We start from the raw sequence: 72,089 nt of genomic DNA on the forward strand, positions 1-72,089 counted from the left end.
ATCACTTTAAACTTTATTAACATTTCTTTTTTTTTTAGATTTTTTAATAATATCCGAATACATATCTTTCGTTTCTATCGGTTTTTTTTAAATGTTCCCATTGTAGACCAATCCACTTTAAGTACTTGTATATGCTTGTTACTATAAGCAAGTTTTGGATTATATCTTTAATGTTGTTGTGTAGCATTCTTTGAAACTAAGCCCTAGATTCGAAGGTTTTCAGGGGAAATCAGTTTTGATTTTTCACCGAATGAATAGAAAGACAGGATAAAGCACTCAAAAAGAGAGGAGGGAGATTAACAGGAATTTAACAATCTGATTGATCCCGAGGGTGGGAATGTTACCAGGGACTTCGCTATTAACTGTGGGTAGCTGCAGTTTCCTAGGCAAAGCATATATCAAATGCACGTTATTTCAATCACAAATGCGTTTGAAACGGACATATTTTTGTTTTAGTTTTCGATATGAATGTTTGGTACAATTTGTATATACTATGAATTTTCTCGAACTTTTAAGATGTTATGAATTAGGTGATTTAAATGCTTAATAAGTATGCTGTGATAACTGTTATAGTTTCATAGAAAGTTATTGTTGTTATATTCTGAACTTAATGACAGAAGAACCGCTTAGATTACTATTACTTTGAAAAAAATGACGCGTTTAATAAATGTGAAATTTTGAAATGCTATCAATTTATGTTATTCTTAGATTTAATAAAGGAATGTTGGAATAATTGCTAAGTACATTCAATAAACATTATCTTGTTTAAAAAATGTATCCAGATTTTGTAAGATAGACAATCAAATACATTTTATTTTCATTTTTCAATTAGTTGATTGTATTTCATGTTTTCTTTGTCTGCGCATAGGCAGGTCTTTTTTTTCACGTGTTTTTCATGACTGTGTCTGCCTGACTAGAACAGACCTGTGCACGTGCAAAAGATAGACCTCCTAACGGACTTTCTTTTGTTTAAACAGGTCTATCCGAAAAATATAGACCTGTCACAAACAATAGAGGAGGTGTGTAATTATGCATATCCTTAAATAATGAATAGGCTAAACGAATTTGTATAAAAATATCTATCTATAAATTGTTGCGCTTTATACAGTTCCGATATGTCATTTAATTCATATGTAAAAATTAAAGCTTTCCATTTTCACAATTTCTGCTCATTGCTTATGCTTCTTTTTATTATTTTCACATTGAAATTTCTAGAGTCGAACTCTCAATGAAAGGAAAGTTTTGAGTCGCAGTAGGTGTGATAAGATTGTATATTTTTATTAAACATTACCGTTTCATTTAGCCAGACAAAGTACAACAAAGCAAGCATTATGGATGAAATATTTTCTTTGAAGAAATGCTATATAATCTATTTGAATTACAACAAATCATAGAAAGAAATCTCTATCAAAATTTATTGTAACACAAACTTACCTTACCTTTCGTTTTAAATAACTTCTTTTGTTATGTGCACACATATATATGTCATAATTATCTTTCCACGTACGTTTAATATTTCTAAAATGTCACTTTATTGATAAAAATTTAATATGGCCTCTATTCCTTCCTCCACGACTATCTAGCAAACAGTACGAATGACGTAATGATCAGTAACGAAACTTAATACGGATATGCTTGTTTAATATGATATGGTTATTGATCTCTACTCAAGATAGAATGTTATCATATTCATTAAATTTCCTAAATTTCAGTTCAAAAGTTATTTACGTAATTATCTTAAAAATATAAAGTGCTGTAATTGTCGTACACTTTTGAATATTGATTTCTTTTTTTTTCTTTTTACAACATCAACTTTACAACATCAACTTGTGATATGTAAAATTGGGAGTATATGACTATATGCTTATACATGTATATTGACCTATCTTTATACCGGTTGAATGTTTGGAAGAGGAACGTAAGTTCAATTCCTTATTGTTGAATACTGTTCTGTTCTGATATAATTTTATAGACTTAACACTAAGTATTAATGTATCTACCGAATGTGTTAAAACATACGCTCCTCTTGTTAATGTTTGTAACTAGAAACTAGAACAGGCAAACGAGCAAGTAACCAACAGTAATAATCAAAGCGCTCAAAGCACTGGGGTTATCTATGTGTTTGTAGATATTTTTTTTTTTAATTTTCGGGAAACTTTAATTCCAATACCTCTTTACACACATATGCAAAATGGCACTGCCAAATATATGGTTGAGAATAAAAAGGAACTGTAACTGTAAGTCTTCCGGGGACAACTATACTTGCTGCATGTTGCCTTTGTTGGGACAGCTAGTCTTTTAACTCCACAAATCCTTAATACCTTCGAAATAGATTATGAAAGTTTGTGTCACTTAAACATTATGTACGAAAAAAAAAAAAAAAAAAAAAACCTTAAATTTCGTCCAAGGCATTTAAAAATAATTCATGTGATTGAAACCATAATTAAAATTACGAAAAATTCAAATTTCTGAAATTTTTCAACTCTGATTTTCATATCGATTTCTGTTAGAAAAACAAAATATCCATATATGTCTAACGAGGACTATAAAACAAATCACATTTTTATGCATTTTTGCTAAATCTCAAATAAATAAATTCATTTCTCTACTGACACTGTAGGATGACGATATTTTTAGCTTTTACTAAAAACCATTTTATGTTATTTATGCTTCACTCTGCCACTTCTTGTGCTTTTCATTCTATCATCATTATCGAGAGATTTGAAAGTTTTTGCTCCACTCCACAGTATATTTTGTCGCTGTGCACAATATCTATTAAGTCAATTCATTAAGTAAAACTATTAAGTAGTAAATATGGTAGTTTTAAAGTATGGAGAATTAAGCTCCGCCTACTGCAATGATCATATGGTAAAAAAAAATAGAACACCATAAATATTGCGCAATTTCTTGATAAAAACAAGCAAATTCGGAGAAAATAATGAATGGCTCTTTTTAACACAGTGTGGCTCGTTTTCTGTTCTTTTTATTTTGTTTCGAAAAAAGAGATAAATGTATATGTTGCGTTGCTACTTAGCTCATTCTGGCTTGCTATTTATCGGATAGCATGTCTTTGTAAGGAACATAAGGTTCAGAATTAGTATTATTATTTTGCAATATTCACTTCACCAGTTCTCACGATGACTGTATATTATTTATGTATTTGCCTCATGTTTATATTTTATGTATTTATCTAGCGTTTTTGTACTTTGAATAGAAACTGGAAGGATAAAAACTTTGCATGTTTAATTAGAGATATCAAAAATTGGTTTATCAATCTATTTACAAATTAATTCATAATTATCATATCATAATTATGTACATACTTTCCTCAGTATTTGTTTATTGAACCGTTGAACGATGGACATTAAAAAATGTTTTTGCCAATAAAAAATTGAATCTTGGTAATTCCTCTCTTTTATTTTGAACATCAAGTGCCTAATTATCTTAAAAATATCGATTGAACATTTTTACAGTTTTGGACATTCGGTGATTTTCAAAGGAACATCTTTGTTGTGTATGACACTTGTACCGTCTTTGTACAACTTATAATATATTCGCCATTACGTACATGTATAATATATACAGCACTACATACAATATATATGTATTGACATCGTCTTAATGTGCTGATATACTTGCTTAATATCTGTGTATGTAGATCACCATTCTACAAGAAAATATTTCAGCAAGTAATAAACGAGAATTACCAAAACATGTATATTAAGAAAAGACAAAAGCATGTTAGCCAGTGACAATCAAGTATAAATAGATTACATCATATCAAAGTGAACCATACGGATTTTGATGTATTGTACAACTGTATATGAATAACTTAAAATTAAGTAATAGAAAGAGTATCGAAACAAGAGGCTATCTGATTGGGCACATCAGGGGGCATATTCCTGAAGTATAAATCTGATCGCCGAGTGTTTTGATGTTCTTTCACTTTTGTATCATAGTCAAACATAAAAACACGTTCCCTGATGTCACAATATGAAACCCCAGAAAAAAGTAACCAATGAATGAGCATCTGAATATGATATTTCTATCGCTATCCTTTTCTCTGTCGTCACAATATGTAAATCCCAGACAAAATGAACCAATCAATGGGCATGCTCTGGGGTGCGGGTAACTAAAACCAGCACTCCAGTTAACGCACTGTGCATTGTAACACAGTACGTATATGGACGTTTTGCGGCGCATATCGTCTACATTTTTCTGACGTACATTTTGCGGCAAAAAGGCATGGTCCTGCCGCATAACGTCCATATTTTAAAGTTTATATAATTTTCGTTAATTTTGACCTGTATTTATCAAGTGTTCCAAATTTAGCTTGTTACCACTCTAGCATCCACATACCCTAAGCAATATGTCAAGAGTTATCTGTCCTTGAATTACAATATCTGTTATATTTCGCATTGTTACCACTCCAACGCTTTCATTTCTTCTTTAATCTTGACAATTTTCATTAGAATATCTATGACCATAAAATCTCAACAAAGTTAGAATATAGTCTAGATCTAACAAAAAACAACAACAAAAAAAACGCACTATATATCACCAAGTTAGTGTTTTCGTTTCTTCTCCATTCTTAAAGTATTTTATACAGAATATGTATAACAATAAGGTCTCGATCAAGTTCATTTATGAGCTAAAACGACTGAATATGTCAAGAGTAATTTGCCTTTGAATAATAAAAATAAAGACATATTTTAAAGTCAAACTATTGAATTGTGATAAAACTGCCATTTCTTTCTTATCAATGATCAGATGTCATTCATACATTTATGACAGGACGGACATCTTGAATAGTTCAACTATAATATTGACCTTGAAATGATCTTGACCTCAAGGTCACTTTTGAATTTTGCTTACATTACCATATCTTTGTCATTTACAGATATTTGGATATTGATGACCATTTCATACGTAGAATTGAGTACTGAAATCAGTTACCCAGATTCTGACCAAGTACATGAAATGAACTTGCGTTTTATTTGTAATATTCAATGCTATCTACTCTTGTCACGTGGAGCATTTATAGGCAGGTGGGCGATATAAGGCTACCATGACCTTTTTGCTTTGTTCAATTATAAAATTATATTGTTCAATTATAAAATTACATTATGGCATTCAAACAAAACGCTTACATTACGATATTTTAAAATATGCTTTATTTTTTATCAATAGAACACATTGAACTTCTTTTTCATCATTTCCTATGCGGAAGAATGTTTGTTATAATATACTCTATTACATATTATCTATGTAACTTATAGGCGAAATGTTTTGTTCTTTAGGCGATAAAATAATACGGTTTTAGTAAAGGGACGGACTTTCCGACTAACCTATAGATTAAATCATTTTTCAAAGTTATATTTTATGACAATTTCAAACTTGCATTTACTAGATTTGTAGTTCAAAATATTTGAGCTGCGTCAAGCAGAAATAAGCACTATCGTCATTTTTTCCACATATTGATGATGTTCAAAAATTACAATCTCATCTTTGAGAAAATATTTTAAAAGTTACAGGGTTAGTTACTGACCCGATACGGGGATACACGGTTCTGTAGGAAACCATAACGGGACTCAACCCACAGAACCGTATATAACGGTATCTAACCCTTTAACGATTCTATCACGCCGAAAACCTTCCTCATCGTAATTTAGCATAACCAGGGAGACCATACCACGTGACAATATGTTAATACATCAAGTTACAAGAAAAATCTTTAAAAAAGATAAACGGCGTTGATGGAAAAGATTTTCATGTATAAGAAAGAAAAAAAATATAGAGCGGCAAAACGGACGCAATTTAGTAATTATATTTTACTTGTTATATCTGTTGCCAAGCCATCACTGCCTTCTTAGCATGGCCTTAGGATTAAGCAACCGAGTCATGGAAACCCCATAACTTCATTCAAATGTCTGTCAAAAATGTTGAAGCTGTTGCAACAATTTCGTCTGGTGATAATACGTCGATCAAAGAAGCACTGTCTTACATTAAGTCGTAATCTACGTTCATTCAATTTCAATGCAATACCTCTAGTAGAATTATAATTCAAGATGAATAAATGTCCTTGAAGTATTCGTGAATATATTTTACTACAGAAATTGTGCGGCGCCAATACACACTCTCGCCGCAAAACGTACCAAGTACGATATGCACCGCAAAACGTCAACATGTGTACGATATGCGACGCAAAACGTCCACACGCGAACGTTTTGCGGTACGGACGTTTTGCGGTATTACAGTGCATGTATATGTATACGATTTAACTTTAACACATTTTCAACAGAAAGGTCCCCGAACCATGATACAACAATATAAGACTTGCATTTTACAAGGTTCTATGTCAACGTCATAGCATTTTACTTCAAATTAAATGTGATATATTTGTTCGCATTATAATTAAAAAAATATTTTTATATTTTCTTTAATAATTTTTATCAAATTTTGCAAAACTTGACCACTATGTTTTTATGCATGCGAATCACTCAAAGTACATGCACGACTTTTCATATTTAGATAAAAGAAATGAAAAATTATGTAGGCTATGAAATTTAAAACGAATGAAACAACAACAAAAAATACAAGACGAATCGGACTTGCAACTTTGCGATTACCATTAGGTTGTACTAAGCCATCGAGCCGTTTTTTCCGAGAACTATATTTCTATAATAAAAGAAAACGTTGCGTAAATCCTAATAAATTACAGGTACTAATGAAACTCCACCCGAAAATTAATCAGTCTCAAGTCAATATTGCAACAATATATCAAGGGAAAGAACCATTATTTTGCTATGAAATGTACAATTGCACTTGTCTCCTTTTATGTAGTACAGTCAATTATTATGGTATTTTATTAAAGTGCTTCCTTTACAGCGAAAACAAATTCATAGATAAGTAGAACAATTTACAAATCGATGAATACTTGATGTTCAATAAAATAAGAAACACTAGTGAGTGAGTGAGTGAGTGAGTGAGTGAGTGAGTATATAAAAAGATGTGGTACAGAAAACAAAATGCTGTAATGTCATGACATGTTATATTCTAAGCAAGATATTGTTCATTAAGTGATTCAATGCAGATTTGGCAGTTCATATTGGGCGAAGTGTATATTTTATGTAATAAAAATGCTTAAGTTTTATTATTATTATTATTATTATCATTATTATTATTATTTATTATTATTATTATTATTATTATTTTTATTATTAATATTATTATAACGTAAAAACATGTAAATTTATCGGTTTTATATATATATATAAGTATAATATATAATATTCTACCAAATGAAGAACATTGTTTTTGTACTTTACAATGACATCAATTACCGACAGCTTCTAAAAGCCTCGTTATCTCATTGGTGTCATTTATCTTCTCTATAACATTGTCTAAATGTTACATTCGCTAGGACAAAAGAGACAACCATTTCCGCAAGATATGATAAAGAATATTACCGCCGCATTTACACTGGTATAACATTCACATTATTTTGTCTATTAATGTCATATTGCGGCGACAGTTTAGATGTTACGTATAAATTTAAAAGCCTTGAAAAGACATTATCAATACCTGTTATATGAGGAAAACAAAGATACTTTTAAGACTTATGACATATAGCTAATAAAATTTAAATATTTTATTTATTTTTTGTTATTTACGGATTGTAAAAGCTTTTGCTATTTAAGATAGCAGGGGTATTAATCTTAATAATGTGGCAATAAAATACTTACAATTAATAGCCTCATTTTCTTCAAAACACATTGAAATATATTCCATTAATCAGTTTCATTTAGATAAATAAAGATTGTTTCCCTAAATATGATAATATAATTTTGAAAATGAGATATTTGCATCTCATAGAGGTTATTTCTCATAAAAATCAAAGTAAAAAATTGCACAAAATTCACTTTTCGTTACTTTACTAATGGTTCCAATCAAACGAATTATATCTAAATGTCTTTGACGAATATGGTGTTTTTGTTATTATTTATTTTATTTATCGTACATTAATTACATGACACTTTGAAGTATAAAACTGTTCAATAAGTGCAATAAAAATAGAAAACGTTGATTCCTTAATCGTTTATTTTCTCTGGTTTACCAAAGAGCATTGTGCCAATGGTTCTAGCTACCACTTGTTTTGTTACCAGTAACAAATAATATTATGTAAGATATAATAGAATGTATGTGATTATTAATATAAAACATATCTGTTTACTTTTGCATTAAATTAAGATTTCATTTTGATTCTCCCATGATTTATGTGTAAGCTTGTCTATTATAAGTGTTTTGACTGAACATTTTTCAAAGAATCAATCTTTAAGCGTTTTTGCTGCACTTCGGATACTGGGAACGAATGTTTGCATCTGTCATTGCTACGTATAGTTACGAACGAGGTGAAGGAGAAGTTCTGGCAAATGTATATCACTCACATTTTTTGTGTCATTCTATGGGTGATATGAGTGATATGGATTCTTTTTTCTTAAAAAAAACCAGAGCATAAAAGAAAACATATCTGTTAAAAACATATATATATAGTATACTGAACCAAATACCTAAAACCTAATACATCCATCTGTTAATTAGATTTAGTTATACGTTCATAATCTTTGTTTGCCACATTTGTCAATTGTCTTTTCTTATTAATTATCGTATCATATGCAAAACACATTTTTAGCTGTAATATTCTGTCACAGTTAAAAGGAATTTTTCAGGAGCGGCATAAAAAACTGCAAAAGCCTCAACATACGGATAGAAATGGTTATCAAGTACAAACGTCAAGTATTCTGGACAAATTAGCTTCCAATTAGGAAAACTAGACACATTTCAATGATTGACTCAAATGATTGCTACAGCCGGAAAATACATTACTTGATGTATACAGAGCAGAAACAGCAACTGTGTAAATATTTCAAATCTATCCCCCTTCTGAATGTTATTATTTTGAGGCTATACTATTGAAAGGACATTAGAGAACTTTTATAATCATTTTCGGATTACTTTTTTATCAATGAAGGTAAAGCATTTTATATTCATTTCATATCTCAGATATCTCTGTATTTATATCACGGTACCTTACCCTAAAATATGTAAAATGTCTTTGAGCATGAAGCTATCTAGCTATTTCTTGGTGCTCAGTTAGTTGATATGATATATTTTCCTTGTTGAATTTCTTTCAATAGGGTCTCCATTCCATTCTTTATATGTAGATATGTATCTTGCTTCATCGTGTGAAGATACTCCGTACGTTTAGTAAAACATAGCATTCAAGCTTTGCATATTTCCTTTGCTTTAGATGAGAAAATTGTTATTTGTTTTTTCTTAGACATAGATGTCAAAAAGTGTGTTATTTTTATAAAAAAAATTTGTCCCATCACCTGACATAGATCGTATCGTATTACAATCTACCTCATAGGCAGCCACGTCTCTCTATATCCGGTCATGAATACTAGATAGATATATTATTATATATATTTTGTAGCAATTGTAGAAATAATTCAAAAACGTGTTATTAATGGAATATTGGTATTGAAAAAAAAGAGACGTTTTAAATAGTTTTGATGTCTTTTTATGCACAATTTATCCGCGATTGTACTGGAAAGATATAAAATGCCTGTCTTCCCCAAATTTTTTCTGATATCAAACGCGGAAAATATAACTACACAGTAAATTTAATTCAGCTTTTATCTACCCATAGAATATATTAATTTGTTATACAGCTACTTTAATTTCATCCAAGTGGACATTTGGTTGTAAAATGTCGAACAGCAGACTGCGCGGATGCGCAGGCTGGTCTGGATCCATGCTGGTCGCAAACCCACTATGTTGGTTTTGTCGTTTTGTCATGTTTTTGTATTGAATCGTCGTGTCAAGAGCACTTGACTATGTTGTGAATTGTATCTCAAAGCAAAGTGAAACAAATTGTTTATTTTGTTTAAACAGATCGTGATAAAATTAATGAATCATACAGCAAGCATACATGTATATTTTGTCTTTCATTAGCGTTGCACTGAAGTTCATTGAAAATTAAATAAGATTACATTTATTTGGAGACAAAAAAACAGACTCGGTAGTTCAATGATATGACATATATAGTTAGTATCTTAAGTATAAACATATATTTTGTTTGCATATCTTGATTTTGTTTTATGATTTAGCCGAAAATGTAGACTTTCTTTGAACAGTGTGAACTGTTTCGTCCCTTACAATATTGATAATTGTTAACTCGTTATCCAGTTCATTATCGTGAAGTGGTTGTCTGTTCTGAAATACAAAGTTCAGTGAACCCTCTGTCTTATTTATCAGTTATATCTATCACTATTTTTGGCAGACTGACTATAATTACAAAACCGGCACAATATTTGCTATTTGATTACTGCATTAGAGATTTAATAGGAAACAAACATGAAACTCACCATAAATGTTTAAACATAACTTTTTTCATGTTCATTACTATTATTGATACATTCTACGTTCATGTCAATGTAGTAATTTAGATCCTGAATAAAGATCCGTATTTCATAGACCTGTTTAGCATACAATTTGTTTTCATTTAAAGTTTAATAGGTTGGTAAGTTGACAACGAGCTAGCAGCAATACTAAGTGCCAAAAAGACAAACACAATAACAATAGGTCATATAATAGATTGATGTGATCGAAAATTATCGTTGAATAGACTTTATAATAATTAATGTCATTGGAACTGAGTCAAAATGAATTTCATGTAGAATTATTTTGGTACTACTTGAACGTTAAGATAAAATCAGTTTTTGTTACAATATCAACGTTCACGAATGTGTGAATTGTCCCCGTATTGACAATTTCAAAATGAAAATATATAGAGGATATTTGTTTGTTTGCATGTAAGATTGAAATATAATTTCACTGAGTGAACACCAGATGCAATATTTTCACGAGTGGCGTAGCCACGAGTGAAAATATAATAGCTGGTGTTCACGAATGAAATATATTTCAATCTTATATGTAAAACAAATAAATTTTCTTTTTATTTCATGCATTTTAAGTGATTTTAAGTATTTTCTACTGATTTTGCCGCGTAACGTCGCGCATTCTCCTTTGTGACGTTATCACATCATGGCGTCACATCATCAATTTTGAAATATAGTTCTGTTAAATTTCTCTAATTTTGTTACATTTTTAACATGATGTATGGTGACATCGACTTTCTTTTCCTAAAGAAGCAAAATTTACGAATGACAGCATTTATCTCTGCTTGTAATACCATTTAGTTATGATTCTCTTTTCATCCGCATTCAGATATAGTCCGGCTACAGTAAAAATTATATTTTATAAATTTCACTAGTGGTTTATCAGAATATAATCATCTGATATATTAGAATAAAACACTGGAAAGCATGAAATAAATAACCTAAGTCATTCTATTTATTAAAAATATGAAATAACTAGTAAACTGAACAAAACCTTTTTGCCTACATGTAACACAAAAACCAACTATATGGTGTAATTGAATATTTTTTTCCACAAAAATAAATCTTTAGCAATTCTAAATATGTCCATAACCACACTGCATATTCGTATTGACGTGGTTCTTGAAGATAAGCATCTAGTAGTTTCTTATGATATTTGCACTGGTTTAAATTATAAATTATAATAAATGTAAAGATACCCACTACAGAATGTCAATGCTATATAGCGACTTTTCTGGCCCCGAAGATTTCCTAGCGTATAAAATTGTGTCACTTTGCTCTCTAAATTCAAAAGTAGAAATCGTGTATAACTATATTTATCATGTTATTACGGCTATGGAAGTGCTTAATCAGTTTCATGATCTTCGAACACAATTATCATTCTAATACAATATTTGAAAGCAATTGTCAGCTATCGGTGTTTCTTTTGTAATATGTCTGATTTCAAAAGAAGAGTATTGTTACAAATTACTAGTATTTGAAACTGACAAGATATAGAACATTTCGTTACATTCTGTTTGTGTAAGGGATATGTATAACGTTCAAAACAGCGTCTGTAATTTACATTTGAGGATTGATTTATACAGAACTGGTGCTAAAATTATTTGACGATGTTTCATTTTAGGTACACTGTGTACACTGTTACATGTGTTAATATAAGACTAGAAGTATTAACAGAAAAGTACAAGAGAAAGAAGCACATCGACCTATCAGTCTAACATTAATTCAAATACTTTAAGTTTTGAAGATAGAATATCAAATAAGCCGGTGCTAGCGGGCGTAAAAAGATTTTGCACTTTACACTATTTTTCACGAACAGCAAAACATAAACGAATCTGCAAATTTAGATTTTTCCTACCTATCTGCGCTCTCCCTTTTCAAGAACACGTGAACATGATACGAAAGTAAGAATAAAAGTACTGTGATGCAAACAGTATTGTATACTCTAACGAAATAAGTCGATAAAAATGAGGCAAGTGAAAACAAAGCTTTAATATTATTGCATTTAATTGTGTGAGTCCTTTGCTAGTATCTTTGAGGATACTGTTTATGTTTATATAACTCTTTTTTATGTTTTCACTGACATGTGCTTTAACAGTTGTATTGGGTATGAACTAGGAGATATGTAAAATAAGTATGTGTAAATGATAATTTTAATTAAATATGAATGCAACTTGAAATATTAAACTCCTTTAAAAAAGTAGAAGATAACAATTGAAGTTGAATTTCGTTTGATTATTCTGACGATTTGAAAGATTGACTAGTCATTATCAAGTAACATAGGTTACTTATCTTTAATATCATTGATCGAAACATGTGTTGTGTTAGTCATATTGACAAGTTAGATAGAGCATGTATTTGATTAATTTGTAAACAATAATTACGTTAATTTAGTGTTGAAACTAATGATTTTCTTAGATATAAGTAGCTTTCAATGTGTGATAAACATCAAACGATCAAGAGGACATTGCTACTCACTGCCCTTACAGTTTACATGTGTTTTAAGTAGGCCTCCTTATAGAACGAATGAATACAAGTTTGCCAGTACATCTTCCTACAATAGTAAACAATTATAACCTTTCCACTTTCCTCGTGGGTTTTTGTTTTTGTTTTTTTTGTTTGTTTTTTTTGTTTTTTTTTGTTGTTGTTTTTTTTAACTTTGAAAAATTTTGAGTTGAAAGTTATCAAGCATTTCCCATACATATCTATTGTATGTACGTATTTTATGAATATTACTTATTACAATATTAGACTAGTGCTAAGCATTAACAATGTATTTTCTATTGTATTTGAAAATGTGTTAAACTCATTGTATACGGATAGTTATAAATGTTCTGTTCTACTCTATTCTATTCTAAAAATATAAGATGTCCTCTCCTGTACTTTATCCAGAAAAAAACCTTCGTTCAGTTTCAACGTGGAATGTTCATAATTGTAATTCTAGTTTTGTAAATATAGTAAGAGTACAGACAACATAACTTTACCGATACTGACTGCCAGTGTTTTTTACAAATTAAATTCCAATTAGGAGTGCTAGGTACATGCCAATGATTGACTCAAATAATTGCTAGAGCCGGAAAATACATTATATGATATATCGGAAAATAGAGGAAACAACTGTTCCAATTTCAAACATTCTAGCTTTGCCCGCTTTTATATACGGATATCATGAATTACAAGAGGAATCGCATGAAATTTGCGTTTGTTCATGGAGTTGCTTTCTTAATAAACAGGTATTAAATATTTGTTTATTAATTGTATCTTGTTGTATTTTGCATGTACTTTTCTTATATAATAATAAGAGATAATAATTGTTCACTAATACTCATTGTATATTTTGACTTCCAATACTATATTTCTTAATGATTAAACATTTTGAGCTTTCAAGACATTAAAACTTTGAAATATAGGTTAAAATGACACATGACACAATCACAAACAAATCGTGTCGTCTTATAGGAGGGAAGCTAATAATTTCTAGGTTTCTTAGTCTAGTGATTCTGGTGTCTGCCTCTCAAGAAGGATTGTAGGTTCGAACCCTAATTGTTTCTGGACAATTTATCTTTATATGACAACAGTACTAGTTAGTTCGAAAAGCGGACTCGGAACTGATTTAAAGTTGTTTTTTATTCTAACTTAAATGTGTTCAACCTACAATTTCAGTTATTTTATCTAACGTGTTTTTTATTATATATTATTGACGTCAGTCGATAACAATTACGTAGCAATGTCAAATGGCTACATCACGTTTCGGTCAGCTGACATCGGTCCTCGTGCGTTTATAGGGTTACAGATTCTATAGAACAAAATGTTTACGCTCCGAGGACACTAGTTTCTTTTGTTTCGAAAGAACGTTTTGTTCTATCACCCACATTTAGTTGAAAATTTCCTTTTACAACCACATAAAAACCGTAGCAATTTTGATTAGACATAATTTGCACATTTTCCTAGAAAAATACGCTAGTTACGGAAATATTTATTAACTACTTATAATTGACTTTTTATACGTTTTATAATATGGACATAATTATGCAATTATTAGAGTAGTCGCTGACATTATTACAGCAACTCGTTGCAAAAAAAGTCCATCGACTTAATATCTATTTAAAGACTTGTCAGATGAAGTAATGTGCACGAATGACACCAAATTATCATGCTCATTTAGTTAATGAAAATGATTTTGAAAGTTTATGTCGTTGTTTATTCGTATACATTAGCTTGATTTCAAAATGATATTGAAACTTATACGTTTTTAACATTATATACAATGAACTCAAATAAAGAAGCAACACCTAAAGGACGCAAAGCCACTACTAAATGGCAAATTATGTAACATGCTGCACAGACAATGTGGAGCTCAAAAGCCTTAAAAATCCAAATTATTTGTATATTTGTCAATCTCAGGTGTTAAACCTGAACAATACATGTGTTAGAGTCGAAGCGTTTTTTTTTCGGACATTTACAACATAAAAACAACAAACATTATAAATACCTTGTGTATCATTTAATCAAAACCCACAGTTTATTACAACAATAAATGCTGTGTTATCATGTGATGTTTTTGTTTACAAAGCACTCATTAATAAAGCTATTTTGCTCAGGAAAATCAATTTCTTTTCCGTAGGATTTTCATGAACTTGTTTGATATTATTTTTATTAACTTTTTCTAAAAAGTGTAAAGCGGGACTAATTCTTTAATACAAATATAATATTGTAGAAAAAATAACTCTTGTTGTAGATAAGCGTTTTTAGAATGCTTACATCGTCAAAAATATTGAGTTTAGTATCTATAACTCGCATTTATAGTAATATAATTGCAAATGGTATCCTATTAAGTTTTATGATTGTGTTATATAGCTTACCAAATTAACTTTATCTGTTATTGATTAGAGCAAACACAATGTATTGATCTTTTCTTTACCCATCATTATTTCAAGGTTTTACCTGTATATTATGTTTTGTTAAACGTTTTATAGCATAAAATATCATTAACATTATCGTTCTAAAGAAAGATTGCTATAAACACATAAGTATGGGTAAGAGTTCGTATTAAGACGACCGTAGGGAGTCTTATCGGACTCTTACCCATATAACTGCAAATTGGCTCTTACAACTCGATATCAGATAAAAATATAGAAAGTGTCACCTCTTTAATTAAGCATAACATTATTTTTTCCCAGCAGTCACGTACAAACAAGGATGGGGTCCAATTACTTAATCTGGCATGTAAAACAATGAGTTTTCAACAATACCTAGTATTTTTGATGCAATTCATTCCTGTCATATGAAACAAAATAATGTTTTGCTTACTTTTTCTAGAAAATATAAAACAGTCAGCAATTAATAATTGACATTTTTCATAGAGTTTAAAGGATATCAAAAAGTTACTGTGTTCACATTTGTCTCTGCGAGCTGAGCTCCACGTGCATTATCTATGTAATAAATTTGAATGTATCCTCACATTGCTACAGTGTTATCAGCCTTTTTAGAAACACCTGACCTGGCTAATTAGAATATGCCAATCACAATTTTCAATATCAGCACTGGTTTCTTCATGAAATAGCGGCTACACTAATTACTGCCGAGTAAGAGCCGATTTGCAGTTATGTCAGATTAATGCGTTAGCAAGATTATAAGAATGGAATTCGGAAATAAGAGCCAATTATAAAAGCTATCATATTGAGTGTAACAAAACTGTAAGGCGAGAGAATTTCCGACATGTGTCTCTTTTTGATATTACTGTATTGTTCTGAAGATGTGATTACTTAGAGCACATGTTTATGTTATTACTTTGACAGAGGAGATCCCTAAAAAATAAACCAAAGAGTTAATATTTCCAGCCAGGTGTTATCTGTTTACGAAATACATTAGAAAATGCAACATATCTGATGTCCCATAACACAGTCTTAGAAAGTAATTAATTTTCATTACAATAAAATATTGGAATCAATGATCTAGAAGCACCAGAAACATACATCAACACTGAGATGAAATACATGGTCACATATTAAAGCTGCCACATAGCAGACAACACTTGCTGTTGCTGAGTATCAAAACTACTATAACAGCTAGATCCATCGACCTCGAGCGCATAAAAACAAAAAGCAAATAGTGAAAATTCACAGACACAATTTTGTTATGTCTTTAATATCTTTTCATGACAGGGAATGAAAAATGCAACATCTCTTACGTCCTTAGTTTCAACAAAATCCAATCTTATAACATAAGAATTCCAAGAGACCAGAAAATGTAACACTATTGGTTACTGTTACACAGCACATTACACATGCTGAGTATGATTTCAAAACGTTTATGCTATATATAGCTCCCTCATAAGAGTCTATTTTTTTTATTTTACACTCATTTGTAGACCATTTTCTTTGAGCAATAACAAAATGATATGGACAACCGCTTGTATGTTTTTATAATGCGACACAGCATAGGGTAGAACAAATTTTGAATATTATACATGTATTTTGAACAATGTAATCAAAAAATATTTCTTGATTTTGTGAAATATGAAATTTCATGTTTGTGAACGTTGAAATATTCTGCATCTTGAACTATTTTGTCATATCAGTTTGAATATAGCCAAAATAAAATAATAATGAATTTGAAACTGAAGACTGGTTCATAACAGTAAGTGGGGATAAGCTACTTTTCAGTCTCTAAATCAAAGATTCCCAGCTTATTGTTTGCTTGTTTGAGACTTTTTGCAACTTGTTAAAAACGAATATATGTTAAAATAGATTTACCTGATACACTGTTATATATTTTAGTTTTTTCTTGTTAAAATTCAATCGTATAAGGTGTCTTAATTTAGATATTATTATCTAAACTTATAATTTACAAGATCCGATGGACGTATATTCCGATTTGAACAGCAAATACATGTCAGATAGTCTACTATATTTTAAATGGTCAACCTCAATAAAAAAAGATCACGGAAATTAACGTCTTTTTATCTGTAACTATCTTCTTAACATAGCGTATGAAGTTACAACTCCATTCATAAAGGCAAAACGACGTCATCCTCAACACAGTTTATTTATGACGTCATTTGTAAGCTGGCACCCCCATGGCACTTGGAATTTCCGCCATTTCTAAAACTTACGGAAATTTGTGAATATTAATTGTGTGATTTACCGGCTAATTATACTTTTTTATTGTTTGTGAAGATTTATCTGATTTAGTCGACACTATTACTGTAAACAATTTATTCCGGTTTTAACAAGTGAAATATCCCATTTTCAAGTAGCTCCACTTGTTGATAATAAAAGATATAATAAAAGGGACATTGACCTTTACTTTCTCTACATTTCATACTTAGTTAAGTAGTGTTGACACATTGTTATCAATGTACAGTTATAAAAAAAAACCTTCCATTAAGTATAGATCTACTTACACCTATTTAAACACATTCAGAAATAAAACTTTCTATATATTATATATTAAACTTAATGTTACATATCGTTGCAAAGTTGATAACTGTATAATTGGTTTTACAATAATTTCGTGTGAACATGAAATATTTTCTGCTGTTCACGTCAGTACAATCAGCTATGAAGATTTCTGACCAGTATTTCCAGCAACTTTATTAATAAGGTTCTGTTATAAAAACATGTACCATAAGGTATACAATTGATGTCTCTCATATAATGAAGGGGGTTAGGATTTGCAAACCAACTTTCGAATTTCGAACTGATTTAAAACATGCAATATTTGGTCATTTGCAACAATTAATGTCTCACATATTAGAAATTGCATGCCTACGAATTTTGAACTGATTAAGGACATGTCGTTTTGAAGCACTTGCATGAAAGACAAATACACATTAACCTTAAATCATATAGCAGGGTATTATGACAGGCAAACATAGAGCGGGTTATTTGGCTAAACAATTATGTGTTTCAAAACACGAATTCCTCGGAAATACTTCTAGAACATATACGGTCATTTCACACAATGATTTACAGATAATCGAAGTTATTGCTTTCACGACGTGCAGGAATTCACTGTGGGTGTCCCTGATCAAACTGTTTAAACCTCACAATTTTTGTTTTATAATGCTGAAATGCTGCTGATACTGATCGAATTGTTCATTACCTAATTGCAAAGAATAATAAAGTGACCTTTAGATAAAAGGTCATTGATCGACGAACCGTCATTTATTGAATAGCCTGATATTTTACTTCAATTTACAATCATTGAGCAATAACATTCACACGAATTCAATTTCGTAACTTCAATTTGTTCTTTGAAAATAGTATCTTGTATTTCAAAATGGAATTGATTGATATGATTACGCACAACAATGCATCATAATAACAAAAAAAGCTTTTGTTCAGCTTAATCTGTCTCTAATTGTAAACGTTACAAATGGTGAATGGAAGATCGAAAAATTCTTCGATACACTTTTTTCATCAGTAGCTTGCTGCATACCTCCAATGCTCTTGAAATTTTTAATAATAATAATAATTATAAAATAATAAAATAATTATAATATGAATAATAATAATAATTATTATTATTATTATTATATAATTGTAACGAAGTTGTAACGGGGGTATACCGGAATCAGCGTGTCCGTCCGGACGTCCGGCCATCTCCTCGTCCGGCAGTCCGGCCGTCCGTCGGTTTTTCCTAGTCCGCCCAATAACTTCAGATTCATTTGACCTACAGTCTTCATATTTGGTGGTTAGATTTGTCATGATTAGTAGATCATCCCTATTGATTTTGATTTCACTGGGTCAAAGGTCAAGTTCTCAGGGGCCTTGACTGAAAAAAGCTTGTCCACCCAATAACTTAAGATTCCGTTGACCCACAGTCTTCATATTTGACATAGATTAAGTCATGATGAGTAGATGACCCCTTTTGATTTTGAGATCACCGGATAAAAGGTCAAGGTCGCAGGGGCCTTGACTGAAAAAAAGCTTGTCCGCTCAATTGCTTAAGAATGCTTTGGTCAACAGACTTGGACATATTTGGTATTGAGGTTGTTTATGACTAGTAGATGACCCCTTTTGATTTTTAGGTGACTGTGTCAAAGGTCAAGGTCACAGGGATTTTACTATAATAAGCTTGTTTTTCTCAAATGCTTAAGAATGCCTGTCCGCAGTGTATTGATATTGACATTTTCACATTTGAAGCATGTAGAATACATAACTTAGCAATGCATCGGCTAAGTAACCTCAGATTTAGATTGAGCTCTAAATGGCCACTGTTAATTCTGTCAAAGTGGTATGCGGGGGTATTCACGCCATGACAGTGGCAGTTCTAGTTATTATTATTATTATTATTATTATTATTATTATTTATTTATTATTATTATTATTATTATTATTATAAAAATAGTATTTTCTCTATGCATCTTTGTTTTTATACAAAATGTTTTACAATATTTATTTTGCTTTTTTAAATTTTTATCCATTTTGCTTACGTGTACAACTGTGTTAAAGGTATAACCGTCCTAACAAGCACTATAATGAACTGAAAAATTGACATCATAGATCAGACATATTGCATAAAGTCTGTAAAATTCAAACAGAATTTACAGTACAGTTTACAAGTTATATACACTTTTTTAAATATTTACACAGGGTAAGAATGATTTGTCTGTAACAATATATAAAAAAGAGAAAAACAGAATCCCTAAAGAAAGCCCAACACGGCAATATTGAAAATGTTGCAGGCTCGGTTTGATTAAGCCTGTTCATGGATAGTACTGGAAAGTGCAAGTTATCGTCCACGCCCCCTAGCACCGGCTAAAGCAGAATTCAACATTTAAACACGAAAATGGTGAAATTTTGACTTTAGAAACTTCCGCAAATGTGTTCATACGTTATGCTGAAATCAGTACGGACATTTAGAACTATGTATTTATGAAGGACAAAATATTGTGTATGAATATTTTTATACCTAAACTCTTTAACTCTTTCATTGAAATCTAAATATATTCACAGCAGAGTAACTGTTATTTCAGATTAAATATCGGATATCAATTAACAAGATATAACACATTTTTATAAGAATTCAGGTGATACGGGCATTGGACCAGCTATCTAAATATAATAATAAATTAAATAAACGTGAAATTCTCTTAACATGACGAATTAAAAACAACACTATTGTATTGTATAGTTTACTAATATATGTAATCATTATATTTGGATATTTTAAACGAAGTAAGGACGATTGTTCTTGTAGAATCAATACTTATCATTGTTTAATCATGGTTAAATCAGCCAGCATAATTGCTTTGGCTGAGGCAATATTTGATGTTGTTAATAGAGCAATAAAATCACTTTGTGTAACATTGCTGAACATATTTTTGTAGAAAAGTTTTGTAACTGTGTTTTTTTTTTGTAAAATGTTATACGTTGACATTGCAGATTTTTTCATTGATTAACGTTCTATTGTTACTGTCTATGCTTTAATTTGCGGATATAGATTAATTTCTTTCGAACTTTACAAATAATCACATATGTTATATCATAAGCGAGTGAAATAAAAAGAATCCTGGTTTAACATGTGTAGTTAAAACCAATTACTGTTTAAAAAGATAATAAATGGCAGTCGCCTTTCCTCGAAAAATGGAAAACTTATCCTGACTAATTCAAAAGATAAGGTATAAAACGAAAAATATAAAACTTAAATTACTACTGAAAAAAGACGGCAAATGAGTATTTAACTTGTTTCTTCTGTTATAAAAATAGAGTAAAGATAACAGTTTATGAAAATGACATGTTATTGGAGTGTTAATGACAACTTTATCTGTCTTGACACATTCGAGCACATGCTTGATATAAAATAGGATTAAGTCGTAAAAAAACGTTGAATTGCCGCAATCAGATACAGATAATGTTATAAAGGTCAATGTCATACATGAAGGTTTCAGTTCTGCTATAAAGATGTAGGACTTTATTAACAAGAACTAATGTTGTTAGTCTGTAGCGCTAGGACAGCATTCAAGAGTATAAAAATCTTCAACATGAAATATACTTGTATTACAGATAATAATCCTAAAGGCGACAAAGGTATAACAACCCACCACTGATGAAGTGTTTTACACCTTCAACGCAATATGTAACACCTGCTTAACACATGCTGTTTTGAGCATAAACATTCTTGAAAAGTCTTACATACGTTTTTGATTTAACAATAAAATTGATTAAAGTGTTTTGAAATATTTTATTGCAAAGCAAGGCTGGGAATGGTGATCATTTTACAAATCAAACCATAAAAACATATACTCATTTAATTGTTATACAGATGGGATTCATTTTTTTCTTATTCTTTTTTTCTTAAATAATAACTTTTTACTGCATACTTTACAAAATTTATATGATTTTTAAAAATCTTACCACAAAATAAATTTTATTAAAACATAAAAATCGTAGCTAATTAGATTTTCTATTTCTCAGCTTATCACATGCAAAACATAACTAGATTTATTAAGTGTTACTGTAAATTATGTAATCTTTAGGAGTAATAAACTAATCGAAAATACTTTTATCTCAAAAGAAGTAAATCAAAATATGTTTAACCTTGTTTTCATATTAGTTTGCAACGTTCTTATTAGGTAAATCATTTCATATTTCTAACAAGGCACAAACTTCAATGAAAAGATAGGAAACGCTAAGATGCAACTTGAAGGATCTTGTCTTAACCTATGCCACCTGTAGATATTATCTTGTTAAAAGAACGAACTAGTATTTGGTAAATACATTAACATTACCACACTTGAGTCATTGAAGATGTTTCTATGTTGAATATATGTTGTGAATAGATTTTGTGAAAAAAATAATATCTGTACAATCAATCAATCTGAATAGAAAACAAAATAAACGAGAATTTCAGAAAAAGAAGAATATTTGTGTTCTAACTGTTACAATATAGAATAGATCATCAAATCTAAATTGAGCAAAGTAGAAGTTGGCATATTTGTTCAAATGTACATGTTAGTACTTTATCAGTTAACTTTCTAAATTCCGCTTCATGTAGATCATCAGCTGTTCCATCATTATACAGGTATACTGCTGAGATAAATTTCTTTTATATATTTACTGTTTCTGTCATCTATGTAAGCATGATATTCTTTGTAATGTTATATGCAACATTTTTAAAGTTACTAGTTAATACAAAAATGTCTATACATAGCAAGCCCGTTAAAGATATGGCCAGCATAATGAGCACTATTATGACCTGTAAATTGACAACATAGGCATGTAACTAGTATTTGTAATAAAGAACACCTGTACTGTACAAAATTCACTGTACTATTTATGACTTAAGGACTCTTTACTAAAATAAAGATTGGATATTGTAAAGGGGTATTTATCAGAAATAGAAAAAAACTCTAAATAATCTGTCATAATTTATTATCCTTATAAAACGTTTTTTTTATCAATTATTGTTAAGCTAACAAGTCACACAACCAAAATGATTGTTTACTGTCAAAATGTCTTAAAATCGTATACTGGAGTCCTGAAACCTTCTTTGTAAGAGAATCAAAACGTCTGTACAGTGTAATAAAATAAGAGTTGTCAATAACATAAAAACAGATTAAGAAATATTTAAATGTTTCATTTTTCAGTTTTTCATTCCTTTTTGTACCCAAAAGAGAATATTTTATGAAAAATGAGTAAAACTTTTGTATTAACGTCATTTGTACCAACAGTTTGATAAGTTGTTTTGAAAAACATCAAATTTTCAAAGTAGCCCCGGTTGTTGGCAATGAATTACCATGTCGATTCCCATGACTTTAAATGTGGACAGATGTGCTGATATCTTCATAATTATGAAATAATATAACGGATGGTGTCTGTCCAGACAAGCAGTGCGACGGACATATCAATAAAAGAGGGGGAAAACCTTAACCTTTCGATAGATTAATATTTCTCTATAGAAAACACAATTCTCCATAGAAAATACTTTAACTACCTATACTGATGTCTCCAGATATTACTTTCTATATTAAAAGTATGATCTTTCAGGACATTATGTCAGATGGAAATGATCTAGAGGATAACAGCATGGAGTGACGGATCCAACTGTTTGATCATATAAAAAGTTTTATTCACATTGCTTAAAGAATGCGACTGATAGAATATCAAATGATCTAATTGCAGAAAACAATGGAAAAACTTTATATCTAAAGGTCAATGAAGAAACGAATATAATCCAAATAAACCATCATTCTCTGTTCTGTTATTTATATTCAAGTAAAATAATTATTTAACATTTTTAGTTGGTAGGAATACTATACATAGACAAACAAAGTGTTTGTGCATTTAGCTATAACTTTCATACATATTGTTCATCAACAATATGAAATGCTTATGTAAACTATGCAAAATTGTTTTGAAAAAACAAAACAAAAACATTTGTCAACGCAAGACTTATCTTGTATCACTTTCACATGATTTAATTAGATATATGAATGCTTGAACCTGTGATATTAACACTCGGCTACAGATAGGAAAAGTCTGACCAATAATATTTAAACATAAAACAAATAGGTGTCATTCGTTTTTTTTTCTTCAAAATATATGTTATATATAAGTACGTATAATGTAATTCATATTATTGACAATATTTCATGCGATACTGTAAAATAGTTGAAAATAATTTATAGATAGTGAGTTATTCTTTTACTCTATGCTTACAAGTGTGTATCACAAAGAAAAAAACTACTCTCAGATTTCATAAACAGCTATAAACGGAATAAAAGCGAATTTTTATGTTTCAATACACTCAGATAAATCAAACATCATATCAATACATTGTAACATATTGTGCAAAATTGTATGGTTATAAATGTTCTTTTTCGAACAATATGATTATATAAATAGTTAATTTATATAGATATTTTCCAAAATAATTCAAAGCAAAGAAAGCACTTTTCATAAAAAGCACTTTATTTAAATATGGAACGTAAATTGGTTTATCTATCATAGAATGTTTAACAATTCACGAATTGTACTAAGTTTAAAAACATACATTTGTATATCTGTTAGACATGGTTGACTTGAACCACTTTAGAACTCGTTATATTCATCAATGACTTGTGTTAGTCATACATTTCGGTTCATAGCTATATTTCTTAGTTCATTGAAGAATTAGAAGAAACATTAATATTTTGGCAATGAATTGTACTAGTACATTAAACATTTCAAAATGGTTAAGGTATTAAAACATGTTTGAAAGATTTTTCTAGATAATAAAACGTGAGACTCTAAAAGTAATGTTAGAAAACGCTTTTCATTTTAACCTTATAACAGACTGTTAAATAATGTTTTATCCTTGTGATATTGTACAAATTCATTGTACCCTCTTACAAATTTAAAAGCAAATATGAATTTACAGTCTAAAAGAACGAGTTCTGTTTCTTTAGGGTTTAATTTCACATATCAAATATCTTACATTATGTAAAACAGTTTCTATTTTTATTTTTAACACATGTTGTTCTTAGTTTGTTATGACTAGTGGCTTCAATTGTATTTACATGTATTTCCGTTTGAAGTGCACAGGTGGATCTTTTTCAAATTTGATGTGTTTTTTTTTAGCTTTTTTGCCTCCTTTGACTTCTCAAGTATCAGGACATTCATTCAAAGAATGTTTACAAAAATAATTGACAATTAGTTTTAGCAAACCAGGTATATTTTCCTACTTTGCAAATTGCATCCACGACGTTTGAAATTGATGATTATTTACTTAACTTTTCATTAACTTATTGCAACTCCTCGAGAAATTGAATTTTGTTCACAAAAAAAAATTTCATTACATTACTACACATTTCAAAATGAATACAAATTTCATTTCCGTAGTTGATATGTTAAAATCTTATCTGATATATTCTCTGCCATGTTTCAACAAAAAGAATTAATTTTGAATGAAATAAACTCAGTTCATTTAGTGAATGAAAGTTATAGATTAATATTGCCTTCTTTTGACATCGCTTTAATATAAACCAAATAATGGCATTCTTACAAAATTTAGTTTATGTTAATATTACTGATATTTTCTTTAACAGCAAACGTTGCTATATAAATGTTCCGGATGTAAAATCATAAAAAAACAAGGACTTACTGAGGTGAATTTTTCATAAAAACAATAAGGAAGCAACTTCCTTTAAGGCAGACACTTTTCAAACTTTAAACAGGAATTACGTAATACAACACTTAATGTCCTTAAACGCTAAATGGTCCAATGAAGATCGCGTGATCAGATTTTGTTTCTTCCTGGTAGTCCGAATAGCGCAAAGTAAATATATTTTTAATATAATAAGTATAATAAGCGACACTTGTTTGTTTTTTTCGCAAAATATAATTTTGAATGTATAAACCGCATATATAGTACATCTATATTGTTTTGTCAGTTGCAAATAGTGTGTGCTATGCTGATTAGTCACATATATATACTTTTTAAGAAAACCAAATCAAATTTTTGTCCCTATTAAAGTTTTATTAATATGAGATGGATTTCATTGTTGATTGTCATTGCATTGTGTTCTTGCATATCTACTTAAAACGGGAGGGGCGGCGGGGTGGGTATTTAATCCGATTTACAAAAAAGTCGTAAACATATTAAAATCTTTAAATCCTCAATTGAAATATAAAGATATAACTTTATCCGAATTTCATATCTATTTTTTTTCTTTCTTACCAATCTGTTAAAAACTTGTAATATTCTAATAAAAATATGAATATAAACCTATATTTTTATTACCCTATATTAAATAATGTTGTTATGCTAATCCTATAACATTTTCAATTTTGCCAGGTTCGAAATCATTTTGACTTTTCTGAGCATTAAGATCAAATTTAAACTTTTTCTTATAAAATATACATAATCATCTTACAAGTTATGTCAAGTGAATAACATTCTAAAGTGCTATCGGATTATTCTATCCAATTCTTTAAATGGCTATATATGCATAAATAAGATGCATAATAAACGCATAAAACACAAAAATAAAGATTGATTTGATTTATTTTACCTGCGTTAAGGGTTTTGCAATTCCTTTTTGAGACCATTCTGTTGAAAATGTGTCAGAGTTAAATCGTATACATATACATGCCCAGTGCGTTAACTTGAGTACAGGTATTAGTTACCCGCACTCCAGAGCATGTCCATTGATTGGCTCATTTTTGGTGCGGTTTACTTATTGTGACGACACGGAAAGGGAAAGCTGCTCGTTCACTGGTTACTTTTTTCTGGAGTTTCATATTGTGACAACAGGGAACGTGTTTTTATGTTTGACTATGATACAAAAGAGAAAGAACATCAACACACTTGGGAATCTGATTAATACTCGGGGGCTATGCCCCCTCGTACAAATCAGATAGCCTCGTGTTTCGATGCTCTTTCTATAAATTATAATTATGATATCATAAAGTAAGGACTAATAAGATTGTTGTACTTGCACTTAGTAACCAGATTGACCTCTAGTGCACTAAACCTCCATTTCTCTCATTATGTATCAGTTCATTTAGTTTTTATTGAAATCACAAAATAAAATCAGTTATTAAGGTATTCAATAAACTGTGGACAATAGAAAATGTATTGGCATATGAAATCTTTCACAATCTATTCAATTCCATCATACAGGATGCTACATTAGAGAATTAAATTAGAAATTAAAATCCGAAAATGATTATCAGTGTGTTGATTATTGATTTGCATGTGGAATCGTGTGCATGTTTTGAACTAGCATAAAGGGAATTTTAATAGACTTATGTGTCTAGGGACGCTTTGACAAAATTTATATTGGATATGTTTTACTATGCTTAGTTTATATTGAATCATAAACATTTATACTGTGTTCCGTCTATTTTTTTCCGTCGACGTACTAGACAGTGATCTCGAAAATTACTTAAAGATCAAAACCCTTAAAGTGAGATTATGCCCATTCAAATGTAAATGGTCAGTGAACAGATAAAAAATAGCTTGACATTTGTGTCATACTTTGTATTTGAAATCAATTTTATATTCTACTATGGATGAATACTAAATAATCCATTTGACCAATTGAAATGTATATAAATATTTTTCAAAATGAACCAGTAACTCTCAAACCTTAAAAATAGTGGGGCAGTCATTTTATAATCTAACTTATTTTTCAAATGCACACAATGTAACCCCGAAGGGAGATATATGCCTGACTGATTAATTGTAAAGCATTTGAATGATAAACCGTGCATAATTATATCTTAATGCCAGAAAAAATATCTGTTTCCATTCTAACATAATAATAAAATATGTTGAACTACATTGAGCTAGACGTATTTTTCCTGACGTTATTTGGTTTTTTTTGACGTCATATCTGACGTCATACGTCATATCTGACGTCATAATTATGACGTGTAAGCATTCGTTTTTATGTTAAGCATAATTATATCGATTATTGTCTAATTATTCACTTGCATTTCCTATATGTTTGATAAGGGAATAATGTGAAGGGTGGTAGAATCATACTAAAACTACAACCATCTGAATATATTCCTTCAATTATTATTCCTAAAATTATTTACTGGTTGGGGACCACCAAAACCGGATGACCATCAAACCCGGACGGCCCCGATAATGCCTGATTTAATTGCGTTTTTTTTTTCTTTGTTTGTTGCTTGTCGATCAATCAGTCGCGCTTTTTTATCAAAAATAAAGGAATGTTTCTTCTATGATGAAGAAATTAAATTTGATGTCTACCTTCGTAAACGGTAATATCTAAATGTCTATTTCAAGAAAGTTAACGTTGAAAATTTTGACGTCAACAGTGAAATACCTAACCTCTTATACTAGCTATAGAGCAAATCATTTGTAATAACTTGAAGATCCAAAACTTTAGCGTTTTTGCTGCTGAAATTTGTTTATACATTTGTAATGTTTTAAAAAAAAGAATTAAAAACACAAAAGCTTTTATTTGGATTTCATCAACGTCATGTACCTATCTGTCCGGACACATGGTACAATAATGTGGACAATTTAGGTAATTTTGATACCCTCCTCTAGCTTTAAAATTTTGAAATCTGTATGGAAAGAAATGTTAAATTGTAAACAAACAAATATTTCTATTGTGGTGTATTACATGCCGGAACTTTACCTTTTTATTACATCTCTGTCATTTGATGTAAAACATGATACTGATTGAGATCAGAGTTAAATCATCAATTTTGCTGGTCTTGATTGATTGAACCACTTAAATTGCCTGAAACATTTCCTCACATAATGGATATATTTTTCAATGATCTGCCGTCGTCAATCATTCAAGCTCATAGCTGGACTTATCAGCTTATTGCAAAACAGGAGCAAAAATCAATGTTCCAGAACAAAAGTTATAAACCATATACCCAAGAGCATAAAAGTACTTGTGAACTGTAAAGTATGTTTCCCTTCCAATTAATTAAAAGTTAAATGTGTCATTAATTTATCAATATAGTATAATAATCACATTTAAAATTGATTAAATTTGATATTTGTATCATTACCTTGTTTAATAAATGTGAACTCAATTAAAACTGTTAATATACTATCAGTAAGGTTGTTTCAAATGAATAAGTTGTTTACATTACGTGTAACATTTTAATAAATGTCTTTAACAGACAACAACAACATCAACAACAACAACAACAACAACAAGTTTATAAGAATAACAGATTATTGTGTTTATGCGTTATACACGTAATACCAATACAGAAATGATTTAGATGATCATTACAAAGCACATGTATCGATATGGTAACATAGTATACATAATATTAAAACTTAAACTAAGTTTGTTTTCATTTCAGTTTTGTAGTATATTAACAGTTGAATAGTAGTATAATTACTTATTTGACCAAAAAAACTTCCTGTTAAATAGACAGTATACAGGATTTGCGTCGTTGGGAAATAACAAACACCACTTGAAATCATGAAAGGACGAACGGTTCAATGTTAATTTTCATCATGTTTTAAGTAATAAAACATGCACCAAAACAGGATGAATATATGATAGGACACTTTAAAACATGTAACAAATAGTCATACAATAACACTTAATACGTTGAGCTTAAACTAAACATCGTTGAAGTTTATTTATCATATATGTGAACATTAACAAGTAAACACCTTTGATATATTATTTGAATTGCATTTATGAAAAGGTTTGTTATTCACTTAAGATAAAGATTTACTATTTTAGTAAATATTATATACAATCAGTAAAGTTTTTTTTCGGACAATATTCTTTTTATTTAAATTTAGTATGGATTATTTCAGGACTTTTATATGCTCGAGAACAGACCAACAATGTAAAAAAAATATTTTCATTGATCGGACTTTTTTCTTTTTTGTAACTTAGTATCGCTTTTTCAAACTGTATGTTATTAATATTCATGATTATAATTATTAATTGTCATATTAATGTTCATGATAAATTAATGTATTATATACTATACCAATTAAACAGTTAATGTTTTAAATTTCTCAATGAGACAGCTATATTCACCAATAAGCTAATATTTTTTTAAAAATTAAGACAATCAGGAATTTTAAAAAAAATAAACAAAATGCAACAACACAATACTTGTTGCTATGTTTATTAAGAGTTAATCAAAAGAAGAAGACAATATACGTGATTAAATGGAACCCCGAGGTCAAACATGGTTGAAAATCAATTAATCACTGTATTCCTTGTTATATCTAGTACCCATGAAGTCATGGAACATGGTTCTTGAATTGTTGCAAATAGAGTTGCCCGATGTAATCAGAATTTCAATTTCTATTTCAGACATATCGATGATTAAAGCCGTGATGTGTTCCATAGATATCTGCTGATCATCACGTGACTGTCAATCACAATACGCCGGATATTGAAGTAGAATATTGCAGAAACTATTTATGATGGACTGTACAAGGATAATCTATATTTATGTTACTTTTAATCATACTTTTCTTTAAAAAAATAAAAATAGAATATTATATCCTTATTTGTGTTTCTGAAATTTGGAAAAAAGAAACTTAAACAAGATATCGTTAAGATAGAAAAGTGTTTTGTTTGTAAATCAAAGGATATTGTGTTGAATAACAGTAAAATCACTATAAGGATTTCATACATTTCCCTATTGTGACAGTTTATTGCTTCTTCCGCTGTTTTCAACGAAAGAACACTTAACAACAATAATAATACTAGAATAATTTTTGGGAAATAATATGATTCATTTAAATAGAAACTAAAGAATACGCCAATACGTAAAATCTTAAATCGCTTCATTTGAAAATATCATTGTATATTAAAAGGAAAATGGAAAGGCAATTAAATTTGGACGTTTACCTTGTCGGACAAGATAAGGCTCTTAAAAATGATACTTTTGTTGAGAATTCTTCAACGGATCATTTAAAAGAAATATTAAATGAAGTGTCAAATAATGAAATTCTAGTAATGCTAAATGAGAGATCAGCGTACAATTTGATTTCAATTTTTATAACTTGTGGAATACTTATGATAGTCGGATTTTTGGGAAACAGTCTTGTAGTCTGGATTTACTGGCGTAAAATGAAATCATCTGCCAAAAGAACATTTATTTTTGCGCTAGCTATATTAGATCTTATTGTTTGTGTTATTGTCATTCCGTTTGAAATGTATGATTTACGAAACCAAGTCATGTTTTATTATGACGGTTTGTGTAAAGCAATGAGATTCATTGAATATTCAACAATATTATCCGCGGGTTTTGTGCTAGTATCTATTTCATTTGAGAGATACTTTTTCTTGTGCAAAGCATTTCATGAATTTTCTTCAAAGAAGGCAAAGGTTATATGCACGGTGTGTGTCCTGATGGCAATACTTGTAGCAACGCCATCTGCATTCTTTGCAGGATCAAAAACGAGGCACGAAAAATACGAATATCGGAACATTACAGGTTGTGAATGTTCAATGAATTCAGAGAAAACTTTTAACAATGTGTTCAAAAGAATATACTATTATGGTTTAACAGCAATATTTTTCGGATGCTTTGTCGTGTTTATAGTTATCTATACAATCATCGGACGTCTTCTTTGGAAATTTCAAACTGGAAAATTGGTTCCTGACATGGGTAAGCTCTCTGCCAGATTGTCTTCACCGCCATCAACTTTAATGAACAAGAAATTGTCGGCCGATCACTCAAGTGGACAAAGTAATGCTTCTAACACTTCTGAAAAAGAAAGAAATCGACCAAACATTCATGGAAGACGCTGTATCAAATCAGCAGGGTCTATTATTGTTTTCTTCTCGGTCACTGTTGTGTTTGTGTTAAGTTTCCTACCTCATATTATAATAAGACTTCTACTCTTCTTCAACATGAAATTAGAAGAGGAATTCGACAAGGAAACAAGTGAACTTTTGTACAATTTTGTTGTTAGGTCATATTTGATTAGCAATGTTACCAATCCTTTTATTTATAGTATATTCAATAAGTCGTTTAGGAAAGAAGTCAAACGAACATTTAGTTACCTAAAAATATGCCGACCGAAAAGACAGAATAATTTGCTACCAACAAATTCGACAAATGTAAGAAAGCGATATATACTTTAGACTTTTTAAAAATAAATGTTTAACTATAAGTATGACATAGAATCTATCTTTATTTAAAGTGTTTTAATTTTTATATTCATTTTGAAATATTTGTTATTTTTAAGAGAGAGTGTTATTTATATTTGTTTTACATAGATCTATACAAATAATTAATAAAAGTGGTTTATTTCAACAATTTTTTATAAATGCATTCTTTTGTTTTTGTTTCTGGACTATTTCCATTTCATGTATAAATTAGTTGTGTAAAAAGCATGATAAAAAGCATACGCTGTCTCATCTTAAAAACAGACAATTTTGTAAATTAACGCCAATTACAAATCGATTTCAATCTCCCATGCATTGAACATTGTAGAACAAAGTATATTTCGCGTTCTGATGCGTAATTAGTATAATCGGAAATAACAAAGCTTTTTAACAATAAATAATGCATTAAATTGTAATGCGACGCAAGAAAACGTGATATATCTCAATTAGAACATGCATTTGGAAATTGAATAATTCTCGTCGTCAATTCCTGTAATAACTGAAATCACTTCTCATGTCGTTAATGGCATATTAAGATTCTTGTGCTTGTATATATCGTGTAATATTTCAAAGCATTGACTCGGTGTGAGTCTGTTTAAAATAAGGGAAGGATGTGCAGAGTTTAGAATAAATAATTATGACTATTATATTATCTATATAAACATTGACTGCTTAATACTTTCTTTCATAATCAAGAAAGCAGTTTCCTGAAAGTGCTGTATTATAAATTAGTTATTTATTTTAGGCTATGTTCTTGTTGGGTTGTTCCATTATTCCTTAGAAAATAATGTGTAATTCTTAGGATATGTTGCCCTTTTTATTTTTCTTATAACGTCTTTTTGTGATATGCAGGCTTCATAACCTCTGGTACCTTTCAGACTCTCATTCTGCGAGCTTTTCACAAACAAAGTAAATTGATAACCAATTATAAATCCAAATCTGAGAGACCCTCCCTTTTCTCCCAGTCCAGATCCGCGCATGTAATTAAGACGTCTACGGGTGTATTTCACCATTATCATGATGTTTAAATATTGAATTTAATTGTAGCCGGTGTTAGAGGGTGTGAATGGTAGCTTGCTCATGTCACTAGAACAAGCTCAACAATACGAGCCTAAACGGTTGTTTCTGATAAAATCATTGACATTGCACCATCAAACATGTAAAAATATGTATTGCTAATAATGAAAAATAATGTTGTTAACACGATTTAACAAATGCAGTAACCCTAATTATTTGCTTATTTTAACGTTCATCTATGTATATGAATATATCAAGATAATAAAATGCAGACTGTATATATACAGTTGTTGTTGAAATGTTAGATTATTTCTTTGAAAAATCGTCCATGCTTTAAACTTATAAATGTTTCGACATAATATAAAGGGCAATAACCTCAACATTATCTATTTCAACATGTCTTTGCAGATTTCCTCCCTTTGTGTATGCAACGTTCTGCCTAAAATCCATATTGGTTAGAAATGCTTCAATATTTAATAAAAGATAAAGATTTGATTAACATATGTGATAATTATGAAAAATAAATCTTCACGTATATTACATAAAAAGAAACTGATATATGTGTCGGATATTACCTAAATAAATGATGAATTCCATGTTTACTTATATTATAACCGTTTGATTCATACGTTAACTTTACAATACTCTTACGCAGAATACTATTAATGCATTGCTGGGTTAATAAAATAGCATTATAAGGATGTTTCTTAGGGATTGGTTTCGTGTGTGAATAGAAAAGCAGAAGCAATAATCTGCCAATATGATACGTTTCATATAATATAAGATGCGTGTATCATTCTTTTTACTGTGGTTGATTAAGATCCACATAAAAATTAACATTGATGTTGTGACTCTAAGTTTAAGTACCAAATGCAGCCACAAGAAAAAATACAGCATGATCAAGTATCAATCAAATAGTGAAAATGAATTCCCTAACGAACGCCCAAAACGGCAACAATGAAAATGTCGCACCCTAGCACCGTCTTAATTAATAGGAAAATGTTGATATTTTGTATTTGGAAACATTGGCAGATGTGTTCATACGGTTATCATGGAATCCTCAATGTCACACTTCCGTGCCATTCCATGAAAAATGATGTACGAGTATGGTCTTAAACTAAAGGAATAATGTGCCCAAAACAAGAAAACAATGGACGTTAACAAAATTAAATGGAATTTTGAAAGTTAGTTAGTACTTAAGCATAACAATGCTTTCCTAGTAGATGGTTTACCTTCTTTGACACATGTCGTATGTCGACTTATAAGACACAGTTTAGCGGTAAATTTTGCAATGCTATTATATAACCTTTGAAATCAACAGTATTTTACTTACCAAAGCTATACCATTAACTTTGTTTTTGTAATTTCAGCAAAAACAAGTTTTGCCCGTTTATTGACCCCCGTCAAATTTGGAGAGTAGGGTCGGAGAACCATCCCCACTGCCCCTTACAAAAACTCTTTGCATATAATTTTATATACTTTAACATGACTGGTATAGAAGTGTTATTTAGAATTTGTAGTACGTTTATGGGGTTTCTGTTTTTATAACATAGAAGAGAAATACAAACAAATTTATACAGAATAATCCTAAAGCAAACATTTTCCAAAGACTTTCTAAAACATAAAATAAAATAAAAGGATTTGTCTAAATTCTTCATTTTGAAAAAGATAACCAATTTTTTGTTTCAACTTATCCTCTTGAGAGTTGTTTCCCTTTGACCTTCTTCAGCAAAATTAAAGTAGTATTCTTTTTTATTCAATGTCACAAAAATGTTTGAAACATGATTGTGTTTTTGTAAAATCATGACAGTCACTTTTAACTTGAATGTCTCTTTAATTTACAAGGAGTAAAATCTACTCAAGACAACTTAAATATTTAATTGTAAAGATCAAAAATGTACTGTGTGATAGTCATTTAAACTAATCATTACTGTTTCTTAAACATAATACGCAAAACAGAGCCAATAATTTGCTAAAAACTATGATATTCTACTGAAAGGAGGAAGGATCAGTTTGAGAGAAGGGGAATTTAGCGGGGGAGGAAAGATTGGAAAAATAGGGAAAATATCAAATAAAAGGTTATTGGTGTAAACTACTATTATCTTGTTTTAAATGAAATAAAGGTAAGGAAATAATTATCAATTTTTATTCAAAAAAGAAAACCGTTGTGTTTATAAGTCCGCTTCGAGATATGGATAAAAAACGTAACATCCGGTAACATCCAAATTTGAATTTCCAGAAAAAAAAATGTGAAAAATTTGCTAAAGAAGGTTGAATCACACGACAAAAGCCTGCTAGAAATGTATTAATCGGGTTTGGTACAATTTGTGATTGGTAAAAAGCCGAAATTTATCCTTAGAAACTATCTGAGTCTGTTTTACACACATATTATAATTTATCCGAAATAAGATACATCTGAAATACGTGAACTTGTGTAAACAAACCATCTGAAACATTTGAATCTTAATATATACATATGAAGATTATAGCTTGAATTATATCAAAATATGTAATGGGTCCACGACCTAGACGTGCAACAGCAGCAGTAAGTTCTAAACCCGATCTGAAACAAATTAGAAGCAGATCATCCTCAACAAAAAGAAAGGTTTCCTCGCCCGAAGAGCACAATAATCAAGATAAGAAATACAAACAAATTCAAAACTGTCAATCAGTTGAAAACCAAAACAAAACATTTACCAAAGTTGCTAATATTGAAAACGAAACAAAACAAAAGTCAACTAAAATGACGGAGAATATAGAAAATAATCATATCTTAGACAATACAGTTAGTGAGTTCAGTTCCACAAGTTTTAACAATGAGAGTCATAACCCTGTATCACAAATCGTCACCTTAGTGCAAGAACTCAATATCTGCTTCTTTATCTATATGCAGTTATTGAGTTTTTGCACTAAGGTGACGAAATGGCGATGTTTCCTCAACAAATCTATAGTATGGGACCACCAATGATACCTCATCTCCAGAATCCACTCCTAATGTCATCCCCTATATGTAGTTCTACTAACAGTAGCCCTCACTCAACCAATATCTCAGATCAGGATGTTGAGAAAATTGCATCAGTTTTAAAAGAGGCCCTCAAAGATGAGATACAAACATTAGTTAATATACAAGTAGCAAATGCAACCTCTGAAATGAAGTCTGAAATTAACATACTTAAGAAAGAAATTGAAATTTTAAAATCTAAAACCCTAGACCTCAACACCAGACAAGAAGAAGCTGAACAATACAGCAGGAAAAACAATGTTAGAATAGGTAATTATACAGAGAAACAGAGTGAGAACGTAACAGACATTGTGATAGATATTGCAAGTAAAATTGGGTCAAATATTTCAAAATCAGACATAGACAACTGTCACAGACTAGGAAAAAAGAAATCAGACAGTCAGAAAACTAGAGATATCATTGTAAAGTTCACTAGTTACAGAGCAAAGTCAGAATTTATTAAAGGTAGAAAAAAGCTAAAAGAGAAGCATGAAAACATCTTTATCAATGAGGATTTAACCAAAATACAGAAGTGATTTAGCTTATGAAGCAAGACTACTGAAGAAGGACACCCACTCAAGTATAATAAGTACATGGACCTTCAATGGCTGTATATATGTACAAACAAAAAATGATGAAGTTCAAAAAATTACCAAAAAGGAAGATCTTATAATGTTTAGTTAAATATCTAAATAAGATAAAAACATGAGTACACAGACCATAGGCTTGTGACATTACAAAGATAGTCTTAGACAATATGTCTAAAATAGATTATGCAAAATTATGAACAATACAACCAGTTAACTTTGATGAGGCAAGTACAAGGATGGCCATAGACTTGTTTAAACTGAATGTGAAATATAAATGTATATGAAGACCTATGGTTATGATAAAAATATGTGTAATTGTGTGCATGAATATACATGTCTGTAAAATATGTGTACATCTATCATTATTGCATCTGGTATGAGTTTGTGTATGTAGTTTGTACATATAAATTAAATGTTTTGAACAAGTCTATCATGAATATATAATGAAAGTACTATTTGTATGAGTGTGCATATGTAAATGTTGTATAAATGTATATGAAATCAATATATGAATAAGACAATTAAGAATATATTATGAAAGTAATTTTTGTATAAGTTTGCATATGTATATGATGTATATAAAAATTTAATGTTTGAATAAGTCAATTATAAATAAATATTATGAAATATATATTACATTGTATTATGAAAGTTCTAAAACAAACAGGTATGACACACAATACAAATTATATGGTAAATAAAACAAAATACAAACTATATGTGTAAAAAAACAATTAAAAGAGACTATGTATATAATGTTAACAATCACTTGAATTTGGAATTTGAGTATACATGTATAAAGTTAAGTATGATAATACATAGCTGATTTTATATGTATGTATGTATGTATGTATATGTGTATATATATATGTGTATGTATATATATATATATATATATATATATATATATATATATATATATATGTATATGTGTATATATATGTATATATATATATATATATGTGTGTGTGTATATATGTATATATATGTGTGTATATGTGTATGTGTGTGTGTGTATGTATGTATATGTATATATGTGTATATGCATATATGTATGTATATGTGTAGGTATATGTATGTATGTGTATATATGTGGGTATGCATATAGGCATATGTATTTTGTTTATTTACATGAATTTATAGACTAAATATAATAGTCATTTAACAATCATATTTTGTGAACATGATATAAAAATACAAATACAAAAATATAAAAAATTCAATATAAGTTAAAAGTAAAATATATTAAAGAGGGATTAAATATATATAAATGTTGATAATCTAACTGTTGTATATGTGAAATTCTAGCTGTTATATATGTGAAATGCTAGATGTTGAATATGTGAAATGCTAGTTGTTGTACATGTGAAATGCTTGCTGTTGTATATGTGAAATGCTAGTTGTTGAATATGTGAAATACTTGCTGTTGTATATGTGAAATGCTAGCTGTTGTATATGTAAAATGCTAGCTGTTGTATATGTGAAATACTAGCTGTTGTATATGTGAAATGCTAGCTGTTGTACATGTGAAAAGCTAGCTGTTGTATATGTGAAATACTAGCTGCTGTATATGTGAAATGCTAAATAAAACATGGGCAGCTTCTATATGTATTACATGTTATAAAGTCTTTATTTATACATTCATGAATGATTCACATCTACAATATTTGTTGTATGTTACATGTATTAAGTTTTATCTACACAATTAGAACTTGCAGCTCTTACATGAAAGCAATAGGATACAGTTACTTATAATTATTTTTATTACTACTCATTGTATATATTATTTATCGGAACATTTCTCTTTGTTTTCATAATAATCAACTATTTGCCTACCTTAATGTACTTATTATTGACTTCCGACATTTCTCTTCAATTCCTGCTGAAGAAACACTTTTGTACACTCAATCCCCTCAAATTAAAATCCCCTTTTTTCATTGTCTTAGAGAAATATATTTTTGATTGATTAAATCATTCTTTTAAATGTAAACAAGCATATCAGACCAAATTATCACAATATTTTATTACATTTATACATAATAACCACATTTTCCATGATAATAATAATTCGACTGTAGTAATATAATGGAATTTCATTCATAAAACGTGTGTACACTCGAAACTACTCATGCGGCTAATGTTGACCATAATAATGTATAGTATTTACACGATGAAGTGTCATTCTTTTATTTACACGTTTTGTAATATAGCCTGCACATCTTCAACTGTCAAAATTGTCTGTCGGCATGACTGATACTATACACTTTTAATTTAAAATAAAGTGTCATCTAATCCACAATTAATTGCAATCAAGCAACTGTCGTGTGGTCACACTTAACAATAGGACTATGTACATGCATTTTCCTATTTCATATTTTTCCAATCTGATTTATTTATCATGTACCTCTTCTTCCTTCCTTTCTCTCTTCTTCTTGTGTCACTTTTATCTATGGAGTTCCTCACCCAGAAATAATTACAACCCTGGTGTTACATAATGTCCCTGAACATGTATAAATCCAGGGTGAGGTTCGGTTTTAATTTGTTTTCTTATATCCGAGAAGATATTTTTAATTATTTTTTCAAACTCTGGGTTTATTTTCTTTTATATAGAGCAGGCGATATTCACAAAAATCCTGGTCCCGATCTAAATAGCTCAGACTCTTTTAATTATACATCTTCCTCTTCAACGGTAAACGAAATCTTAGAGAGTTTCAATAACTCCTTATCAATTGTCCATTACAATGTCCAGAGTTTCTTCTCAAAGAAAGATATCGTACAAGGAGAACTACAACATTTTGATATAATTTCTGTCACAGAAACATGGCTTAACAGCAATATAGACTCGGAATCGATCTCTTTTGAAAAATTTTCTACTCCATTTAGAAAGGACAGAGTTGCTGATAACCATGGTGGCATTTTAGTATACGTTAAAAATAGCATTCCAGCCGTAAGAAGACAAGATCTCGAGATTAGTGGTATTGAATGTATTTGGATAGAGTTAACGATTCATCATTCGAAATTTCTTGTTGGCACCTTCTATCGCCCTCCAAATTCTCCTGCATATGTTCTCTCCAATATTGAACGATCAATTGACCTTGCCTTTGATACTAGCATTAAGAATATAATAATCACCGGTGATCTCAACTTAGATATCTTAAAGACAGCATCATCCAAGAAACTACTTGATATAGCAAATCAATACAACATGACACAAATAATAAACGAACCAACGCATTTCACAGAATCATCTTCCTCTCTGATTGACGTTTTCCTTGTTTCTTCTTCGTGTAGTGTCCATGCTTCGGGTGTAGGTGATCCATTTCTTGAACAACAACTAAGATATCATTGTCCAGTATATTGCTTACTTAACTGTCAAAAGTCACATGCTAAATCATTTAAACGTCTTATCTGGAAATATGATCAATGCAATTTTAATAATATGCGACGTGAAGCGGCTACATATAACTGGGAATCCCTTGAAAGTGACGATATCGATACTTATGCTAGTAATATTACTGAAACCTTGATTACATTATCAAAAAAACACATTCCAAACAAAATAGTTACTATAAGACAAACAGACCCTCCTTGGATGCATAATGAAATAAGAAAATATATACGGAAAAGAAAAAGGGCATATGACAGAGCTAAAAAATCAAATAATATTGAACACTGGAACAAATACAAAACATTAAGAAACAAAACAACTCGCCTACTTAGAAATGCAAAAACAGATTATACTAAACAATTATCAGAAAAAATAAAAGGAGAAAATTTAAAAACAATAGATTACTGGAAAATTCTCAAACAATTCATTAAACCAACAGTAAATAGTAAAATTAAGATTTTGAATGATAATGGCACCATATTGACTTCTGACACTGAAAAAGCAAATTTACTTAACCAATTTTTCCAATCACAATCCTCACTTGATGATAAAAATAAGTCTTTACCAAACTTTCATGTACATCAAAATATTAATAAACTTGACACAATAAATATAACTTATGATGAGGTACGTGATACTCTTAAAACACTCAATGTTGGTAAAGCATCAGGACCTGATAATATCAACAACAGGGTACTGACGGAGTTGTCAGAAGAACTCTCTGTATCTCTCTGTCATCTTTTCAGAAAATCATTAACAACTTGTTAAGTCCCTTCACAATGGAAGTTTGCTAATGTGTGTGCAGTCTACAAGAAAGGTGACCCTTCAATTGTTTCTAATTACAGACTTATATTACTTCTTAGCACGATCAGCAAATCTTTTAAAAAAATTATACATAAGCATATATTCAATTTCTTTGTTGCTAATAACACAATAACTTCATTACAATCTGGGTTTGTTCCCAATGACTCAACAACAAATCAACTTGTTTCTATATATAATACATTTTGCAAAGCCCTTGATGATGGAAAAGAAGTGAGAGCTGTCTTTTGCGATATTTCAAAAGCCTTTGATCGTGTCTGGCATAAAGGTCTCATTTTCAAGCTTCAGTCTGCTGGAATAAATGGTGGGCTTTTAAATTGGTTTAGTGACTATCTCAGTGATAGAAAACAAAAGGTGGTTCTTCCAGGCGGTTCCTCTCAAACCGTTTTTATTTCAGCCGGAGTTCCTCAAGGGTCCATTCTAGGCCCTCTTCTCTTTTTAATCTATATAAATGACATTGTTCTTGACATTAACTCATATATCAGACTCTTTGCAGACGATACAAGTTTATATATCATTGTTGATAATCCACTTCATGCTGCGGTGACTCTTAATTCTGATCTGAAAAAAATTACAGAATGGGCAAATAGTTGGCTTGTAGACTTCAATCCAAGTAAAACGGAATCAGTAATTATCTCTCGTAAAGTAAACAAACCAATTCATCCCCCATTGACAATGAACGGAGTGCAAATAAATGAAGTGACCTCACACAAACATCTTGGAGTAACATTTTCTAATGATGGAAATTGGCATTCTCACATACAAAATATTACCAAAAAAGCCTGGCAAAGAATTTATATAATGAGACCTTTGAAATTCATTCTTGATCGTAAGTCACTTGAAACTATATATCTCTCTTTCATTCGGCCCCTTCTGGAATACTCGGATGTTGTTTGGGACAACATAACTCAACAAGATGAATTTGAACTTGAAAAAATACAACTTGAAGCCTGCAGAATAATAACCGGTACAACAAAACTAGTTTCTATCTCTAATCTTTATGAACATACTTGCATCCAACCCCTTAAAGTAAGACGCTACAAACACAAACAAATACTTCTTTATAAACTGATCAATAATCTTTCTCCTCATTACCTCTCTTCATTAGTTCCCGATACAGTAGGAGAATCTTCAGATTATAATTTACGAAATGCAGACAACACTAGAAATATATTTTGTCACACACAACTTTATTCTCATTCATTTTTGCCATCATCAATTAAAGACTGGAACAATCTTCCTGTTAATTACAGAAATTCACCATCCATTTCAATTTTCAAAAGTAGACTTAATGAAGATGTTCAAAGTGTGCCTTCTCATTATTATGTAGGTGAGAGAAAATACCAGATTATACACACACGACTTAGAACACATTGTAGTTCTCTCAAAGAACATTTGTTTTCAAAAAACATAATAGAAAGTCCCCTATGTGAATGTGGTGACATAGAAAACACATCTCATTATTTCTTCTCGTGTCCAAGGTACCAAGATGAACGAAATGTCCTCCTTAATAATTTAAGTGAAATAACAACTGTCACACTTAACGTTTTACTCTATGGTGATAATTCAATTGCTGACGATTTAAATGAAGCAATAGTCCTTCATATACACTCATATTTACACAGAACAAAACGTTTCGAAATGTAATAGAAAGTTATTTTTTCGACTAATATGAAATAGAGATTTAGATGCATAATATCTTCTCAAAAGTATATTGTAAACTCGTTCCATCAACTCCATAGTATTTTAGTGACCATTCCTGTTGTCTTTCTTTTTCTTTCTCTCAAATCTGTCTCTTATTTCCTACCATCTATTACCCAACAATTTCAACAATTAACTAACGTTTCCATTTCTTTATTTTTCTTTAAAATTTTTTAAAACATGCTTAAAAGTTCTATTATTTTTCTTGAAAAGTTTAAACGTGCTAATCTGTGCATTTATCACTTACGTGTATTTATGCTATAGAACTATAGGGTTTTCTTTCACATTTTTATGTCAATATTCTATTATTAAGGTCGTTTCGATTAGGAAAACCAGAGTGTAAATTGCTAACTTTCCTGTACATGTAAAGAAGCAAGTTTATAGTGAAAATGTTATGTATATTTAACTCAAAAATGCATATAATTGTTACCATTTTACATACTGTTTGAGATAGTGATTACGGAAAGAGTTTTTAAAAAAGCTTTTAAGCTTACTACTCAATCCGTACTATTTATTATTTGTCAATTATCATGTAAATGTAATACTTATAAATAAAATATTGTTTAAACTAAGTCCGCCTTTTTATTTTGAACAGCTTCATACACTAAGAAACAGACCGCAGAAATATTTTGATGTTATGAACTGCATAACGTTTCAAATATCGAAATAGATTCCACCCGGGAGATTCAAACATTACAACTATAGATATCAGAAGTGAAATTGAGAGGTAAGCATCAGTAATCATGCTTTTATACTTTTGTTATATACATGTATATACACATGGGGCTCGTAATAAAGATAACAGTGAGTGATGTTACACATATAAAGAAACATTTATGAACAGCATCAAATCATATATAATGTACAATAAATAAATAATGTACAAAACTAATCCCTACAATAGCCTATCCCTAAATCTGTCTAGCCATCAGAAAGGTTGTTTATCCTCTATTTGTGCAACCTTTAATAATTAAAATACAATCCTCTATATTTACCAAGCCTCTGAAAAACTGTAGAATATGTGCTAATTAAATATTTTGTATACTTTGAAACAAATAGCACATGTATACTTATAAAAAAAATCCTCTGATCGATACTGATAAAGGACAAAGATGTACAAATAAAAAAAAACATGTCGTCATTCTTCAATTAAAATCCATTTATTCTGTTGAACTGATTTATTATCATTCGATTAAAAATATCAAACGTGTAAACATAATCTCACGTGACTGTCATAAAATAACACTAATCATACGTGCACGTGTTTGTCATAGAATATAAATAATTTCACGTATTAGTCATAAAATGTAGATAATTCCACGTGTTTTTCAAGGTACTCTCCCTTTACATGTATTACATATGCTTATTTTTTTGTATGTATTATTGAGCCTCGAAACTTTGTTAATATTTATTTACCTCATGTTGTCAATGTCTTGAACTGAGAGAAATAAAGATATTTGTATTTATAATATATCAATTACCTCAAGTGTTTGTCATGAAATATTAATTATCTTACAATTTTCATAAATTATATATAATCATACGTGCACGTGTTTGTCATAGAATATAAATAATTTCACGTGTTAATCATAAAATATAAATAATTTCACGTGTTTCTCTAAAATATCAATAATCTTACGTGTTTGTCATAAAGTATCAATACCAAAACGTGCACGTGTTTGTCAGAAAATATAACCGTACATGTTTCTCATAATATATCATTTACCTCACAAAAATCTTATAATTTTAATAATAAACCAATAATCATACGTACACGTGTTTGTCATAAAATATAGATAATTTCACGTGTTTCTCATATAATGTCAATAATCTCACGTGTCTGCCATCTTAAAGAGGGAAGTAATCAGACAATTCTTCATAAATTGTAATTTTTGTTTTGTTTTTTGTTTTCAGTCAAGTTTATTACTTTATATACTAAAAATGGCTTGTCTCGGTGTTAGCAACCAGTAACATTATATAACCACACGTCAATGATTTGTTATAGATGAGAACAGAAATTTTAAGTCTCTTCACTCGTTTATACAATATGTCACTTCAATTCATTTTAGATTCCTACTTTGATAGATGGTTGGAAAATAAAAAAAAATTGAAAACTAATGTACTATTCAAGAAAGCTTGTGAAACACAGAATCTAAACGCAGTACATATGAAGATTGAGAAAACATTTTCAATCTGGAATGTGCGGAATAGGAGACACAAATAGTAAGGTCTTGTTGATCTTGAATCTTTTAATTGTTATTTGATTTTGTCCTCATGTAAATCAAATTTAAGCCTTTTTTTATTAAAGCAATAAATGTGCAACTTATCTTGCCGTGGTTATCTTTTACAAACATATTTACAACATCTACAAATATATGTGATCTGCATGTCAAATATGAACTAGTTTTCTGTTGACATTTTCTGAGTTTTAGCCGCTTTCGTTTCTAGTTAAAAAGTCAGAAAAAAATCAGACTAAATCATATATTAGTACTATGAGTACATCCAGAATACGCGAGACTCCCTGAACAAATATAATGTTTTTACCCTAATAAATCAAAACATAAATTCCTGTTAGCTCATTCATATAAATAATTATTCTAATGCCCTCTGTTTTAAAGTGAACGTATGTTCATAACCTCACATTTTGCAAGTATGTTTTAGTCAGAAAGTTTCATTACAAATGAACACTGCAGTTTATAAAAAGCTCCTTGTTAATATTTATGGAAAAATGAAGAGATGTAGTTTATTAGTTTTACAATTTTATAAAAGAAGTACATTGTTGAAGGAAGTTGCAAAAACATATGCAAGAATAATTTATCGTTTTGATAAACTTATGAAATAAATGCATAGTCCCAACGTTACAATTTACTCTAATTACAGTTACGTTTAAAGTTTGGAGGATGTAAGATATCGCACGATATCTTAGAACAGCTTATTACAAACACAAAAGAATAAACAGGAATGATATCATATTTCTATGCTGGTAATAAACAACATATTGCAATGTTATAACGATAGAAAAAGCATCAGTGCTTATATAATTGTCACGATTCTGACATTTACTGAGAATATTTGTTGAAATCAAAGGATATGTAATGCAATATCTTTCATTTTAAATTGTATAGCAGCATTTTGAAGAAAAAAATGTATATAATAAAATGCAATTGTTGACAATGGCGACACGAGAACATGTAAATTTAATGCATCAATAGTATTTCATTACGTAGTTGCTAAAACAATTTCATTACATTTTTTATCGTGGTATTGTTATAATGTTTTGTAAGATTTATAGTTTCTAATTAGTTGAAACATAAGAACAAATACGCTTGATACTACCTGAGAAATGTCTTTTCTTAGACCGAATTGCAAAAGGATTTATTAAAATATCATTTTATTAAATATCTTTACTTGGCAGAACTTTCAACAGCGGTTAAATAACTGGCAAAATTAGTACCAAAATGTTTTAAGGGCAGATATACTGTTCGTGTTTTCAAAAGCTTAAAAATATATTTTGGTCATGTGTTCAGTTGTGAGAAAATCCTTCGATGTAACGGTGTTTTATGTCACATGAAATATTATATGAGTCGTGTCACGACAAAACCAACATAATGCGTTTGCGACCAGCATGGATCCAGACGTGTACACTTACATCATATAACCAAATATACAACCTTTATATAATATACAATAGTCACATAACATTTGTATGCTTACAATGCCTATTATAATGATAGAAATATCTTTTTACTTATCCAACGCAATTTAAATACTTTCACAACACAGCACATTTTTGTATAGTTATTTTACAAATATATCACTGGATTAGGACAATGCAAGTTTTGTGAAACAATGGCAGCCCGCTCAACTTTTCCCAGAGCTTGGATATTACTTTACACATTTTCTAAAAAGACAATTTGAATTAAAGGTCACAAAGTTGCTATTTCGAATTCATAATTAAACTCAATTCGTAAGAAAAAAAGTTAACATAGGTTACAATGACATTGTATGATGTATATTTTTTATAATGACATTGACCTTTGCATTTTCGCCGGAAATGAGTAGAACTCATCAATGTACATTTACATATCAATTTTGAAGTTCTTAGGTGAATGAATTTTTAATGGCGAGATATATGCCCTGAGCATCATATTGTATGTGCTATTCAAAATAAGACATAAAAGGAGCAGCCAAAGCTTAATGCAATGTAAAATACCATTATAGATATTTAATAATTTAAATTTGTATCAAATTCACAAACTAGAAAGCCAACAATATTAAATTGAGAAAAACATAAGTATTGATAAATGTATAAACATAATTAACTAAACTGGTATTAATGACATTGTATTACAGGAGGTTTTACCAACAAGTTTAGAAATTAGAAATAAGCCATCAAAAATGAACTGACTTCATTAGTCAATTAAACGATTACCAAAATTATTTACATTACAACGATATTTTGAAAATCTGTCCAAAGTAACACCGAAATTTAACTTACTTACAAGGTCTGTCTGGCAATACCATCAGAGTCATTTTAGTATAGTAAATTACAATGTATATTTATTATATTCCTAAAAGTCTTTGAGCATATAATAATCATATTTTGAATTAAAGTCATTCATAAAAATAAAACAAGTTAAAATATGTTCAACAAAAGTATTTTCAATGAACATTACCAAAAGTATCCAAATGCATACAGGGAAATGTAGATTTCTAAAAAAAAAGAGAAAAAAAATAGGCTTGAAACTTACATACCAAAGACGATTTTTGAACTGTCAGAATTTTATAGGCTCCTATTATATTTAAAGCATCTATCACATGCACAAATACGACCCGACAAAAAAGCTGTACTTATAACAAAGGGACAGGACGTGAAGTGGTTGCACACTTGGATCAAGCTAGAGAAATGGTTGCAAACATGACAAAATGGCTACCGATAATACGCTCATACGTATTTTCTCTAGGTAAGTAGCTAGGTTTGCAAATCTGTTATATTCATTTTTTTAAATATGCCCATTCATTAAGGAAATCTTTGTGTCACACACGGTTTTAGGTTCCTAGCTTTTGATTTGACGAAGATATTGAAGTAAAATTGTTCAGTGCATATTTTTTGAGATTTTACTAGTGACTCGGCAAGCCTCGATACTGCCCATGGGCGGGTCCCACCGGACTGAAATGTTAATGTCCTCAAGCCTGTTAAGTATTTTAGTAAAATATACACGTTCGCTAACATGTAAACGGCAAAACAGTTGATTAATTAGCCTCTTGTTCTTTGACTCTATTACTGTATTTTCTTGCATATCAGACCGCTGTTTTCGTTATTTTTACCCATGTCGGAAATTTCAACTGCCAGATGAGTCGCGTGCTTTAAATAGCGCATTTTAGAATGAAACTGCGTGCCTAAGAATGTATAACTTCATTCATAACAGCAAAATGACGTCATTCTAAGAACGCAATGATAGGGAGAAAAACAGAATCCCTAAAGAAAGCTTAACACGGCAAATTTGAAAATGTTGCAGGCTCGGTTTGATTGAGCCTGTTAATTGACGGTTATGGGAAGTGCAAGTTACCGTCCAGCACCGGCTTAAGCAGAATTCAACATTTAATCATTGTAATGGTGAAATTTTGAATTTAGAAACATTCGCAGATGTATACATACGGCGGTTATCATGGAACCTTCCATGTGACACTTTCGTGCCAGAATTTTTAAGCCATTCAAAAAGGCAAACGGTATTGGCGGGGGGGGGGGGGGGCGAGTAAGACAGGGTTTTCTAGCATTGGTGTTACTTATTACTCTACTTGTAGAAGCTACTCCAGTTACTTGAAAGCTACTGAATATCCATTTACTCATATCAAATATAGAGGACTCATTATTGTCCTTGAATTGATGCTCACCATTTATATTACATATATAGACTTACATGTATTTCAGTTAGTTGCCATGAACAATTACAATGTTTCAGTGGTAATTAAACCTATTGTTGTTGTCACTGTCATAAATTTGCAACAATTAGAACAAACTTTGGAGCTAAATATTGTATGTATGAAAAAAAATCAAATTAATAAAATATAGGACCACTTAATTAATTCACTCTACTTACAAGCCAAGATATTCAACCAGGTTGTCTTTAAAAATGCTTTAAAGGTAAAATAAAAGTTACGGCAAGAATGAAGCATTTTGAGAATACAAGGAAAATAGTAATGCTCTAATGAATACAAGTTCATTGTAAATTGCTTTTCACAATATATTTCGGTAAAACTATATATATATATAAATTTAATCTATGGAAAGTATTAAGAAACTGCTCATGAGCAGATGTTGCCAAGAGTGTACGTGTCGTTCTCGTCAATCTAATTATGAACACAGTTAAGTTGAATATAAGAAAATAAGTAAAACGGCAATTCTGGTACCATATATTAAGCTCGAAGCCTAACCAAAGCGAGTCATATATAGCTTTTATTGCATATAAGTAAAAAAAATCCAGTAACATGTAATTAAAAAACGCTTACTTGAACCACATTAAATCATGCACGCGTGAGTTGATATTTTCATGACGCAGTCACCATTTTGTCAAGTTTCATGTCCTTCCCTAAATGCCTTTTAATATGGTCTAGATTTATATTTCTCACGTACTATTTCATTTTAATTATTGCTTTTTGCGCATATCTAGGTACAATATTTGTAAAAGAAAAATCGTTTTACAAATGTATTCTAAAACACATTATAAAACCCCAATTTATTTATTTATTTATTTATTTATTCATTTATTTATTTATTTATTATTGTCCATGGTCCGAAATGTCCTATTACCTATAACTTCATACTTAAAAATTATTTTAATTTAGTTGTAATTTTCGTTTTTGTGTAAAAATATTGATTATTCAGCTTTCTGGAGACATTGCCCTTAACCCAGTGCCCATTAAATTTCCCTGTGGAGGCTGCTACAGGCCTGTAGCTTTAAACCACCGTGCAGTGTACTGCGAGGCATGCTACTTATGGCGGCACATCAAATGTGCTACTATCTCAGCAAGTGAATACGTCAAACTAAGTAACGACGACGAACCCTGGTTGTGCAGAAATTGTAACACGTTTCATTTTAGTGACTCATACTTCGAACCGAACATCTGCATAGACTCTTCAATACAATCGGATTGTGAAGACAATGACATTCTAGCTATTTTTGAACTTATAAATATTAAAAAAGAAAGTCCAAATAAATTCACATGTGCATATATAAATATTAATAGTTTAAGGAACAAATTTGACTTTTTAAAAGAAATTCTTATTAAAAATATTGTTGATATTTTATTTATTGCAGAAACAAAACTAGATGGTTCTTTCCCGGATGCACAATGGCAGGTTAACGGATATCACTTATGGCGAGCAGACAGAAATGACAAAGGTGGTGGGATTGCAGTGTACTTAAGGTCAGATATAGCTGGAGATAGAAAATCAAATCTCGAATTTACAGATATAGAATCTACATGTATATTCATAGAGGTAATCTTAAATAAAAAGAAATGGCCTTTAATGGGTGCATATAAATGTCAAATGATCTATGTCAAATGAAACTTTCGAACAAAACTGCATGACAACTTTAGATAAATGTAGTTCCGAGTATGATGAATATATCTTACTAAGTGATTTAAATTTTGATTTACTTGATCCAACCAAATGTGCTCCTTTAAACGATATTATTGATGTTTTTAACTTATCGAGTCTAATTAAGAAGGCTACCTGCTTTACTAAAAATGGTTTACCATCACTGCTGGATGAGATTTTAACTAATAGCCATTCTTCTTTTGGGAAAATATGTAATTTTAATTGCGGACTGAGTGATGTACACAATCTGATTGCATTTCAGCTAAAAGATGAAACTAAAAGTAAAAAACCAAACTGGATTAATTATAGATCTTTTAAAAATTTTGACATTGAAAAAATTAATGAGGATTTACAGACTAATTTATCATACTTAAACCAGAACACTGTAAATGTAAACGAGGCATACACAAATTTTAGCAAAACTTTTATGGAAGTCACAGACAAACACGCCCCTTTAAAACGTAAACGTTCAATGGACCAGACAGTACCATATATGAATAAAACCTTAAAACAAGCTATTTATAAGAAACGCATGTTACAAAATACATATAATAAATACAAAACATCAAAGAACTGGGAAAAATACCGTAAACAAAGAAATCTTGTCACAAGCCTTAAAAGAAAATCAATAAATAAATATTTTTTAGAGAGATGTGTAGGTGGATGTAAAAATAAATCATTTTGGCCTACTGTTAAACCATTTTTAACACATAAAGGTACTATTGTAAAAAAGGATATGATTTTATGTGAAAATGATATTCTAGTTATTGATCAGTCCCAGGTGTGTGATATTTTTAACGAATTTTATGTACATGTTGCTAAGGACATTGGTGCGGACTCAATACCAATCAACAACAATCACCCTAGCCTTAATTCTATAAGAAATAATCTTAAATCTGTTAAACAACTCAATTTTCAACCTGTAAATAACTCCTTCATTAGTAAACAGATTGATAAATTATCATCTAAAAAAGCAGCCGGTCAAGATGGCATATCTGCTAAACTTTTAAAATTTTCTAAACCTTCAGTCGTGGAACATATTACTAATATGGTTAATCTGAGTTTCCAGTCATCCATCTTTCCTGATAGTCTTAAAATAGCTCAGGTAGTTCCGGTCCATAAGAAAAATAGTACTCTAGATAAAGGTAATTACAGACCTGTTAGTATCCTTCCAATTTTATCTAAAATCTTCAAAAGATCTATTAATACCCAACTAACTGACTTTTTCAATGACCATTTTAATACTTACTTATCTGCTTTTAGACCAGGTTACGGCTGTCAAAGCACTCTACTTAAAATTACTGAAGACTGGAAAAGATCACTGGATGAAAATAAATACATAGCAGCTATTTTAATGGATTTGTCAAAAGCCTTTGACTGCCTACCCCATGACCTCCTTCTCATGAAACTTAGATGTTATGGGGTCTCCGACCACGCCCTAGATTTATTAACTAATTATTTAACAAATAGGAAACAATGCGTCAAACTTGGATCTAATTTAAGTTCTTTCAAAGATATTTATAAAGGGGTTCCTCAAGGTTCTATTCTATGCCCTGTATTATTTAACATATTTTTAAATGACATTTTTGATTTTGTACACAAATGTGATCTTTATAATTATGCAGATTACAACACTTTATCATGCAGTGACACAAACATTGACAATGTTGTTGAATCTTTAGAGTCAGATAGTCAGTCATTAATACAATGGTTTTCGGACAATCATATGAAAGCAAACCCCGACAAATTCCAGGCTATTGCTATTGGTAAAAAAACTAGGGATCAAAATATAAGTTTCAGTTTAAATGATAGTACAATCCAATGTGATGAATCTGTTAAACTTCTAGGGGTAACTTTTGATTTTAAACTCAAATTTGATAATCATATTTCTGACATTTGTAAAAAAGCCTCAAAACAACTAAACGTGCTAAAGAGAATAGGTAAAAATTTATGTAAATTGGGGAAATTGAACATATATTACTCGTATATACTATCAAACTTTAATTACTGCCCTGTCACCTGGCACTTCTGTGGAGAAAAGTACACAAAAAAAACTAGAGAAAATTCAAGAAAGAGCATTAAGATTCATTTATGATGACTATCAATCAGACTATATGACTCACTTTTAATAAAATCTAAACTACCAAATTTAAAATTAAGACGAATCAGAACTATAGCCCTCGAAATTCATAAAATTATTCATTAACAAGGACCAACATACTTACATGATCTTGTTAATATAAAAACTCATTCTTTTAATTTTAGGTATAAAAATGTAGCCATTATCCCTCAGGTAAGAACCACCAGTTATGGCAGCAACTCTTTTCGTTCCTATGCACCTAAACTATGGAATTCACTTCCTCAACACCTCAGAATGGAAGTGAATTATGACCAATTTAAAAGTTTAATTGGTGCATGGAATGGAGAGAGTTGCTCATGTACTTTCTGTCAATAAACCTGCATTATAGCTTAGCTCCATCTTCAGTTTTGTTTCTTGCCTGCTTTCATTTGTTTTGCTGCTTAATTACATGTATCTGTTTATTTCACATTTGGATTAAATTTTGTTAATATTCTCAACATAAATGTTTATGTACATGTATTATTTTTCCAGTGTGCTTGAATTTTGTTTGCTTATTGTCAGCTTATTGCGAAGTTTGCTTATTGAGGAGGCTGCTGATCACTTCTTGCAAATTTTGAATTGAGGATTTTTTATTAATAAAACCTAATTAGTGGTCACATTTCTGATCCTTTTCATTTTCAATATCTTATTTCCTTTATTTTATAGCAGTCCAGGCTAGGCCTGGGTCAATATCAGCAGAATCCACCCACTATTAATGTAATCTTATTTTATGTATGTGCTAATATGTTCCGCATTTTTATCTAGATATATATTATTTCATTCACTTATGATACAGTATAGATCTTTTAAGCATATCCTTAGCATATCATTACTATTTATTAATTATTATTATTTCACTTTAAATTATAACATTTAGTGTCTACATCCCACATTATAGTAATTTAACTTGTCTTTTACCATTTGTCTTTCAAAGTTTATCTTAATGTGCTTCTTTTATGAGTTTTATGTTTATATGCATGTATGTCGGTCAAAAGCTATACATAGCTTATGTTTTGTAAAATGTTATACTGGTTGGAGAGATAACTCCGACACTAAATCACATATTTTTTTTGCAATATCTTAATTATCCTCCTGTATATTTTAAATATTGAACCACCTTAACAAAGTTCAGTTCAAAGACTTTACATTACACTATAAAAGTTATTATGAAAATGGAATCTGGTACTTCTTTAAGGTCCTGAATGAGGTATACAAAACATGGTCTTTTTACCCCATAACAGTAGATAAAGTCGACACTTAATGTTGACGAGCAGCTGGAACATGGTGAACATATCCAGGATACTCAAGTAAAGTAATCTTCAAATATTTCTATGATTTAAAATTCAACTTTTATTGCAAAAGACTGATATTCCACGATTACTTTGATAGTTAACTCGCCCCGTGATCAATTCGTAACCATTTAGGTAAACTATTTTTGGAATTCCCTTCCCTTTTTGTTTATGTTTAATATAATATGTTTAATCTTGTTATTAATGAACTATAATATCCATATATTTGAAAAAATAATAAAAATAGAAAAAAGAAGGTTTTTTTATTTAAACAATAATGAATATAACAAAAAATCAATATTTTTCCAATGCAACCAGCACCTTTGTGTAAATGTTAGTGTGAGTTGTTCTAATTAATTGTAAGTTTAAGAAGAAAGTTATTATATCACAGCTGTCTAAATATTCAACTACAGGATTCAAAATTATTTTAAAATAGTGAAAATATTAAGTTCCATTGTAAAAAAATTGTAAAGATAGTGCAAAAATTGTTTATTAATATACATATAAAATAATGAAAAAATATGCCTATTAAAATTTTAATGGGCCTATGGAAATTTTACATGTTTGGTTTTAATCTGTCTCCCTAAAAAATTTGACTTAATTTAAATAATAATCTAATTTTTGCATTCTTGCAATTCAGAATATTCTTTGTTCATACTGTTACTATTTATTTCTAGCAATAATATATCTTGTTGATAAAACATAATCTAATAAAATGTGCATACACAATGTTATATTATACGTATTTGATGTTTGACAGTGTGGCTTCATGCAAAATATGGTGAAAATATGAAAGTACATGTACTGGTTATGGTTCCGGTTTGTTATTACTTCCAAAGAAAAATTACTGGTACTGCAGTACTGAACCAAAGTCTAGTACTGGTACTCAGGTACTGAAACTGCACAACTTGACAAGTTGGCAAGTGTGGTTACTGAAGTACTATTATACAGTATACCACTAGCATGGATGCATGTTACCATATTGTCATTCCTTAAAAAGCTGTATACGGTGAGGTCGGTGACTTATCTTGATCCACAGCTGTAAAATGTTTAAAATGGACATTTTTGAAGATATTAGTGCGGCTATCCTACTCATCCTGGTGTCAGCCGAACACTTGGGTCAATGTTTTACATGCAACTTCTTAGATACAACATCATATTGTGTCAACCATTAAAAATGATTGCTTTTAACTTCACACAAATATTTGAGATTATGATTGACCTAGCTAGGAGGTCAATGTCCAATGTCTATAAAATTTGCATGGATTTTGACTGAATTCTAGCTCTTGTGAACTACGAAAATTCTTGTTTAAAATTTTGTGCAGCACAAATCTGAAACAGCAATGTTTAGCCTCATACAAAAATGCACTTTGTTTAGCCTGATACATCAGTGTACTTTGTTTAGCCTGATACATCAATGTTTAGCCTGTTACAGCAGTGTTTAGCCTGATACAGCAATGTTTAGTCTGATACAACAATACACTTTGTTTAGCCTGATACATGTACATCAATGTTCAGCCTGATACAGCAATGCACTGTGTTTAGCCTGTCCACAGCAATGTTTAGCCTGATACATCAATGCACATTGCTTTACTTGTTCTCCTAAGCACTGGTTAGAGTTATTAGTGATTTCCCAATATGTTTTCATGTAAATAAGCCTGATACAGGCATGAACTGTGCTGTTATAGAACTTGTTGAGTACTGGCTGGAGATGTTAATTATATCCCCACATATTCTTTATGATTGTTAACATAAACTTTGCTGTAATTGAATTTGTTATAATGGGATGTAAATTCTCTTTCAGAAATCTGGTGTTAGGAAAAGAAAATCAAAAATAAGCAAGTTTAGTGGCACATCACCAAAGGCAGGAAAATATGAACATTTATTAGAACAGACAGTAGAGGAATCAGATGAGGAGGTAATTAATACAAACCATAACTATATAAATGACAAAATCATCTTGTCTGGGAAGATAAGTCATAAATGTTAGATAATTATTTAGCCTCCTACTAACTGCAAGCCATGTTTTTAACCCCATGACCATTTATATTATATTGACTTTTATAGATAAAATAGCTTAAAAAACTTAGAAACTACAATTCCTAGAGCTTGGATTTAACAACACTGTGATCTGCTGCCTAAATTATTTGGTGTATCTTTGGATGCCTGATTAAGGCACTTGACTTCCAACCATTTGCCTGCCACCACTGTTTGTTCAATCCAATTATTGCAAGTGTCTTCGAATTTTCACTTGTGTAAGAAAGCTATCCAGCTAGCTTATTGAACATTGGTGGTTCTACTCTGATGCCTGTTTGTGTCTGAAATAATGCATCTAAGGGCACCTGAGGTCTGCTTCCACCAGTACACCATACTTTGAGAAGAGCTGAATAAAAAACTTCCTATTATACAAATGTCTGAAATTAAAGGGGAAGCATTATCACATGGAAATTCATTTTCTTCCATACTTGTTCTTTTTTATTATTACAGTAACATATGGTGGCTGATTTGGTACATTGCCCTTTGTGTTGTCGATAGCGACAACGCAACCTTTATCCGTATCACCCTTTTGCCTTGTCGCTAGCGACAACACGACAATGCGCTAAACAGGGCGCTGTTGTCTTGTTGTCCTGTCTCAAGCCAAGCATGCCAAACGGCGCCTTGACCTGAGACTTGATGTTGCCCTGTCGCTTGGCTTTTAAGCCAATCCTTCGATTTGAACCGATTGACAATGTGACATTGCGACAACACGCTGAACAACAACGCGTCGTTTGGCGCACATCATTAGCAACAGGAGGACAAGACGAAAGTGCGACAAAATGCAGTTTGGCGCTTTGTCCTGTTGTCGCTATCGCCAACACGACACACGAAAGCATTCCAAATCAGCCACCATAGTAACAGGACAGGTAAGATTAAGTCAATGCCATAGAGAAACCTAACCATTAATTGTGCCAGGAATATGACATTACAAGATGTATTTATTTATAGACAGTACTGACCGCACTATCTCAATTATCCCAAAAGAAAATTTAAATTTCTTCATTTCTAGTTTCTAAAGGTAAAAAAAAGGGGTTTGATTGGAAATCTTTTGTATAATGACAATGAAATGAAATAGCTTTTACACACATGTGTTTTGTCCGATGCAAGGCAGTTCCCCTTTAGATGGAGACAACATGTTTACACATGATTAAATTTTAGCCTGGTTCCACGATATTTAGTCTCATTACATGAAATCAGACAGTTGTACAGTCAGTTAGGTCTGTACGTAGTTGAAAGCTACAGTGACCTTTAATTTGAATTATTTATTTTTATGCTTAAAAAAGGGTTTCATTAAAGTTGAAACCCACAAGTTTGAAGATCATTCTTCCTTGAAAAGTAATACCCTTGTGAGAAAATAATGTCTGTACATAACCTAAGTCAATTTGTTATGTGATATTGTCTATATTTCAGATTGACTTTGATAGTAAAGTAGTTGCTGAAGCCATTTGTCGCCTCAACACATTCTTTGACAAGGACAATTTATTGAAACTAGAAAAAGTATTAAATACATCAAGTGATGATGCTGAATTGGAAATTGGCCTAGGTGTTCATATGATTTCAAAATTAGCTGGGAAGGCATCTACAAACAGAAGCAAGTGTAACTACATCTGTCCCTGTGGTTGTGGCCAGCTTCTTCAAGGAAATGATAAGATGTGGATCGCTCAGTATTATGAATGAATAGATGTTTTTTTAGCTCATCTGTTTCAAAAAAAATCAGGTTTTTATGATAGCTGCAGCATCATTGTTGTTGTATAAAACTTAAATGTAGATCATTACTAGAAGAATTCAAAACATGTTAAAGGTACAAGTTTTATAAATTTGAAGCTTGGATTGCATGCTTATCATGTCAAAAGATATTGGAACGACAAGAGGCGTTTTTCTGAATGTTAATTTTCTTATTGTTAATGCTGCTTTTTAACAAAGATTTTTTTTATAAAATTGTCAACATGAAATTTGGAATATTTGATTATCAATACAGTTGTAACACAAGGGGCATTATCCTGAAATTTTAGGAGTTATGTCTCTTTGTAACTTAAATAGATTATTTATAAAAATTGGTTATTGATACTTATGCCCTTATAATTTTATTAGTCTTCCAAGCATTAACACTACATGCAGTGCTCCTGTTTAATTAGCTCACCTGTCAAAAAGTGACAAGGTGAGCTTTTGTGATCACAATTTGTCCGGCGTTCATCCATCTGCCGTCTGTCCATCTTTTACTTAAAAGAACATTTCCCCATAAACCGCTAAGCCAATTTCATCCAAAGTTTACAGGAATGTTTCTTTGGTGGTCACATTAAAAATGGTTTTAATTCTCTGCAGAACTCTGATTGCCATGGCAATCAAAAGAAAAAGCTTAAAAAATCTTTTTTTTTAAAAAAACAACAAAAAGCTACAGCTTTGATATTTAGCATGAAACATCTTCTAGTGAGTGTCTACCAAGTTTGTTCCAATAAAAGTTCTGGTGTCAAAATTGGTTCTGCCTTTGGCAAGTGGGGGTCATTGATTTTCCTAAAATAGTAAAGAGTTTAAAAATATGCTTTTAAAAAAAACGTAGTAGGTAGGGCTTAGATATTAAGCATGAAACAACTTCTAGTAAATGTCTATCAAGTTTGGTCAAATAAAAGCACTAGGGTCAAAATTGGCCCCACCCTGGGGGTCATTGATTTTACTAATATGTATATAGTAAACACTTAAAATATCTTCTTTTAAAAGACCTGTAGAGCTAGCTATAGAGCTTAGATATTAAGCGTGAAACATTTTCTAATGGTTGTCTACCAAGTTTGTTCAAATAAAAGCCCTGGAGTTAAAATTGGCCCAGCCCCAGGGTGTCATTGATTTACCTTATATGTATGTAGTAAAAGCTTAAAAAATCTTCCTTTAAAAATACCGAATGTGCTAGAGCTTAGATATTAAGCATGAAACATATTCTAGTGAGTGTCTACCAAGTTTGTTCAAATAAAAGCCCTGGGGTCAAAATTGGCCCTACTCATTGGGTCATTGATTTTCCTTATTTGTACACTTCTTTAGCAGTAGCAACCAAAATTATGTTTTTACACGTGCACTATTTCAGATACAAATATGAACTTTGTGATGTCAGTATATGATATAGATTTTATATCTTCTTTTGTTTTTAATTTACAATATTACTTGTTCTATGTCATTGAGAGTTTTCATATTCCGGTGAGTGATAGTATGGCCATCATGGCCCTCTTGCTGCAGTTTGAGGTAATCCTCTCATTGTCTAATATTTACATGTAGCTCACCTGTCACCTATATCAAATATTTGAAGAGCAATTAAATGAAGTTTTATTTCATTTATTGTCATTATTCATTATAAAGAATTGAAAAGAATGTTATGTGAGTTTTACTATGATAAATGAAATGGGTTATAATGTTGGTGGCGATGGTGTGACTGAGTGGTTAATGCGTCAGACTAGTGATCTAAGAATTGCTGGCTGTGTGGGTTTAAACCATGTCAGGGTCTAGTCATTGTTTTCTTGAGCAAGAATCATTACACCCATTGCTTAGTACTGGTAAAAGTGGTTGCTTCCATGAACAGATTTGAGATTGTTTCAATCAGCTTATTATTTCCAACTGAACAGTACTAAAGTAAATTCATATAAATTAATAATGACATGTTACATAAGGTCTTCCTGAACCAGTAAAGCTGGAACGCTGCCATATGACCTATACTGTGTCGATGTGATGTAAAACCCGATCTAACAAACAAACAAACATGTTACATAAGCATGTAACTTAGAGATATTTGTATGTTCACTTATACATGTATATCTGTTACATTTTAAGTAAACATTGTGTACTGGGATAGAGGACATATATAACTATTTAAATCATTTTGTCTAAGAATGAAGTTAAACATATAGAAATCTTCTAGTCAGAAACTTTAAGGTCTAGTCTTGAGATATTAAATGTGCAACATTGATCAATACACCTTTACCAAGTTTGTTTGAAATCAAGCCCTAGGGTTAATATTAGCTCTCTGCTTGAGTTTTTATGTAGACACCTTAGATAAACTCTTGTAAGAAACTTTAAAACTGCACTAAGTTTGCTGAAATCATCCCAGGGTCAATATTTGCTCTACTCCAAGACCTTTTGAAGAATATTGTCTTGAAATTAGAATACCCTTTGAAGTCTTCTATAATGTGTTTTGACTGCCAGAGGATAAAACTATTTTTATGCACGGTGAGCAATCCAGAGCTGTCAGAACCTGGATGTTTGAATGTACTTAATCTAATACATGGTTTTAAGCTAGAATGTTTATATGTAAAAAAATGATTGTAAATGCCTATAATCTTCTTCATTCAAATACCATGGTGTACTTTTCAAGTTCAAAGCAGACTTGGTATGGAGAATTAGATATTGTATCAGGAGATCCAGAAACTGGTGATGCAGTAGCAGTTAAAATTGGAAAAGGAGGACAGATATATAAAGCAAGAGATGATGATAGTAGTGATGAGGAGGAGGAGGAAGAGGAAGAAAGTGAACTTGAAGAGAGTCTAAGTGATCATCCAAATGCAAAAGTGAAAATTTGTGGTTGTAACCAAGGCATCAATGAGCTGGTTTCACAAGCGATTGTTTTTGCCTTTAAGCCTCGGTCTCACTTACTCCGGCAGAGCCCAGGAACATCCCGGTAAGTTACCGGGATGATCCGGGACGATCCGGGATGAAATTATTGTTGCGGTCACACTTACCCCGGCAGCACTACGGTAGTTCCCTACTAACCACCCAGGATGCGCTCCGGATCATCGAGGCAGAGCCCAGGTGAAGCTACGGTTCATGCCGGTGCTTCCCCGGTCGTTCCCGGATGACGCCGGAAGAGCCCCGGTTGACCCAAGCAGAACCCCGGTCGATCCAGGCAGAGTCACGGCAGAGCCCAGGACGATACAGGCAGAGCCCCGGTAGAACCCCGGTGGATTGAAAACGCCCGAAAATGATAACATTGATACATAATTTTTATTTAATATAATATCTATTGTTCCAGAATAGTAATTCATGATGATTTTCTGAAAAATCCTTATGCCATACTGGATAGAAGGGAAATGGGAAGGCTTTTAATACAAACAAGTGCAATCATCGCAAATTGTCGTTATTCTTTTGAAATGATCCGGGCTTTGCCGGGGCTCTACCGGGATCAATCGTAGCTCTACCTTTATCCTCCGGGGCTCTGCCTGTAGTTACCGGGACTCTGCCGGCATATACCGGGGCTCTACCGTAGCTCTACCGTAGCTCTACCGGCTATATCATACCCCGGATCATCCCGGCAAAGCTATACCTTCCCGGATCATCCCGGACCACCCCGGTAATATTAAATATTTTATTCCATCCTGGGTCGAATGCCGGATGTTCCCGGATCATCCCGGATCATCTAGGACGTTGCCGGCAGAGTTACGATGTACCCCGGTTGTTCCCGGTCGAACCCCTGTCGTTCCCGGATCACCCCGGACGTCTACCGGGGCTCTGCCGGGATGTAAGTGAGACTGTAGCTTTAAGCTACAGTCTCACTTACATCCCGGCAGAGCCCCGGTAGACGTCCGGGGTAGCTACAGTCTCACTTACATCCCGGCAGAGCCCCGGTAGACGTCCGGGGTGATCCGGGAAAGACCGGCGTGCGACCGGGAACAACCGGGGTACATCCGTAACTCTGCCGGCAACGCCCTGGATGATCTGGGATGATCCGGGAACATCCAGCATTCGACCCCGGATGGAATAAAATATTTAATATCACCGGGGTGGTCCGGGATGATCCGGGAAGGTATAGCTTTGCCGGCTTCATCCTTAGCTCTGCCGGGAACGACCGGGGTTATACCGGGAAAGCACCGTAGCTCTGCCGGCCCGGCACAAACCGGGGATGATCCGGGGTATGATATAGCCGGTAGAGCTATGGTAGAGCTACGGTAGAGCCCCGGTATATGCCGGCAGAGCCCAGGTAACTACAGGCAGAGCCCTGGAGGATAAAGGTAGAGCTACGGTTGATCCTGGTAGAGTCGCGGTAGAGCCCCGGCAAAGCCCGGATCATTTCAAAAGAATAAGGACAATGCGATGATTGAACTTTTTTGTATTAAAAGCCTTCCCATTTCCCTTCTATCCAATATGCCATAAAGATTTTTCAGAAAATCATCATGAATTACTATTCTGGAACAATAGATATTATATTAAAAATAATTATGTATCAAAGTTGTCATTTTCGTGCGTTTTCAATCCACCGGGGTTCTACCGGGGCTCTGCCTGGATCGTCCTGGGCTCTGCCGGGGCTCTGCCTGGATCGACCGGGGCTCTGCCTGGGTCAACCGGGGCTCTTCCGGCGTCATCCGGGAACGACCGGGGAAGCACCGGCATGAACCGTAGCTTCACCTGGGCTCTGCCTCGATGATCCGGATCGCATCCTGGGTGGTTAGTAGGGAACTACCGTAGTGCTGCCGGGGTAAGTGTGACCGCAACAATAATTTCATCCCGGATCATCCCGGTAACTTACCGGGATGGTCCTGGGCTCTGCCGGGAGTAAGTGAGACCGAGGCTTTACTGAACACAATCGGCATAGGGATAAAGGGAAATGTATACCATCAGTATAAATTGACAGAGAGGCATACCGTTTTGTTATATACAATCCTGTAGATGATCAGTTGGTTGTGTCTAATCTAATAACTTACAGAAAGAAAGAATTAAATCCCAAAAGCCTTTTTAGGCCAATAATTATTCTTTGGTTAGTTCTAAATCACCGCATCTTTTTTGCAAGATCTCCAGATGCTCTACAGTTGTATTTGAAAAGTAAATTCCAGAAGAAAATGTTGAATCTACAAAGTTTTCAAGACTTGCATGACTATTCAGCGAGTATTACAACAAAAATAAAGTGTAAATTTAATAATTATGATGATTCATTAAATGCAGTTGACTTACAAACTTATGATTGGTTTATGAAAAAACTGTAAGTGGAAACATAACTCAGTATGAAGCACTTTATGAACCTTTCAGTACAAGAATAGGAATATTACCTCTGTACTTTACATGACATGCTTTTATTTGTTTAAAATTGTGCTGTGTGTTTCCTATCAAGTCATTTTACTTTAAAGAAGTTAGCAGAAAATAACTGTTATATATGCTATGCTTATAAACAACATATACAAATGTACAGTCATATATTCTCATCCATATACTCAAATATTCAAATTGTACTTTATTATTAAAAACAATAAACCTAATTGCTAGAAGATGATTTTCATTCCTGTTTTAAAAATTTATCATTCAAAATATTTATACATGTTGTTGAAAACATAAAATTGCAATATTTGAATTAAGAAAGATACTATGAAATATTTCTGCATCTAAAGCAATGTCATAAGCGTTACAGACTAGCAGAGTATATGCTTCTTCTAAAGAAATATCTGTAACTGACTGGCAGACTAACAAGAGTATTTGCTTCTTCTAAAGATATATCTGTAACTGACTAACAGAGTATATGGTTCTTCTAAAGAAATATCTGTGACTGACTGACTGACTGACTAACAGAGTATATGCTTCTTCTAAAGAAATATCTGTAACAGACTGACAGACTTACAGAGTATATGCTTCTTCTATAGAAATATATGTAACTGACTGACAGACTATCAGAGTATATGCTTTTTCTAAAGAAGTGTCTGTAACTGACTGGCAGACTAACAGAGTATATGCTTCTTCTAAAGAAATATCTGTAACTGACTGACAGACTAACAGGGTATATGTTTCTTCTAAAGAAATATCTGTAACAGACTGGCAGACTTACAGAGTATATGCTTCTTCTAAAAAATATCTGTAACTGACTGACAGACTATCAGAGTATATGCTTTTTCTAAAGAAGTGTCTGTAACTGACTGACTGACTAACAGAGTAAATGCTTTTTCTAAAGAAATATGTGTAACTGACTGGCAGACTAACCGAGTATATGCTTCTTCTAAAGAAATATCTGTAACTGACAGACTAACAGAGTATATGCTTTTTCTAAAGAAGTGTCTGTAACTGACTGGCAGACTAACAGAGTATATGCTTCTTCTAAAGAAATATCTGTAGCTGACTGGCAGACTAACAGAGTATATGCCTCTTCTAAAGAAATATCTGTAATTGACTGACAGACTAACAGGGTATATGTTTCTTCTAAAGAAGTATCTGTAGCAGACTAAAAGAGTATTTGCTTCCTCTAAAGAAATATCTGTAACTGACTGACAGACTAACAGGGCATATGCTTCTGCTAAAGAAGTATCTGTAACTGCCTGACAGACTAACAGGGTATATGTTTCTTCTAAAGAAGTATCTGTAACAGACTAAAAGAGTATTTGCTTCCTCTAAAGAAATATCTGTAACTGACTGACAGACTAACAGTGCATATGCTTCTTCTAAAGAAGTATCTGTAACTGACTGACAGACTAACAGGGTATATGTTTCTTCTAAAGAAGTATCTGTAACAGACTAAAAGAGTATTTGCTTCCTCTAAAGAAATATCTGTAACTGACTGACAGACTAACAGGGTATATGCTTCTTCTAAAGAAATATCTGTAACTGACTGACAGACTAACAGAGTATATGTTTCTTCTAAAGAAGTATCTGTAACTGACTGACAGACTTACAGGGTATATGCTTCCTTTAAAGAAATATCTGTAACTGACTGACAGACTAACAGAGTATATGCTTGTTCTAAAGAAATATCTGTAACAGACTGACAGGCTAACAGGGTATTATGCTTCTTCTAAAGAAATATCTGTAACTGACTGACAGACTAACAGGGTATATGATTCCTCTAAAGAAATATCTGTAACTGACTGGCAGACTAACAGAGTATATGCTTCCTCTAAAGAAATAGCTGTAACTGACTGACAGACTAACAGGGTATATGTTTCTTCTAAAGAAGTATCTGTAACAGACTAAAAGAGTATTTGCTTCCTCTAAAGAAATATCTGTAACTGACTGACAGACTAACAGAGTATATGCTTCTTCTAAAGAAATATCTGTAACTGACTGACAGACTAACAGAGTATATGCTTTTTCTAAAGAAATATCTGTAATTGACTGACAGACTAACAGGGTATATGTTTCTTCTAAAGAAATATCTGTAACTGACTGACAGACTAACAGGGCATATGCTTCTTCTAAAGAAGTATCTGTAACTGACTTACAGACTAACAGGGTATATCCTTCCTTTAAAGAAATATCTGTAACTGACTGACAGACTAACAGAGTATATGCTTGTTCTAAAGAAATATCTGTAACAGACTGACAGACTAACAGGGTATATGCTTCTTCTAAAGAAATATCTGTAACTGACTGACAGACTAACAGGGTATATGCTTCCTCTAAAGAAATATCTGTAACTGACTGGCAGACTAACAGAGTATATGCTTTTTCTAAAGAAATAGCTGTAACTGACTGACAGACTAACAGGGTATATGTTTCTTCTAAAGAAGTATCTATAACAGACTAAAAGAGTATTTGCTTCCTCTAAAGAAATATCTGTAACTGACTGACAGACTAACAGGGCATATGCTTCTTCTAAAGAAGTATCTGTAACTGACTGACAGACTAACAGGGTATATGTTTCTTCTAAAGAAGTATCTGTAACTGACTGACAGACTTACAGGGTATATGTTTCTTCTAAAGAAGTATCTGTAACAGACTAAAAGAGTATTTGCTTCCTCTAAAGAAATATCTGTAACTGACTGACAGACTAATAGGGTATATGCTTCTTCTAAAGAAATATCTGTAACTGACTGACAGACTAACAGAGTATATGTTTCTTCTAAAGAAGTATCTGTAACTGACTGACAGACTAACAGGGTATATGCTTCCTTTAAAGAAATATCTGTAACTGACTGACAGACTAACAGAGTAAATGCTTCTTCTAAAGAAATATCTGTAACAGACTGACAGACTAACAGGGTATATGCTTCTTCTAAAGAAATATCTGTAACAGACTGACAGACTAACAGGGTATATGCTTCCTCTAAAGAAATATCTGTAACTGACTGGCAGACTAACAGAGTATATGCTTCTTCTAAAGAAGTATCTGTAACAGACTAAAAGAGTATTTGCTTCCTCTAAAGAAATATCTGTAACTGTCTGACAGATTAACAGGGTATATGTTTCTTCTAAAGAAGTATCTGTAACAGACTAAAAGAGTATTTGCTTCCTCTAAAGAAATATCTGTAACTGACTGACAGACTAACAGAGTATATCCTTCTTCTAAAGAAATATCTGTAACTGACTGACAAACTAACAGAGTATATGCTTTTCTAAAGAAATATCTGTAACTGACTGGCAGACTAACAGGGTATATGCTTCTTGTAAAGAAATATCTGTAACAGACTAAAAGAGTATTTGCTTCCTCTAAAGAAATATCTGTAACAGACTGGCAGACTAACAGGGTATATGCTTCTTCTAAAGAAATATCTGTAACTGACTGACAGACTAACAGGGTATATGCTTCTTCTAAAGAAATATCTGTAACTGACTGACAGACTAACAGGGTATATGGTTCCTCTAAAGAAATATCTGTAACTGACTGGCAGACTAACAGAGTATATGCTTCTTCTAAAGAAATATCTGTAACTGACTGACAGACTAACAGAGTATATGCTTTTTCTAAAGAAATATCTGTAATTGACTGACAGACTAACAGGGTATATGTTTCTTCTAAAGAAGTATCTGTAACAGACTAAAAGAGTATTTGCTTCCTCTAAAGAAATATCTGTAACTGACTGACAGACTAACAGGGTATATGCTTCTTCTAAAGAAATATCTGTAACTGACTGACAGACTAACAGAGTATATGTTTCTTCTAAAGAAGTATCTGTAACTGACTGACAGACTTACAGGGTATATGCTTCTTTAAAGAAATATCTGTAACTGACTGACAGACTAACAGAGTATATGCTTGTTCTAAAGAAATATCTGTAACAGACTGACAGACTAACAGGGTATATGCTTCTTCTAAAGAAATATCTGTAACTGACTGACAGACTAACAGGGTATATGATTCCTCTAAAGAAATATCTGTAAACTGACTGCAGACTAACAGAGTATATGCTTCCTCTAAAGAAATAGCTGTAACTGACTGACAGACTAACAGGGTATATGTTTCTTTCTAAAGAAGTATCTGTAACAGACTAAAAGAGTATTGCTTCCTCTAAAGAAATATCTGTAACTGACTGACAGACTAACAGAGTATATGCTTCTTCTAAAGAAATATCTGTAACTGACTGACAGACTAACAGAGTATATGCTTTTTCTAAAGAAATATCTGTAATTGACTGACAGACTAACAGGGTATATGTTTCTTCTAAAGAAATATCTGTAACAGACAGAAACAGTATATTGCTTCCTCTAAAGAAATATCTGTAACTGACTGACAGACTAACAGGGCATATGCTTCTTCTAAAGAAAGTATCTGTAAACTGACTTACAGACTAACAGAGTATATCCTTCCTTTAAAGAAATATCTGTAACTGACTGACAGACTAACAGAGTATTATGCTTGTTCTAAAGAAATATCTGTAACAGACTGACAGACTAACAGGGTATATGCTTCTTCTAAAGAAATATCTGTAACTGACTGACAGACTAACAGGTATATGCTTCTTCTAAAGAAATATCTGTAACTGACTGGCAGACTAACAGAGTATATGCTTTTTCTAAAGAAATAGCTGTAACTGACTGACAGACTAACAGGGTATATGTTTCTTCTAAAGAAGTATCTATAACAGACTGACAAAAAGAGTATTTGCTTCCTCTAAAGAAATATCTGTAACTGACTGACAGACTAACAGGGCATATGCTTCTTCTAAAAGAAATATCTGTAACTGACTGACAGACTAACAGGTATATGTTTCTTCTAAAGAAGTATCTGTAACTGACTGACAGACTTACAGGGTATATGTTTCTTCTAAAGAAGTATCTGTAACAGACTAAAAGAGTATTTGCTTCCTCTAAAGAAATATCTGTAACTGACTGACAGACTAATAGGGTATATGCTTCTTCTAAAGAAATATCTGTAACTGACTGACAGACTAACAGAGTATAATGTTTCTTCTAAAGAAATATCTGTAACTGACTGACAGACTAACAGGGTATATGCTTCCTTTAAAGAAATATCTGTAACTGACTGACAGACTAACAGAGTAAATGCTTCTTCTAAAGAAATATCTGTAACAGACTGACAGACTAACAGGGTATATGCTTCTTCTAAAGAATATCTGTAACAGACTGACAGACTAACAGGGGTATATGCTTCCTTCTAAAGAAATATCTGTAACTGACTGGCAGACTAACAGAGTATATGCTTCTTCTAAAGAAGTATCTGTAACAGACTAAAAGAGTATTTGCTTCCTCTAAAGAAATATCTGTTAACTGTCTGACAGATTAACAGGGTATATGTTTCTTCTAAAGAAGTATCTGTAACAGACTAAAAAGAGTATTTGCTTCCTCTAAAGAAATATCTGTAACTGACTGACAGACTAACAGAGTATATCCTTCTTCTAAAGAAATATCTGTAACTGACTGACAAACTAACAGAGTATATGCTTTCTAAAGAAATATCTGTAACTGACTGGCAGACTAGTAACAGGGTATATGCTTCTTGTAAAGAAAATATCTGTAACAGACTAAAAGAGTATTTGCTTCCTCTAAAGAAATATCTGTAACAGACTGGAAGACTAACAGGGTATATGCTTCTTCTAAAGAAAATATCTGTAACTGACTGACAGACTAACAGGGTATATGCTTCTTCTAAAGAAATATCTGTAACTGACTGACAGACTAACAGGGTATATGGTTCCTCTAAAGAAATATCTGTAACTGACTGGCAGACTAACAGAGTATATGCTTCTTCTAAAGAAATATCTGTAACAGACTAAAAGAGTATTTGCTTCCTCTAAAGAAATATCTGTAACTGACTGACAGACTAACAGGGTATATTGTTACGAGCCAGGCGTAACGAGAAAGAAAAGCCAGCAACAAACTTGTAACAATAACAAATTTATTACAGAAAAATTATTAAAGAGAAATAAAATAAAAATTATGTTACAAATTACCTGAAGTCCAAATAAAAATGAAAAATTACAAATGTCTAGTCTGATCCTGGAATGATCCTTTTTAATAGCACAGTTAAATCCAAGTTAAATCCAAGAACACTTTAGAATAAATTCCCACAATAAAATCCACAAGAATAATTAATAATCCAAGCTCAATAAATCACTTAATTTCCAAGTTGAATAATACTCCAAATATATTGATTTCTAAAAAGAATCATTTGATGGACTTAAAAAAGGTAACTGATGACTTAAAGATAAGATTAAATGAAAAAATGTCTCCTTATATATATTAACTAAGAAGTTTCCAGAAAGGTCTATTATGCTTCTCAAGTAATCATAATCTGAGCAACTTCGAACAATAAAGATCATTCCAGAAGTTTCTTATCTAAATATAATGCATGAGTTTTCTACAAACAGTTAAGAAACCTTCTAGTACATACATGTAGTTTATGTTCTAAAAAATAGAACAATGATAATATTGGAAATACCAACTGGTCAGATATAAATTATATACATGTAATATGTTGCAATACATAACACTTCCCCTCTTCAAAGAAAAAGAAATATGAATGAAATGAATATTCTTTTACATAAATTCAAAACAATGTAACTTACAAATAACATAGGAGAGATGTAAAACATATTTTTATATCATTCATATATATGTGTATTACAAACAATAAGCAAACAACAACAAAAAAATAAGCAATCATATCATATAAATGCTATTACGAAACAAATAGCAAACAACAACAAAAAAAAATAATCAATCATATCATACTAAATGTTAAAATTTAAAATACTGCAATAACAGTTTTAGACACGTGAAAGTGCATCAGGGATCAAATTATCTTTTCCCTTTAAATGTGTCTAATGTCAAGACTATGAATTCTTTGCAAAAAATAAGCTCCACCTCAACAACCTTTGATTTTTGTTTTTTAAGTTTATGCAAGAAAGTGAGGGGATTGTGATCACTAAAGATCAACAACAGGCAACTTTGAAGAAGTTAGATAAACTTCAAAAATGCTGACTAGCAAGAGATAAGATCAAGGCAACACTCCTTCTCTTAATAGTAGAGTAATTTTTTCTCTGATGTTCATTAAACTTTTTAGAAAAAGTAACAAAACATGGATGGTCAACACCATTGTTGTCCTTCTTCTTGGATCAATACACTTCCAGCAGCCTTTATGTCAGCTAGCATCTTACAGCTAACTTAAAGTTTATTATTAAAATCTGGGTGCCAAGAGAACTGGTGCAGCTCTTAAGTTATTGCTTTCAGAGCTTGGTCACATGCCAATTTGACACTTGGTCATTCCTAAATGAAATTTGTTTCTTTTTCTTTAACAAATTTGTAATGGTTCTGGCAATAACCGAATAAATTATTACAACAAAATTTTACGAATAAATACCCTGCATACCAAAGAATCGCATCAGTTGTTCTTTTACAAGATTGGCCACAGGAAAATTCAGAGATAGCTTGACCTTAGCTTCTATTGGTTTAACTTTACCCTGTCCCACTACAAATGTCTAAATAATGTTTAAATTGCATGACAAAATTCACTTTTTTTTGCAGGTTAACTGTCATTTAAGCATCACTAAGCCGGTCGAAGAAGCTCGTATAGTTTTGAGATGTTCCTCCATTCATCAGAAATAGATGTATTGCCGTCATCAATGTATGCGTCACATCCGTGTAGACCAGATATTAGCAAATGTTTATTAAGCTCTGAAAAGTTGCTGGTTGAGTTTTTATTACAAAGGCATAACTTTAATATTGATTACAGGAGCCAGTCTGGGTGTTACAAAAGCTGATTATTTCTTTTAGCTCTATAAGTAAGTGGAACTTGCCAGAATCCTTTTAGAAGATCAAACTTTGTTACATACTTTGCTTTTCCAAATTTTTGTCAATACAGTCCATATTCAATTCTTGGTATACGGAAATGAATCAGTTTTTGTTACACAGAGTTCACTTTACGAATAATCTGTACACATTTCTATATGTTCCATTTGATTTCGGTACAAGAATACATGGAGAGCTGTAATTGCTTTGACTTGGTTCAATAAAGTCATTATCCAATAAATACTGAACTTCTTTGTTCTTTAGTACTTTTGTTTTACGCAGGATTTGTTCTATATGGATGCTGTTTTATTGGTTCAGTAGTTTTCAAGAATGACGTCATGATGTATTTTATTAGTCCGTGTGGGAATATCAGGAAATAAATGTTCATATTCATAAATAAGCTGTTTCAGTTCATTCTCGTTTCGACGGTTTTAAGTGAAAGCAAGTTTTTCATCCAGATTTTCAGAATATCAGAGTTTTCAAGCTTCGCTGAACCAGGATCAGACTTTTCAAAATTTCAACACCTATTAGATTCAATTGAATATGTGATTTTGTGGAACAGAGTTTACAAAAAGATATAGGTTTACTAATTTTGCTATGCTCTAATCAAAAATATTCTTTTACATATTTATGTGACACATTTGGTTTTTTGCTTTCGCCTCCCAGGAGTATTAATAATATAATTAAGGTATCACTTGACTTTCTTTTCAATAGTAATAAGGGACCAAAGTATCTTGCCTGTAATGGTTTTCCAGGTAAAAGGTAAAGAGCAAGTACTGCTATCACCAGGGTTAAACTTCTTTCCAGAGCATTCTCATCATAACTTGATTTTCATTTTTACTTTGTGTTGATTTTAATATTAAGCCTAGCTAACTCCACATGCATTAGTCAACCTATTCGAAAATTCTGAATACATATTGAAGCAAATTTAAAAGATATGTCATCTTCAGACAGGAATTTCTCTTTTTAGAAGTTTTAAGGGTCCTCGGACAGTGTGGACCAAAAAATACTAATTCAAAAGGGCTGAAAGCCAAGAGATTCCTGAACCAGATTATCTTACAGCAAATAACAATAAAATGGATGCCTTCATCCCAGTCTTTTTTTCAAGTGTCAAAAACAATATGACCTAATCATATTTTTCAGAGTCTGGTGAAATCTTTCTAATGCCAACTTGACTTTCAGGGTGATAGGCTGAAAGACTATATTGAGTAATTCCTAACTCGTGCACTGACCTGCTGGAAAATACCAGACATAAAGTTTGACCCTTGATCAGACTGTACTGATTTAGGTAAACCAACAAAAGTGAAAAAATTTCACAAGAGCCTTAAATAATAGTTTTGGCTTTTTAATATTCCTTAAGGAATAGCTTCAGGGAAGCGGTTAGAAGCACACATAATAGTTAATAAGTACTGAGAACCTGATTTAGTTTTTGGTAAATTGACCTACACAGTCAATATAACTCTACTAAAGGTTTCATCAAATGCAGAATAAGGCTGTAAATGAGCTTTAGTATTGTCTGGATTTAGGTTTTCCAACCATCTGACAAGTATGACAAGATTTTACAGTACC

At 31.3% G+C, this 72,089-nt stretch overlaps 3 protein-coding genes across 8 annotated transcripts in view; 2 read left to right on the forward strand and 1 right to left on the reverse strand.

Annotated features, from left to right (window-relative positions):
• LOC132714098 (uncharacterized) overlaps positions 1 to 1,812 on the reverse strand; it is a 17,598-nt gene extending 15,786 nt beyond the window's left edge. The window contains exon 1 of one of the 2 annotated variants that reach the window (XM_060696864.1): positions 1,440 to 1,812. The gene's annotated coding sequence lies outside the window, so the exon portion shown is untranslated. Of the gene's footprint in view, positions 1 to 1,434 lie in introns of both variants that reach the window. The other variant, XM_060696857.1, reaches the window with a different exon arrangement.
• A 7,107-nt stretch (positions 1,813 to 8,919) lies between these two features.
• LOC132714120 (5-hydroxytryptamine receptor 1F-like) lies at positions 8,920 to 32,203 on the forward strand. 5 transcript variants are annotated; one of them, XM_060696902.1, is made up of 2 exons: positions 8,920 to 9,031; positions 30,235 to 32,203. In XM_060696902.1, exon 2 carries the CDS (start codon positions 30,748 to 30,750, stop codon positions 32,017 to 32,019), a length of 1,272 nt encoding a protein of 423 aa, XP_060552885.1. In that variant the 5' UTR covers positions 8,920 to 9,031; positions 30,235 to 30,747; the 3' UTR covers positions 32,020 to 32,203. The 5 variants fall into 5 exon arrangements, with proteins under 5 accessions (XP_060552885.1, XP_060552894.1, XP_060552877.1 ...); XM_060696911.1 differs by lacking the exon at positions 8,920 to 9,031 and adding an exon at positions 13,677 to 13,696; XM_060696894.1 differs by lacking the exon at positions 8,920 to 9,031 and adding an exon at positions 29,410 to 29,565.
• Positions 32,204 to 52,539: 20,336 nt separating this feature from the next.
• Positions 52,540 to 57,601, forward strand: LOC132714037 (uncharacterized). Its single transcript, XM_060696772.1, has 3 exons — positions 52,540 to 52,545; positions 55,378 to 55,491; positions 57,021 to 57,601. The coding sequence occupies exons 1-3, from the start codon at positions 52,540 to 52,542 to the stop codon at positions 57,285 to 57,287; spliced, it is 387 nt and encodes a 128-aa protein (XP_060552755.1). The 3' UTR covers positions 57,288 to 57,601.
• Positions 57,602 to 72,089: the final 14,488 nt, after the last annotated feature.

The sequence above is a fragment of the Ruditapes philippinarum genome, unplaced genomic scaffold (assembly GCF_026571515.1).
Source record: "Ruditapes philippinarum isolate M1 unplaced genomic scaffold, ASM2657151v2 ctg2659_1_1_1_1, whole genome shotgun sequence".
NCBI classification, from domain to species: domain Eukaryota; kingdom Metazoa; phylum Mollusca; class Bivalvia; order Venerida; family Veneridae; genus Ruditapes; species Ruditapes philippinarum.

Bases quoted from the DNA above. Each gene is read 5' to 3' on its own strand.
- LOC132714120 (XM_060696902.1), top strand. From the start codon at position 30,748: ATGGAAAGGCAATTAAATTTGGACGTTTACCTTGTCGGACAAGATAAG.
- LOC132714037 (XM_060696772.1), top strand. The intron at 55,492-57,020 runs GTAATTAATACA...TCTATATTTCAG, and splicing joins TAGAGGAATCAGATGAGGAG to ATTGACTTTGATAGTAAAGT.